This window comes from Dendropsophus ebraccatus, chromosome 11 (genome assembly GCF_027789765.1).
Source record: "Dendropsophus ebraccatus isolate aDenEbr1 chromosome 11, aDenEbr1.pat, whole genome shotgun sequence".
Lineage (NCBI taxonomy): Eukaryota > Metazoa > Chordata > Amphibia > Anura > Hylidae > Dendropsophus > Dendropsophus ebraccatus.
The window spans coordinates 17,252,155-17,313,102 of record NC_091464.1 but is presented as its reverse complement, the minus strand read 5'-3'; the positions used below and the strand labels follow the sequence as shown (position 1 = coordinate 17,313,102).

At 43.6% G+C, this 60,948-nt stretch overlaps 1 protein-coding gene across 1 annotated transcript; it reads right to left on the bottom strand.

Annotated features, from left to right (window-relative positions):
• Positions 1-19,233: 19,233 nt before the first annotated feature.
• Positions 19,234-43,803, bottom strand: CDKN1A (cyclin dependent kinase inhibitor 1A). The gene is made up of 3 exons (XM_069945534.1): positions 43,697-43,803; positions 23,868-24,176; positions 19,234-21,722 (listed from the first exon to the last, which is right to left on the bottom strand). The coding sequence occupies exons 2-3, from the start codon at positions 24,169-24,171 to the stop codon at positions 21,661-21,663; spliced, it is 366 nt and encodes a 121-aa protein (XP_069801635.1). The 5' UTR covers positions 24,172-24,176; positions 43,697-43,803; the 3' UTR covers positions 19,234-21,660.
• Positions 43,804-60,948: the final 17,145 nt, after the last annotated feature.

The following is a 60,948-nucleotide window of genomic DNA, read 5'->3' as shown; positions in this document are numbered from 1 at the left end:
TTAACTTGTACAGAAAAATGGGAATCTGATCTGGGTCAGAAGTTAACTAAAGACCAATGGCACCTTACGTATATGTATAGCTATAAATATTCCCATTGTGTGAACCATATTGAGGCAACTTGTAAATTGTTATATCGGTGGTACTTTACCCCATATTGTCTGTTCAAAATATATCCGAACTGCTCAAACATGTTGGAGTTGCCAATCCGAAATAGGAACCCTCATGTACATGCAGTGTCCCAGAACAGCCCTTCTCATGCTCACACTTGTATTATAACCAGTTCTCAATGCAGAGGAATAGGAAAAATGGTGAAGAGGGTGGGGAGGAGGGACAGAGAGGTTGCGCTAACCTAATGCATACACAAACTAAGCCACAGCCAAAGGGCACGGGGCTGCCAGTTTAAAAGTAGTTTTTTATGACAATAACTGCATCACCTGCCGAACGGACCCCAGGACAGATCTTGGATTAAAAGCAGCTATCTGACAATACAAGTGGTTTGGGGAGGTCAGATTGTGGTTACAGAGTCACTTTAAACCTCTATGGCATAAAATTCACACTCTAATCAATCAAGTCCTGAAATATCCTCTCAATTGGGGCCCAGAAGTAGCCTTATTACATTTCAACTTATCATCCCTCGAGGACTGTGATGTATCCTTAATTATTCACATTCTGACTGCTTCTAAAGCCCCTATTCCACTGTGCGACCATAGGAGCAAACGGGCGCTGTAATTATAGTTATATTACTTTGTAATATGCTTCAATCACCTATCTGCCCTCCTCCCTATCTTTTCTCCGCTCAATCCCCCAACAGGAAGTGAAGTAAACTCAGTCTTACCTAATGACTGTTGACCCCAGGCTGCTCTGTGGCAGCCATTTTGTGACAGTCCACTATAAGTACATGATGGAAACCTCCCTAGCTGCAAACACCCCAAGACAGAAAACAACTCATAAATACTAGGACAAATGGCTAACATTTAGAGAAACAGATAGAGAACTGTATATTGGTGAGTCTTCATATGTATCACTTAAGATGTAATCAAGATGTCACTGAATGGAATTAAGCAAGAATGGATGCACCACTGTGAAAAAGTGTTATGTTACGTTGTTGTTTGGTCTGTGATTTCTAACGGACCTGGTTGTCAGCCGGACAAGCCTGGACTACTAGAGACTTCCTCAAGACTCCCTATAAAATACTGTGCCTATCCCAACCTATTGCATTGATATATTTTATTGTATATTCTGTATAATATCCAAATTTCTTTGTTAAATCTATATGAGTTGTCTCCGCTATATTTGTTGTCAAAATTTTGAAAAATTTTAATAAAAAGAGGAGAAGATTATCCGGCCAGTACCGTCTGGGATGATCTTTAGTAATACCCGGCAGGGTCACAGAACGGCTGGTGTTATACGTAATGTGAACATGGCCTTAGGCTGCATCAAACCCTGCCCCAACAAATACCTGTGTGATTCCAGTCCTATAAAAGAAACACCGGAAACAACCTGAGGAAATGTCAGTTATAGGTTGAAAGGAATTATATGTCCAATTTATGCTTGGAACTCAAAATATAATATATAATAGATTATAATAGATAATATTAGTCTAGCCACAATAACCAAATAAAACATTATCGTATAGACACAGGCACTTCGAGATGGGGATCACACATGATTTTAAAGTCAGCTGTGTACCCCCCCCCAAATCCTATCAGTGCTAGATTGTTAGGGGTCCTGGGCTCTAGAGGTCTCTGTGGCTGAGAGCAGCTACCGATATGTTGTACTCATAGGTATAGGTTTTCTATGGAGATTTGCTGCTGCTCTGGACAGTTCCTGACATGGACAGAGGTGGCAGCAGTGAGCACTGTGTAAAACTGTAAAACCGGAAAAAATACACCACTTCCGACAGGGCATCCAGCAGCTGATAAGTACTGGAAGACTGAATATTTTTTTTATAGAAGTAAATTACAAATATCTGGCACTTTCTAGCTCTAATTGATGTGAAAGATTTTTTTCCCCCACTGGAGTACCCCTTTAGGCTATGTTCACACTGCGTATGAATCCGTCCGTAGTGCGAACCGCGAATATACGCACGTAGTTTTGAGGTTGATGCGTTCGCTTGAAAGTATACGATATACGGCCGCACAGTGCACACTACGTATAAGCTTACGGCCGTATCGTATACAGCGCCGTGAAAAATGAACAAGACCATTGTTTGAGGACGGAAATGTTCCAACTCACGGCCGTGGATTTCCATGCGGTCCCGTACGGAGTACTTATTTCAGCCAAATTGAACTTGATTTTTCGATCCAAAAGGTTCTGTGTGGTTTACGAGGCTGGGCGAAGATTTCCAAGTAAATGACCTGCCTCAGATCGCTTCGAAACAAGCTAGGGAAGCATAACTGTACTACGGGCGTATGTTCGTGGTTCGTACGCATCCGGCCGTATGTCTATTTTTCCCACGCCCGTAATTTCAGCCGCACATGCACGGCGGCGTACGATCTACGGACGGATTCATATGCAGTGTGAACATAGCCTTAAGATGTATTAACATATACAAAAAGTTTTAGGCCAGGGTATGGGAAGTTTTGCATGTAGACGTCAGAGATTTTGTTTAGTGCCGAAAAACAAGGAAATTCTCTGTGGAAAACGTTGTTTATGATCAAAGAATAGGAAGTGTGATATGTCTCCTACTGTTGCCAGAGAGCGATATGTGCTTCACTATAGGGGCTATATTTCATACAGTAAGGAAGCATTGGCTTTTCTGTGTGCCCCATGTGGAGACTGTCTGGACACCATCCACCCGGGACTAAGGGATTATGAGGTTAAAGCACTTTGTTATGACCGATGAAACATTTTCTTGTCCGCTGCCTATCTGCATTTGTGTAGAGATCTATGTCAGCTGTTTATATGGATTTTTAGGCTAAAATTGTGTAGTGCAGGAATCACTTCTTACATATAAAGTTATAATTGGACCCAGAAATTTACTGGGAAAAAAACCCTAAAAGCATTATGGCATCCAGTTGTCAGGAAAGATATTGGTGGGAGTGTTATCCCCCAGAACTATCACAGGAGATAGGATCAGATCGATATAATATCTTTCAAATAGGAATATTTCTACCTAATTTACAAAGTACCTTTAGCTCCCTGCCTACAAGCAGCAGCCTGTATCATGCTTCATAATAAAATATCATCTCTTTTTTTCCCTTGTATAGTTTTTGTAAGGTTCTAAAAAAAAACAAAAAAAAAACGATACTTATCTTTACTGATCCCCAGAGCAGGAGAGGTTTTCTATGGGGATTTGCTACTGCTCTGGACAGTTCCTGACATGGACAGAGGTGGAAAGCATGACTGGAATGCATGAATGACTTCCTGCAGGGCTTACAGCAGCTGATAGGTACTGGAAGGCTTGAGTTTAAACAGATTCTTGTATAACTATCTGCCACTTGTTGCCACCTACTGCTGTGGTCAGTGATTGACTACAAGGTATACAGGCATACTATCTCTGCAGGAAAGTAACCAAAGGCGGTGAGGGGGACAGGAGCGACATCACTGGACATGGCAGGGATAAAGTGGATGAGTATAGTGTATTTCTTATTTTAAGACAATAACCAGCTATAATTTTTATTTTATTCTTTCAGATCATTTCCAGAACTTCTTTAAGGGGTCACATTTTTCAGGGCAGGGATCACACATGTAGCAGTGTGTAACCATATTATTAGCTAGTTTTAAAGGGGTTATCCAGCGCTACAAAAACATGGCCACTTTTTCCCCTCTCTTGTCTCCAGATTGGGTGGGGTTTGGAACTCAGTTCCATTGAAGTAAATGGAGCTTACTTGCAAACCGCACCTGAACTAGAGACAAGAGGGGGAAAATTGGCCATGTTTTTGTAGCGCTGGATAACCCCTTTAAGGATCCAAAGACATCTGAGGCAAAAAATTCTGTGTAATTGAGCTGTGACGGCCTGGGCTGGATTTGGAAGATTCTGATGATTTGTACCCCTGTATATTTTGACGACTCTGTTAAAGGTAACCAATCAGCACGATTGTGCCAATATGGTTCCCAGCAGCAGAATACAGAGCTACTGTGCAGCTCTCGGAGCATACCAGTCAGGGCTGCAGCAGTAGCTTTACATCGGGGTAAAGGAGTTTTAATAAGAGCGCAAAAGGCAAGGAGAGGGGCGGCAACTAGTCATCTGGGTGGGGAGTTGCCCGTGACTAGTCTCTCTGCCTGTCAGCGTGCAGTGCGGGGATGACTGACAGGCTCAGAGACCCGTTAGTGGCCTATCTGTCAATCATCCCTGCACTTTGCGCTGACAGGCAGAGAGTCCATGTCCCCACCCAGATGACTGGCTGCCACCCTGTTCCTGGCCTTGCTCACCCAATTGAAATGAATTTTTCCCCAATCTAAAGCTATTCCCGTAGACATGACTGGTAGCCTCAGGGAGCTGCAGAGTAGAATATACTGTGCAGCTTGGAACCATATCGGACAATTGTGACTACCATGTTAGGGGATGGGGGGGTCTTGCTATGTGATTACTCTGTTAGGAAAGGTGGGTGTGAAGTCCTGCTATGTGACTGCTCTGTTGGGGGAGGGGGCTGGAGGGGGAAGCCTTGCTATTTGACTACTGTGCTAGAAGGAACCCCCATCCCCTATGTGGCTATTGTGTTAGGGGATGGGGGGCCTTGCTATGTAACTACTATGCTGGAGAGGGGGTAGTCCTCCAGTGAATTTTATATGTGAGGAGTTGACTGGTACTGGAGGCATACAGCAACAGTTTTTTGCAATCTATTTAGGATTTCGACCAATTTATTTAGGGGTCATGTGTTATTTAGGGATCTGGGGTATGAATGTGTGGTGTCCCACCACGGATGTTGCTATTGGTTACACCCTTCGGAAAAGTCTGTACTTATTGTAAGTAAATGGTGATGTAGTAGTCATAATGTTTCACCATGAGATGTTGCTGTTGTGAGTATATGTACTTAGTTGCTGCACGGCTGAAGTATGTAAAGGGTTATTGTTTACTTATATGTCACATGGATCTGTGGACCTATGAGAGTATCTTCTTTATGCACTCTTCACCCATTCACAGTGCACCTTACCGGGAGCTGTAGATAGGAAATCACGTGGGTAGAGGAAGTGTAGAGCTCTTTTGATGTTGGACGTTGTAAGGGAAGGACACAAGCTAGAATGTTCCCTACAGTGGTTCCTTTGGGCCCTGGCCCTCTGCCAGGTCCCCAGCCTTCGTATGAGGGTCTTGGGTCATGTAGAGACAAGACGCACCTAACCGTTTCTCTTCAAGTAACCTTACTCTGCACTATGCAGTGTTAAACCCGTATAGGAGAGGACCATCATCTCAACCCACACCATGGAGTAGGAGAGTCACAGTGCAGGACAGTATCCACAAAGGCAGAAAGCTAGGAACTGATCCGAATAGAGCAAAGTTGCTAGAAGCCTATGAACTCTATCTTGCAGCGCGGTTGTGAGCAGGAAATCCTCAGCATTCTGCTCATCCCAGGTAACAGGGTCTGGGGCTTGTGTCTCCCACTAGGATGGGTCCCCGACACTGTTAGGGCAATAGGTGGTTCATTTTGACAAGAGTCGATGCACGGGCACAAGTGTTCTCTTTCAATTATTCTACCTCATCCTCCAACATCCCGGCAGAGCACAGTACTACTTGGGTTGGGACTCTCACGACATCCTCCTCTCTGCTCCTCTGATTCTTCTTTATACCTCTCAACACACAGCCCAGTCAGCACAACTGTACCTCTTGCTACACTCTAATCACAGATCTGGATCCTGAACTGTTAAGTGTCCTATCAAGTATAAAGTACTCTGTCAATGCAAAGCGGTATGTTCTGCTGCTCACAAGTACCTTCAGAGTAAACAAGATTTTATTTATGGTAAAGATACTCTGTGATTCTTCGTCCCGCACCAACACAGTATACACACACTCCTTGGGACATTTCCCTATTCTGTGGGTGGCAGTGCCAATAGTCCAGGTGGGACATTACTCCACTGCGGATGACAGCCCAAGGGACCCCGTGTAACCGGCCTTTTAAAATAAAAGCAGGTGTGCCACCATACCTGTGTGCCCAACCGACACTGGCATTACTGTGGTGTCCCACTAGGGGTGTTGCAGTTATAAACACCCTTCGCAAAAGTCTGTACTTCTTGTATTATTATTAAGGTAAAAGTAGTACAAAAAATTAGCCACTAGATGCCGCTGTATTATGTATGTATATATTGAAGCTGCACAGTTGAAGGATCGCAAAGGGTTTTTGTGTGTGTGTGTTACCAGAATCTGTAGACCAGTAGGATTTCTGCTTTCTTCTCTCCTATCATCTTTCTCCTTTCTTCTTCTATTGCACTCTTTCATCCACTCACAGCCCACCATACACGCTGTAGAGGAAGTTAGTCCCATGGGAAGGGGAAGAGCAAGAGTCTTTCATTCTGGACATTGTTGAGGAAGGACACACGCTAGATAGCTCTCCACAGTGGTCCTATTTGGGCCCTGGTCCTCTGCCAGGTCCCCGTACCTGAAGTCAGTCTTAGTCAGTATCTGGCATGGGAAGGACGCAAGACAGCTCCCTGTTACCCACTTCTTTACCAGTGACTATGCAAAGAACTATGCGCTGTTAAACCCCTCTTAAGAGAGGACTAGCCAGAGATTACCTCAACCCATGCCCTGGACAAGGAGAAGGCACAGTGCAGGACAATATCCATACCAGAGTCATAGAGCCAGGAACTAATCCGGACAAAGCAAAGTTGCGATAAGCCTAGGAACTCGGTCTCGCAGTGCAGATGTCAGCAGGGAACCCTAAGCATTCCGCTCATCCCAGGTAACATGGTCTGGGGTCTGTGTCACCCATTAGGAAGGTTCAGCCGAGTCTAGTGGGCATAACGTGGTGTGAAGACTGAAGTCAAAGTCTCCTCAATACTCCTCACTGCTGCTCCGCGTGTGAATGCCCAACCCGGAAGAGCCTATATATACCCCCTCCCCACCCTGGTCCTCCCCTTAGCAACTCCCGCTCAAACAGCTCCTCTGTTAACCCCCTCCTTGCCATTTCCCCTGTCATGCTGGCCTCCCTTAAACTCCTTTTGTCCGGCCTTCTCTGTACAGTAGTGTAAGTAACTTTACCAAAAGCAGCAATTTTTTACTCCTTTACATACTGTATATTTCTGTTGTACACATGTGAATTTACCAGTTTTGCCATATGACCCAACCCTTGTAATTGTGTGGATACTATATGTAAGGCCTCCTTCACATGTCCGGAAAATCTGCCTGGATTTTCAGACCCATAGGCTTATATTAGTGACTGACACCATTCAGGATTTTTCTTGAAGAGTGTCTGTTCTGGAAAATAGGTCAGGATTTTTTAGAACCTGTCCTATTTTTGTCCAGAATTCCAGGACGAACGCCCCCATAGGAGTCTCTGGGAGTGCCGGAAAACCAGATGCTGCACATCAGGAAACTGTCCGGAGTTTTAGATTGGCACCCCGGTGGATGCCAGCTGTGCCTGGCCTGCCGCCCGACCCCCTATTCCGCCCCCCACACACACTTTGGACCATGGCAGCTAGATCTCGGCTTCCACCGGACTTCAGCCATTCTGCTTGCCCACCGCCCATCCCCCGATTCGCCCACCCCCCCTGGCAGCGCTAGACCCTAAGCTCCCCCCACCCTGGACCTCAGCGTGCTATCCAGCCGTCCACCTGACCCCCCATTCAATCCAACTCACCTTTGCATCTTTTTTTTGGTGGGAGTTGTAGTTTTGCCACCTGCGGCTAGCCAGGTTGCAGAACTTCAACTTCCTTCATGTCCTATTGGCAGTTCATAATGGGAGTTGTAGTTCTGCAACACATTAGAGGATGGCACATGGCATGAGCGGGAGACGGTGACACAGTACACAAAAGTGACAGTGGAACAGTACACAGGGGGACACGACATGGAACACAAGGGGGCCACAGTGGCATGGTACACAAGGTGCTATGTGGGTACTTGTGATGTATGTTGGCATACTAGACTATATTGACAACCAGGGCCGGCGTCAGCACCCGGCTTACCTAGGCAAGTGTCGGGTCCCACAGCAACCCTAGGGGTCCAGTCCCTTCAGGGCTGCTTTCTTTCCTCACTCAGACTGGCTGGAGGTAGGGAGCATTCACCTCCCTGCCCAGCCAGCCAGCGTCTCCTCCCTGCTGCAGATCAGCCTACTCTGCACTCCCTGCATCTATCTGCCCTGGCCCAGACCTGATTAGAGGAGGCCAGAGCAGCAGAGCAGCTCAGCTCCCGGGCCCTGAGACTGGTGAGTGTACAAAAGGGAGGGGGGCAGTGTTTTGTGGAGTGTTTAGATGTTCCTGATGGTTTCCTCATGGTAAAAACTGATTACTGTCAGGAAATCCTGATGCTTTCCTGATGCCTTTAGAGGCCTCCTGATCAGGATATCCTGACAGTAAAAACTGACACGGACGTGTGAATGGGGCCTAGGGAGTGGTGAGGAACATGACCAAATAAAACATAATTTCCTGTAGAGCTATATTTTTTTATGGAATAGATGGGTTGGATCATGTACGTGGGCTGAGAGCGTTTATATGCCTGGGCTGCTGTTTTTTAGTCCCAGTCTAGCCCTGTTAAAATGTAATGCAATGTTTAATTATTTGCAAAAACACATGATGGACAACCTGCACCTGCACCTTAAGCTGTCATTTCTTAGACCACACCTAAAAAACAAACCAGCGTGATCTAAAGAAATCAGCTGACTCCTAATCGGCCGCGGCCCCAGCGCAGAAAATTATTTACATTTGTCTAAAACAACAGCTCCTGTAACTTGACGCTCAATGTACTTCACTCCTATAGCCACCCCTCCAAGCAGAATAACCTGAACTGATATGACTTCACCTATTGTTACTCAATTGTCAACACCCTTGTGTGTTCAGTAGTTGAACCTGAATTTGTACATTGTTATGTTTAGTTCTTATATGCCTATGTTGGGTTTATACTGGGACAGCTGTACATTGAAACTCCTTACCACCCAGGCAAATCTTACACACTCTTAAAGGGGTTATCCAGTGTGGGGGCACTTTTTGGGGGGGACCGGGAGGAGGTGGCTGAAATAAAAGACGTCCACTCACCTCCCCTGTTTCAGCGGCGGGTCACTCATCGCGGAGGTGAGTAGACGTCTTTTATTTCAGCCACCTCCTCCCCGGTCCCCCCCAGAAAGTGCCCCCATGCTGGAGCACCCCTTTAATGGAAATAAAACATGGAATCTAACATATCATCTGTATCATAATTATATATTTTTTTTTATTACTATTATTATTATTATTATTATTTTTTTTTTTTTTTATTATTTATTTATTTATTTTTTAAATATGAACATGAGCTCAGAACTAAAAAGATCTTAAAATATTCCAGACTCTAACCACTAGAGCAGTAACAATAGGCTAAAACCTCTTGTTTTTTTCTGCATCTCACTCAACAGCTTTGCTATGTAGACTGTGACAGAGTCAGCAGAGAATGGGAATTTAGGTCTATTGCATCGATAGGGGCCTAGATAAGTTAGTACAATAACACTATACACACTATATGATTCTGCATCTTCCCTGTAACCCCTGGTCTGTGGGGAAGAGGCTATAATCCACCATTTGGATACTGTAATAATCTATAAAATTTCAATTGACTCCGATTTATTACAGGTACCATAAGACACCCTCTGTAGTATTGCCTAGACAGACAATAGAGGAAGGAAGAATGTGTACCAAATGCCATGGCTTTAGTCCTTTTATCTGGGCTAAGAGGAAAAGTTGTTTGAATCGAGTTTGAATCTTAAAGGGGTTATCCAGCTATTTTTTTTTTCTTTCAAATCAACTGGTTTGACAAAGTTTTATACTGATTTATAAATTACTTCTTTTTAAAAACCTCCTGTCCTCCTGAAAGTGGTGGATTCTTTCCAGTCTGGAAAGAATACCACTTCCTGCAGGACGCACAGTAGCTGATAATTTTTTTATATAAATAAATTACAAATCTCTTGGGCTTTTTGACACCAGTTGGTTTGAAAGAAAAAAATTGTGGCGGCTGGCGAACTACCCTCTTTAATGTATGACACAAGAATACAGGTTTCTATATAGTACTGCCATTGATTACTGTGCTCAAGTGTATTATGAGTAACACGTACATAAGTATAGAAATTACTTCAGATGAATTTGCAAAAAAAATAAAAATAAATAAAAACCATCCCTTATCTGAATAGTTGGGCCCACCTTGTATGAATCATGTCATTATCCATCAAAATTCTGCAACACCCAGTGATGTCAGTCCTCCAAAATTGTTGTTGAAAAACAGATCTTTGCCAGTGCAGCATGTTGGTAGGTGTGGTGAGTAAGGTGTTGGCTGTGTATGTTTAAGTAAGTCATGTTAATTTCTGTTTCGTGATTGCTCAGGGTATTTGTCTAAAAGGTTTCTGGAGTAATGTATATATTAAAAAAATACTTGTTTTGATAGAATTATGTTGAACTCCTCTGGTTAAAAAAATTTATTTGTGGCTTTTTTGTACTGAAATTTTGGCATTGAAATTTGGCTATGTTCCCACATCGTCTTTTTTTAGTCTGTTTAAAGGCAAATAACAGACGTTATTCTATAATCTTTAGATCATCCGGGTGGTCCATAGTAAATAGAGGAGGTCTGCTGATGCCACTCCTATTACACAGAGCAATGGCAGCAGATCATTGTTATATTTCTAGTTTTTTTTTAATATGTTGAAAGACAAAGATCATCCGATCCCCTATCCTATCAATTTTTTTTTTTTTTTTGTGGAATACCTTTTTATTAACAAAATAGAATACTTTCCTGGAGGGAGGGAGGGTTGTATTTTGTAACATAACTATATTGTGTATAAACATATCCTCCTACTAAACATATTGTGGGTGTAGATAATGGGGCCATTTTGTAAAGATCATATTTATTTGTACCTGTCTTTCTAATTTTCAAAATCTAAATCAACAGTAGATGTGATATAAAGCAAGTTTGCAATATACATTCATTATTTTTTGTTGTTATCATGCTGTAAAACAAAACTTTAATTACCAGAAATCCAGGTCCAGTCTCCTGAAGGCAGCTATATAATAGCTATACTTACTGTATCCAGGTCCAGTCTCCTGGAGCTACTATATAACAGCTATACTTACTGTATCCAGGTCCAATCTCCTGAAGGCAGCTATATAACAGCTATACTTACTGTATCCAGGTCCAGTCTCCCTAAGGCAGCTATATAACAGCTATACTTACTGTATCCAGGTCCAGTCTTCTGAAGGCTGCTATATAATAGCTATACTTACTGTATCCAGGTCCAGTCTTCTGAAGGCTGCTATATAATAGCTATACTTACTGTATCCAGGTCCAGTCTCGTGGAGGCTACTATATAACAGCTATACTTACTGTATCCAGGTCCAGTCTCCTGAAGGCTGCTATATAACAGCTATACTTACTGTATCCAGGTCCAGTCTCGTGAAGGCTGCTATATAACAAGTATACTTACTGTATCCAGGTCCAGTCTCCTGAAGACTGCTTTATAAAAGCTATACTTACTGTATCCAGGTCCAGTCTCCTGAAGGCTGCTATATAACAAGTATACTTACTGTATCCAGGTCCAGTCTCCTGAAGGCTGCTATATAACAAGTATACTTACTGTATCCAGGTCCAGTCTCCAGAAGACAAATTTTCTGACTTGTGCTGGTTGAAAAAAAACAAACAGATTAAACACAGGAATTTCTGCCAGTGCAGAGAGTCACGGCTCAATGTGTCCGTCAATCACATGACTGCCTTCTCTCTGTGAGCGCGCAGATGGCCTGGGATACACAGGACTTCCTGTTTCTAACTCTTTGAGAAAAAATCAGTCTGGAAACAGGAAATGCCGTGTTTTCCATGAGAACTAAAAAAAAAAAAAATAATGAATGTAAATTGCAAACTTGCTTTATATCACATCTACTGTTGAATTAGATTTTGCAAGTTATAACAACAGGGACACTGTAAATGTTGATGTCAATTCTATTTCCGGAAACAAATTAAAATTTCTTGGATCAAGAATTCATAAAGGAGGCTAAATAAAAAAAAAAAAAAGACAACCACTCCTAAGATACAGCCGAGAGAATTTCCAAATCAGTGATTTTTCTATGACCTCCCATTGTATTTTTGAACACAAAGCTTAGATGTCTAGACTCCTGAGCACCACTCCTCTGTCTTGCACGTTTCTGTGATCCTGAGGTTGCGACTATTGTTAGAGAAATGCATTCACAATCTGGAGCTCAAATTGCACCTAGGTCTGGTTAAATGGGTTGTGGAAATATATATATATATATATATATATATTTATTTTATTTTTATTTTTTTTATTGCATTTTTATGAGTTTTTTAATGCCACAAACCAAAACACTTTGTATGCAGTGCTGTAATATTTTACTAAATAGGAATTACTTATGTTTTCCATTGAGCTTAAGGGGGTATTCCGGCAAAAATCTTTTTCTTTTAAATCAGCTGGTTTCAGAAAATGATATAGATTTGTAATTTATACCTATTTAAAAATCTCCAGTCTTCCAGTTGCTTTATGTCCTGCAGAAAGTGGTGCATTCTTTCCAGTCTGACACAGCGCTCTCTGCTGCCACCTCTGTCCATGTCAGGAACTGTCCAGAGCAGGAGGTGTTTTTTATGGGGTTTGCTGCTGCTCTCGAGAGACCAATGGGGATCACAGGCACTATGGTCTCATTGGCTACGACCACAAAACGTCCTTTTTTGGCTGTTTTAAAGCCGTCTTTTTTAGCTTAAATAACGGATGTTATTTGGGATCAAAATTACAGCTGTCCAAAAAGATGGCGTCAAACAGATAAAAAAAAAAAGATGTGTGATCGTGGCCATTGTGTGTCCACATCCATGGAGACCCAAACTTCCGAATTAACAGAGGAACTCGACACTGATCTGGCAGCAGGTCAACATGACAGGTACACTATGGGAACATAATGGCCGTTATTTGCCATTAAATGACGGTCATCCACTCAATTTCAACAGTGGGTGAACATAGCCTTTCTGTGTTTTCAATAGTGTTTTTCATGTCCTTTAGACATTCCAGCAGCATTTTTTATAGGAAAATTGTGGACAAATTAGAGTCCTATAGGTTTCTATGGTGCTATTTAAACATCCCTAATTTTACGGATTCATGATTTGGCCTTGATCTGTGACATGCCCTAGTGCGGACGGTAATTGTGGCACATACACACCAGTGGAAATCTATGGGATTCTCTGTAATGTCCCCAAAAATTACAGATCTGTCATTTTAGTTTGGTTTGTTTCATCATTTTGACCATTCAACTTTTACAGATCTACAGAAAATACGGATAAATTACAGATGCAATTACAGCAGATTGTGGAGTTAAAGGGGTTATCCAATGCTACAAAAAATGGCCACTTTCTTTCAGAGACAACACCAGTTCAGGTGCTCCATTTACTTCAATGGAACTGAGCAGCAAAACCCTTCCCAAGCTGGAGACAAGAGTGAGGCTGTCTCTGGAATAAAGTGGCCATGTTTTTGAGGCACTGGATAACCCCTTTAAGGCCCTATTACACGCCATATTCTGCCGATTATTGTCCTGTGTAATAGAACACAACGATCAGGCGGCATAAACGATGTCGGCTGATTGTTGTAGTTGTTTGTCTTTTAACATTTTGAAAGACAAACGACTCATATAGCAACGATCTGCTGCAGTTGCTCCGTGGAATATGAGCAACGGCAGCAGCCCCCCTGCACCTCTCCCCACCCCCCTAACTCTCACCCACTCACTGCTGCCGGGTGCAATCGCCGCGGCAGCGAGCGGGGAAGGAGGAGCAAACGAGCAATGACAGCGCTCGTTTGCTCCTCACAGTCGCCCTGTGTAATGGAGGCTTTAGGCCTTATACACACGTTCTGTGATTATGTAAAGGTCAATATGTCAATGTGATGCTGGCAGCAGAAAAACAGTTTTAGGCCTAGTTCACATAGTGTAAAAATAAAGCAAAATACGGCCGTATTTGGATAATTACAGCCTGAAATAATGATCATGTTCTTTATTTCAGGCCATATTTATCCAAATACTGCCGTATTTTGCCCTTATTTTTACGTTGTGTAAATAAGGCTTTCATTACAGATCCGCGAATATTCAAAGACATTAGCATATTGACAGATGATGCTGTGGTGGTGGGACACCACGTCCAGGTGCAGATTAATTGTATTATAGGCCCCGTGCTGTTCACTAATCTTGGGCCCCCTCACCCCACTGTAACCATGGCAGCACCAGCATGGTGTTCATAGTACGGGATAGCTAATGTCATATTTAACATGTACCTGTATGGTTTCATGAAAATGATTATCAGGCAGCACTGTGCCCACTTTTCATTTTCTAAAGTACTTCCATTTTGAATTTGCTCAAGGACCTTTGGTGACATCATAGTCACATGATAAGGTCCTTCAGTATGTTCTCTAATGTTACTGAATTGTTTCCTGGCCGCAGTTTTGCCCTTATTTGTGTAAAATCATGGTAAAAAAGCAGCAATATTTTTACATATCCTGGCAGAGTTGTAGCCAGGAGACAATACACCACTGAAAGTATAAGTCTGTGTGGGAGGCCATGGGCCCCCCAGGAGCTACCACCCAAACAGAATTACTGTCCGCGTCAGAGGCCTACTACGGCCTAATAATTGCGGACATAACATACAGTAAAGGAACATGTGAATGTAGCCTTAGAGAATGCAAATCTTATGTGACAGTGGCAGAAAGAATGTCATACCTAGGGCGTGCTGTACATTTTTGGCTTTTCACAAATATCTGGCTATTGTTTTTGTTTTTTTGTTGGTTTTATTTTTGGGAGGGGGTTAAAGATTCCAGATAAGAAAAAAAATACAAAAATATGCTGCATTTCCCCCCAAAAAATGCTATGTGTCAAAGCCCCTCTGCCCTCGGCCAGTTTCTCACATGCTTCACCAAGGGTCGCAGTCCAACTACAAGGTGAATGACCTGAACTCGTAGTATTATAAGGATGGGCCTGTAATAGATTTCTAAGGAACCGGATTAACAAAGCTGTGAGAAACAAAAGTCTACTAGTAAGAAGCGACGTCAGTCAGCAGCAGCCTCGGTATAAGGGTGTGTCTACAATTCTAGATTGTCTGGTTTTACATATATATTGTTTACAGAAACAATGATAAAATACAATTAGCCGACAGCATGTCCTCACTTGTATGAAGACATATAGTGCATGTATATCATTACATGGGCAAATTTACTCTCGCCACCCATGGGAATAAATGAGTGAATTATGTATTTGTGTATTATTTAAAAAAAAAAGCAATCCAGGCTCGTCTTTTATTTTTGCCTATATAATACACACTCACCATCAATAGTTGTACAGTACCATCTGTTTTATCCCAGCTCAGCTGCATCCATGCGTTTCATACCTGTAACTGGGTCATGTGATCACCAGTCTGACCCACACAAAATCAAAGGCGCAGATTTATCAATTTGTCTGCTTTGTGTCTTAATTGGACTGTCACTTACATATTGGTAGCGGGATGTCAATCCCGCTGCAAGTATGTATTCTCATAGAACCTAACATAGTATCCGCAGTGTATTTCGCTGCAAATTTGCAGCGTGATCTGTTACATGTGAATCTAGCCTTATGGATCATCTTTTATTGAACCGCTGCCCAATACTTAAGCATGGCACCGGTCTATTCCTGAGTACCGCCCCGGCACTGAGCCCGTCGGCCCCCAGTGGGACGATCTCTCCTCTGTGGCGCGGTTCCATTGATTCAGAGGGGAGGGGATATCGTCACACTTGTGGGGGGAGGCGGGCTTTGTTCCGTGCCAGTACTCCGTAATAGATCAGCGCTGCGCCCAGAAACTGGGTGGTAGTTGTTCAAAAAAAAAAGGACTGCGCCACCGCCATCCTCACGGCGGTGCCGATCCGTTAATGTAAGAAATCCAAAGCAATGTATCTGATGGTACATTCACTGTAAGGTGATCATACGCCTTCAATAACTGTCTCTCTTCCGTTTTCTCTCTCGTCCTCCGCACACACATAAATGTTCGGAATCCGCCTCCTAGGAATTCTCAATAACCATAATCAGCCAGTGATCCTTTAGCAAATTTTCATGATCTGTGTACATCACTGTTGTATTCGACAATTAGTGTAGAAATGTATAAATGATCATTATTAGCGGCCGTCTATATTACCAGACAATTATCTTTCCCCGCTATGTTCCCCGCCATGTTCCATGCATATTACCATTATCTTTCCCCGCTATGTTTAGTATATTTTAAGTGTATTTTGGGGGGAATTTTTTATGCAAAAAATAATACTAATTTTTTTTGTAAAGTATTTTCTCTTCCAAAGAAAGTTGTAGAATTGAATTTGAAATAAACTAAAACAATCTATATTACATGACTGTGAGGACCGTTTCCGCAAAGTTTGGAATCCCTGGATTTCTTATGTAGGGGAGGGGGTTAACAGGTAGGGAGAAGTGGGGGATGATCTAATTTTTTTTTATTGTCTTGTCTCATCTAGTCTTGCCAAGCCTATGGGTACATATTGACCATTATGTTTCAGGCTAAGTTCACATCAAAATGATGACCTTTTTTATTGGCTGGACACCATTTAATGTCAAATAATGGCTGTTGTTTTATAACAATGGCCTTTATTATACAAATAACGGCTGATGTTACAAAATAAGGGCCACTATTTGACATTAAATGACGGCTGGCCAATAATATAGCGACATTTATGACGGTGTGTGAAAGTGTTTTTTGAGGCATTCATTGTGTTTTTGGGTCAATCAATGCACAGCAAAATGATGATGTGAACAGCCGCTAAAAACAAATGTATAGAACAAAGAGAACTGGTGTAAAAAGTCGATAAAATATACAATCAGACTCAGGCAGCTAATGGCAACTCTTTATTAACAATAAATAGTAACATTATTCATGTTCTCCGACAAACTCTGAAACCGTATTTACAATACCAATTAGTGCTAATAATGTGGCGTACAAAGTGCTTCATAGTAAACAAGGACTCGGTAAAACTGCAGGAGGAGGAAGGCAAATATACCAAACTCCCCAAATTACAGAAATTCTCACAATATAAAATATACTGCAAAAACTAGAATTACTCCAAACCTTAAAGAACCAGTTCACAAAAAATTATTATTGCCCCCCCCCTCTCAAGACGCTGGCGCCTATACTCACCACAGGTGATCGGTGTCCCGCGGCGCAGCTTCGCTCCCGTCCCGCGGCATCATAGAATCCGGCAATTTCTCAAGTCAGCCTTTGCTGTGACTCCTCTTCTGTGTCCTATGATTGTACGCCGGAAGTCACGTGCTTCCATAGAGAATGCATTGTAAAGCATGACTTCTGGCGTACAATCACAGGACACAGAAGAGGGGTCACAGCAGAGGCTGACGTGAGCGCACGCTGGATTTAAAGGGCGCCGCAGGACCGGAACGAAGTTGCGCTGTGGGACACCGATCCCCTGGGGGGTGGCAATAATTATTTTTTGTGAACTGCTTCTTTAAAGGTGTGGGTATATAAACCTGCATGTAAATATCAGGGTCCTAAAGGGATAAGTATTACACAGGTAAAGATGAGATAACACCTGTGGTCATATACTATAGAGATGTACACAAATGTGACCACCTCCTGCAGTTTCCAGAATTCCAACCCCAAATATGAGTACTTCACATCTACATTGCTTTCACCCATGTAATTTTTGATCAATACTCCTGATGCATCTTTTTAGTAGCTACTTCATGATATCACTGTGATATGAGCCATTTCTTTGTTTGTCCTTCTAGAACTTTTGATATGTTGCTGCCCATGGAGAGACTAACAATTCCTTCCATACTTATCTATTCAGTCTCCTTCCCGCAGTTCTGAGCTGCTGCTTTCTGCTTAAAACATAAAAATCTGTGTGTGAGCTTTTCTCTCTGTCTCCCCCTCCCTTCTGAGACGGCAGATGTAAACAAGTCCCTGGAAGGCTTTATCTGCAACAATGTAGCTTCTTTGTAATGCTGGAATGGTCATTCTCAGGTCAAGTTGCTGATGAAACTCACTGTAATTAATCCACCTGGCATTACAATGTTGCTACAATGTTACAGATAAAGCCTGCCAGGGACTTGTTTACATCAGCTGTCTCAAAAGGGAGGGGGGGGAGAGGGAGACTGAAAAGAAAAACTCACAAACAAATTTTTGTGTCTTCAGCAGAAAGCAGTAGCTCAGAACTGGGGGAAGGAGACTGAATAGATAATAACAAGTATGGAAGGAATTGTTAGTCTCACCATGGGCAGCAACATATGAAAAGTTATGTTTTAGTTGAATACCCCTTTAAGAAGTATGTATAATTTACAAATGGAGCTATTTAACCTACATTACACATATAACTCAGCATTAGAACTAAAGACTGGTGTTGGCTGCATTTAAGAAATAGACCTGGTATGTAGAAACCATATCGGTTTCCATGAACTCCAGTGTTAATTTTCAATTCCTAACTGTATACCATTATATTGCACTGTAGTGTATATACTCTAGTGTATATTTTTTAGTACTATCAAAATAAAGTGCTAATGCAAAACATAAGACATTACCAAAAAGGAAAAAAAAAAAACAAGAAAAAACATGTAACAAAAAAGAGTGAAATATTTGTTGGAAATCATAGGGTATGCCTATTATTTTACAAATGTTTGCTTTGGGACATCTGGCAGCCTACTTTGCATAGATTTGTCAATTTTTACCCTGTGTACTAAAAGAAGATTAAAAAAACATAAAAAATTATAGAGGACATAGAAAAATAAACAGTCCTATGCAAACTAATAATTCAATCTTTAGTAAATATTAGCGCAAATATTCTGTTAATTCGGCGTTTGAATGCCGGTAGCCATAGGCCATAGGCTGTATCTGTGTTCTCCCTAGGGCAGCATCCAACTTCTTCAACCATCGGTAATCAAATCAAATGGTCAAGTTGTGCCCATCTCTAATCTTTAGTTATAATGTTGAATTCTACAGTATATGCCAACAATTTAACAGAATTATCATGTTAATGGCGTATTGTGTGCAATGTCCGCATACCCCTGCTGGGATTTTCCCCATCTTTTGTAAATGGGAACATAAAAGCTGGACATACAATAGGTTTAGCAAACAATGTAGAGCTCCGTATCTCATATTTGAGACGCATTTTAATTCTCGAGAGTGCGGCCACAGTCATATGAAGATATGGTATTAAATAATTATATATACCCCCTTACCATATATTAGCATAAGTTCCAACATATTCTCCTATAGAACAATTTCCAGTTTATAAATAAAACAATTCTCTTATATAAAGATACAGGTCAGACAGCAGATTTACATCAATTTACAGAAAAGAAAAAAGAGAAATCTTATTACTCTCTTAGAACAACGCTCTGGAGTCTTGAGCACACCTTCTCCAGCACTCCACTTCCTCCATCTCCCTGTCTGTTACATCTGCAGACGAGAAGGAGGCGGGAGCATGTCGTGAGTGCTGCGTCCACTGCAAAACCACGCCCACACACAATGTCCAATAGCTGTCCGATGTTGCTGTGACAATGGTGACATCGAGCAGCTATTGGTCATTGCCCACAACTTGCTCCCGCCCCCTCTCCTCTGCAGAAGCATCAGCACGGACGGGAAGACGGAGGAAGTGGAATGCCGGAGAGCAGAAAGGTAGGACTTTTTCTGCTCTCTGGACAACCCCTTTAAATTGTGTCATGTTAAATGCCCTAACCATAATAATTTAAACGATAATCCTGTATTTGACAAAAGGAAGCTATTTGCAGTTAAAATATTTATTTTAGTCTTCATTTTTTAAAGGAAACCTTTCAGAGCCCGTCTGACCCCCCGGTAGAGCCCTGGACACTTACCCCTTCCTGCAAGTCCTCCTCCAGAAGCCGGTCACATTACGGAGAAATCACGGCAGGACCGGCTTCTGGGGTGGGACATGCAGGACGGGGTAAGTTTCCGGGGCTCAACGGAGGGGTCAGGCGGGCTCTGCCCTGGGTGACGGGGTGAAAGGTTACCTTTAAGGGTGAAAAAGCTTCAGGACTGTCTGATCCGTGAGAAGAAGAAGCTCCAACTTTTTGTAGTCTATACCTTGTTTTTCATTTTTGCATTTTTTATGTAGTTTTTTGTTCTAGTATTTTTTTGTTCATTATTAGAGATGAGCGAACCGGGTTCGGTTTCGAGTCCATCCGAACTTTCGGCATTTGATTAGCTGGGGCTGCTGAACTTGGATAAAGCCCTAAGGTTGTCTGGAAAACATGGATATAGTCATTGGCTGTATCCATGTTTTCCACATAGCCTTAGGGCTTTCAGCAACCCCCGCTAATCAAATGCCGAACGTTCGGGTTCAGATGGACTCGAGCATGCTCCAGGTTCACTCATCTCTATTCATTATTACTCTGGTGCCACCATAATGTACAATCTAGGGCTACACAGCTAACATTATAATGGATATTATTAATGCACTGAATGAAGCAGCACTGTTAGGGTATGTGCACACAAAATACGAGTGGAGACTTGAAGCGGATTCCGCCACGCAGCCTTCGCTTGATGTTCCACCCCTCCCGATATTTGCCGGTGAATTCCGCCTTCCACTCAATGAATAGACAAGTCAATTCTTTGGGGCAGATGGCGGAATTCGCCGGCAAATATCATTGAGCTGACGGAACTTTAAGCGGAAGCCGTGCAGCAGAATCTGCTTGAAGTCTCTACGCGTATTCCTTAGTGTGCACATACTCTTAAAGCTTTTGTACTAAAAGGGTATAAAGCTTCCAGGAAGCTGAAACCCACTCCAGAATATCCATAAGAAGCCTCGGAAATGGCTCAATGTCGGTGCCACTCTAACGGTCTTCGGGAATGATCATACAATGTAGTGTCATCTGGATACACATATTTCTCCTACAGTTCCTCTGTAGCGGTGCTGGTTTCATTACATACATTTCTGTCTCACTAGTGCCCCCTATACCCTGAGTTATGGCACCTACTTGGTCAGCTATGTCCTAGGGCAGTGTGAGTTTTTTTTCGTTTTTTTTTTTTACTTTAGGCTTAATTGACTTCAAAAAACGTAAAAGCAACACGGAAAAACCCACCTATAAAAAGCATAATCATGATGTGATTTTCCATGGTGGCTCCACCTTGAATAACTACTTCAGGATATAGATTTTTTCCAGGGAATACATCTTAGAATAAGCAGTGGTTAACACAGATATATGGCACCTTCATTCAGCAAATATCTGCCCCCAAAATAATGGCACGTTATTGAGACCCCCTTACAGGACCGTGCCGCTGGCATTCCCGCACCCCTCAGTCTTTCTTTACATATATACATGTATATGACACTTATCCCCTGACTGAGAATTTCTTCATACAAACAAGAATAACACAATCACTAAAGAGGTGGAGGGCTCACTGGGGTTCTTAGGAAGTGCATGGACATTTCCAATGTTCTTACATTCCAGGTTATGTCTATGGGTCTTCAAAGTAAAGATTAACTTCCTGAAACTGAGATTCTTGTACGGAAAGTTTTGACTCGTCTTGAGGAAGGACTCTCGGAAAACAACATATGTATAATCTGGAAGGAATCCAATCACGGGCTACACTGACTCGGTGAAGGAAGCGGAGAACAGCGGCGTTTCACTTGGTAATAATCTGTTGAAAGAGGAGAGAAGGAAGAAGTCACAAAATGTTGGTTGATGCTATTTCATTGACTTAAAGGGAATGTGTCACCTACATTTTCTTTTACTGATTAGAGTCAGATACTAAAACTTGTTCTTTTATTTTAATCTGTTTCTATTTTATGACTTTATTTTTTTTTTTATTTCACTTTTTACATTATGAGGGCTGCCATATTGCCTGGGCTGTTCTTGACAGCATTTAGTTACATGCTTTACAGCAAGACTCATGGACATAGATGACAATAGACAGAGTCTTTCTCTTTGAGATGAATGTAAAACATTACTGAGCACGATCTGTGACCTTTGGAAAGGTCATTATTGTGTCCTCTATCTACAGGTGTCATATGTTGCTGCAATGCTGTACAGATCACTTTACAGCAATCTTATCACCACACAGACACAACATGAAGTCTCAGCTTAGTTTTAGCCTCAGTGGTGAGCAGCGGTGAACTAGGGGTCCTTTTACACCAGGCAATCTTCGACTGTTTGATCAGCGAGATCGGCGCTCGTTTGCAGTGTCATTACACGCCACAAATAATCGAGCAGCCGAACGATCACTGTATCATTAGTGCAGTCACATAGACTGGAATTGGCTGCACATCTCCAGAGAGATATGGGGCCAATATATAATGATTTTTTGGCCCGCTGAAAAGATGGGATTGGCCGACGAGCGGGCGTCATGTAACATATAACATATCAAAAGTTTGATTGGTCAGGGTCTGGGTGTTAAAGGGGTTTTCCAGGGTTACAAAAACATGGCCACTTTTCCCCCTACTGTTGTCTCCAGATCAGGTGTGGTTTGCCATTAAGCTCCATTTACTTCAATGGAACTGAGTTTCAAAACCCCACCCAAACTGGAGACAACAGTAGGGGGAACGTGGCCATGTTTTTGTAGCGCTGGATAACCCCTTTAATTGGAGTACGAGCTGGAAAAAGTCCATGCCCTCCCGACGGCCACATAAAGCCATCTCCTCATACAGACAGAAGTGTGAAGAAATGACCGGTCATCTTCCTGCTCATTCTACTGAACACTGAACACTCAAACACTGACCAATAAAAACTTTTAGCATGCCTCCCTGACATGTCAACAATTTTTCTTGTCATGACAGGTACACTTTAACCCTTTCACGACCTGGGGTCATTGATTCCTGAATGCCCAGGTCGTTTTAGGACATCAGCTTATGGGATCATAACGATCCCATAAGCTGATGTCCCTATCTCTGCCCCCTCTCCTCTGTTCCCTGCCACTATTACAATCTGCCCCCTCTCCTCTGCCCCCTGCCGCTGTTACAATCTGCCCCCTCCCCTCTGTCCCCTGCCGCTCACGGGCACGTGCCCAGCCTTCCCTCCCTCCCCCCGCTGGCCTCTGTAGCCAAGAAACCGGAAGCCTGAGGCTTCCGGTTTCCATGGCTACCATCGGGGCTCTGCGATCACTTCGCAGAGCCCCGATGGACAGCGGACAGAGAATTCTCCCTCTGTAGAGGGACAATTCTCTGTCAGAAGCCCAATAGATGCTAACAGGATTTCATGCTGCGAGTTTCACGCTACAATACTGATTACTATTAAAGTCTATGACACTCCATGGAGTGTCATAGACTTGTAAAACCTAGGGTTGTAACACCTAAGGGTGGTATTACATGGGAGGACAATTTTTCGTCGATTAACGATAAATGACCTCAAACGACCACTATGACAAACTATTTTAAATCGTTCACCCTATTACACAGGACGTTGATCGTTACTTACAGTCGTTCTTGCGCTCGTCCTTTTTCTGGCTGATAGACCAGGGAACGACCGAAGGCCGTATTATTACACCGAACGACATTCAAACAGTTTGTGAAAGATCAACGATGAAAATAGATCAAGATTTCTCATTGGTCGTTTAATCGTTGCCTGCTATTACACGAAAAGATTATCGTTTAAATCCGAACGATCAAATGATTTTTTGAACGATAATCACCCCGTGTAATATGGCCCTAAGATATCTTGCTGATCAGCTTAGTGGGGACCTGGAACAGAGCCCAGAAGGCATTGGGGGAGTGCCAGAGTACCCCTTTAATAACAGTATACCTTTCAGCTTACTACATTGACAATAAACCTAATAATGCGTTATAATTACCGGTGATAAGGGACTGCTTTCTCTTGCTACAATTTAGTTCCTGGACTGTCACCAGGCTGGGCGGGGAGTCACCATTCTCTCCAGTAGTCTCCTGGTAGGGGTCTTCTACCCTCTCCCATACATAATCTCCCTTCAATGGAGTCTCATTCACAAAGTCAAAGTTCCATGTACGTTTGGCCTCTTCCAAAGTACTGCTCATGGCCGCCTCATAGTCCTTTTTAAGTTGTTCATGATCCACTTCTCCGAAAAGGCTCCGACGAACCTTTCTTTCTCCACCATTACAGATGTCCATGGCAGAACACATGTTCTCTGCAAAACGGAACAAGAAAATAGGGTAAGAATCCCCCAAATACCACATACAGTAATAATACTTAGCTAAATGGTTACCATAGAGAAGAGAAGGAAGAGATTTACGAAGAGATCGGTGACAAAGTACTATTAGGGTGGCTTCACACAGATTTTTTGTGGCGTTTTTCTAGCCTCCAAAAAAAGCCAGAAAAACTGCCAAAGAGCATCTTGCCGTTTTAGGGTACGTTCACACGTACCAACTCGCAGCAGAGATCTGCGAGTTTTGCAGCAAGATCCGCTACAAGTCAAGGTCCTGGCAGGCCCCTGTCAATACATACTCACAGTGGTCTGAATGCAGCGGTATGTAATGCAGCCGCTCCCTTAACCCCTTCGGCTCCCGCTCGGCTTTCCCGCTGTCTGTATATACATTACCTCTCTCCTTGCCGTACGGGGTCCCGGCGTTCTGCTCTCCCGCCAAGCCAATCAGTGTGTTGCCCAGCCGCAGCCACTGATTGGCTGGAAGGGAGAGCGGGACGCTGGGACCCTGTGCGGCAAGGAGAGAGGTAATGTATATACAGACAGCGGGGTAGCCGAAGGGGTTAAGGGGGCCGCTGCATTACATACTCGCAGCGGTCTGAAAGGGGCCTGCCAGGACCTTGACTTGTAGCGGATCTCACTGCAAAACTCGCAACGAGATTTCCGCTGCGAGTCGGTACGTGTGAACATACCCTTAATGGCGTTTTGGACTTTAGGTCTGGTTGTTTTTTTTTTACGTTTCTGAGAAAAACAAGGGAAACTCTATTAAACTCAATGGGAGAGAAACGCCACAGTTTCCATAAAAACAAAAAACGCAGCCAGCATGCTGCGGTTTGGAAAAACTGCTTCAGAGCCCCAAGAAACACCAGAGAAAAGGGAAAACCAAAACACATCAAAAACAAAAAAAAAAAGAAAACCATCTAGTAAGTATGGCATTTCATAAAATTTCATTCACTCACAGCTAACATCTGACCGTGCCGTCCTTACTGGAAAAACGCTATGGTGTTTGTTTGTTTTTTGTGGGGGGGGGGGGCGTTTTTGCAAAAAGTTTAGCCAGTGTGAAACCAGCCTGATTGTTCTTTTATATTGCAGGTTTTCCTGATTCCAATCAGGGTTTATTCCCACGTTCCGTGAAACACAGATGACGCGGATGGGGAAGCCCTGTAGTGGAGTCTTTCCATGCAAGGCCTCATGTATCAATATGATCCCGAGAGTGAGAAAAATGTTTGAAATGCAATGAAATGAAGCAGCCGAGCAGCAGTGTCATTACAGTCCTGCAAATATTCAAAAAATGTTTCTCAATACCAGCATCATTTTGATACATGATGCCATGCGGCCAACCACTAGGGGGGACAACAGACTTGCAGGTATTATGACTGATAGTCTGTTAATCTAGACAGAAAATTAAAAGGTTAAAAAAATTAAAACAGTACTCCGGCGAAAGTCTTTTTCTTTCAAATCAGAAAGTAATGTAGATTTGCATTTTACTTCTATTTAAAAATCTCAAGTCTTCCAGTACTTATCAGCTGCTGTATGTCCTGCAGGAAGTGATGTTTTCTTTCCAGTCTGACTCATTGCTCTTTGCTGCCACCTCTGTCCATGTCAGGAACTGTCCAAAAGTTCCTGACATTGGCAGAGGTGACAGCAGAGGTGGCTTCAGGGCATAAATTAGCTGTTAAGTATGGGAAGACCGAAGATTTTTAAATAGAAATAGATTACAAATCTACATAACTTTGTGAATCCAGTTGATTTGAAAGTAAAAGATTTTTTGCTGGATAACCCCTTTAAGGCTCTCTGCATGCAGTGATGCCAAAAAAAAAATAAAATAAATAAATTTAAAAAATCAATAATGCTTCGATAAGCTCAGTTTTACATAGAAAATGGCCGTACAGGTTAAGCAGTATGTGAACACAACTTTTCTAAGAAACATTTACAGTTTTGCCGGAGCATATCCTGAAACTCCTTAGTCTCAGTGTTGGCTCCGTCCTCCAGTCACACAGTGCTTGTATAGAGGAGAGAAAAAAACCTCATCGTCTGAGAAAAGGAAAACAGTGGCGATAAAAATAGTCTTGTTTGCCCGTATCAAATTACTACTGTTCCCACCCAGTCTTGTGCTGACATCATTGCACGGTGAGTCAGACATGTTTCGGCTTGCTCAAACATGCACTTTGCACTTACACTAGCAGGAACTTGTCAGTACAAGCCTCTTCAACTCTCATAGACAGATTAATAGTAAAGATGCACGGGCAGTATACTACTACTGTCCCCAGTAAGCACTGGAAAGTACTAGGATACAGGATCTGTATACTTCTTAATAACTGCAACTAAAATAATAGTGATAATAGTGACCAGGAGTGGCGTAGCTACCATAGAGGCAGGGTAGGCAGCTGCTATAGGGCCTGTGGGGGAGGGGGGCCCAGGGATGCACAGGGAAAATAAGAGCTGTCCTGTGTCTTTCTGCTTAACCCCTTATGTACTGCAGTGTATAGGTGACCCAGTGTTCACTGGGTCACACACTGCAACACAAAAAAAAGGCTTAATAGGCAGAGGACAAGGAGATATCTGCTTCACTGCTCTGATAACTCCTGACCTCTGTTCTCCGGCTGCTACAGTCAAGTAGGAAAATGTGCAGACCTCTATCCAAAGGTCAGGGTTTATCATTGCAGGAGCAGTGAAACAGAGATCTCCCTGTCTTCCTTTTTAACTTTTTTTTTGTGTGTGTGTAGCAGAACATAAGAGAATATTGGGTCACTCACATACTGCAGTACATGAGGGGTTAAACAGAAGGTCTGCTCTTGCTCATACAGTATGTATTTAACCATAAATGCTCCGAATGGGGCCTTATAGTTTAAATACAGTGGACTGACTCCACGTATACTATACTATAAAGAAATCAATATAAGTTATACGGTGCAGAGAAGGGCAAGTCTATGAACGAAGAATCAATACCTACGCTCATAGATGTAGTTGTAGTACTGATACTTATTATTATTATAGCAGAACATATACAAAAAGCAATGTAATAAGAACATTCTGTAAAATTCGGTCTCTATCATGAGCTGTATGTGATCGGACGTATTTATAGCGGTAGTAACCAAAAGAGCTGGAAGCTATGGAAAACTCATAACAATGTCTATGATAAACCTTCTGTAGCATCAGTGATGTCATCCGTCCATCCTTACGTACAAGGACAGATATAACACTATGGTTGGGTTGTGCAAGTTGGAGGCACAGCACTCTAAAGATAAAGGTGAGACTATGTGATCACAGCCAATCCTCCGCTATCCCCGCTGGATATTCACAAACAAAACGACACTCCACTCCCAACAAGTGTAACAGGCACAGATCACAGCAGAGTTACCAAACAGAATTTATTAAAACACGTTTAAAAACATCCAACGCATTTCGAAGCCTGAACAGATTCTTCTTCAGGTGTAAAAACAGAATCAAGCTTTAACTTTAAAGGGGTACTCCGACGGAATTTTTTTTTCTTACAAGTCAACTGGTTTCAAAAAGTTATATAGGTCTGTAATTTACTTCTATAATTCCCATACTTATCAGCTACTGTATGTCCTGCAGGAAGTGGTGTTTTCTTTTCAGTCTGACACAGTGCTCTCTGCTGCCATCTCTTTTCACTGTTTCATTGAAGCAAATGAAATGAGCTCACAGTTTTTCAAAATTGTGACTTGGTGTAAGAGCATTGCTTTGGTTTAAGAGCTCCCTGTAGGGGGTGGGAGGGGGAGTGGGGGAGGGGCATGGTCTTCATAGAGGGGTATACAGCCCTGTACTCTGACCCTCACCTTCCAAATCATAGCAGATCCACTTCAGACTGGGGCTTACATCAGGGGACAGGACTGTGGAGGTAATCTCTCCATAGCTGTAACCCCTCTCTTCCCGGACAGAGAGTGCTGCATGTATGTGCTCACATCTGTCCTGCTCATTCCTTCATGCTCCCTGCAGTCTCTGACAGTCCTTGTGTGTATATATATATATATATATATATATATATATATACACTCCTTTCCTTTGTTTGATTTTGTTATCAAACCTGAGGAAGAAGCCGGTCCGGCTTTGAAACACGCTGTGTGTTTTTATGTTTTAATAAATTCTATCCAGTACCCTGTGATCGGTGGCCGTTACACCTGACGTTGTTGGCAATGGAGTGTCGTTTCATTCATATGACAGATACACAATAGATTTGGTGTGATACCTGGTGAAAGGTAAAGGTTCTATGTCTTTAGTACATTATAGAAAAGAATATTTGACAGTCTACCAGCAGTTTCTGGATGAAAAGCTCTGGCAATATGCCACTGGCCAGCAGTCAAGTTCCCTTGCACGTGGATTTCCAGGAATGTCAAACTGGTCAGATATTATTGTTGGGCCCATGATAGTAAATGGTGATCTAACCATTCTTACGCCTTTAATCAAATATATAGCATGTATGGAAACCACATAAATATAAAAGACATTACAAAAACTGGTAAGAAGCAATGACTGTGTAACGTCTAAATGTAAGTACAGTGGTACCTCGGTTTAAGAGTAACTTGGTTTAATAGCATTTTGCAAGAAGAGCTCGCAGTTTTTCAAAATTGTGACTTGGTTTAAGAGCATTGCTTTGGTTTAAGAGCTCCCTGTACTGGGTGGGAGGGGGAGTGGGGGAGGGGTATGGTCTGCATAGCGGGTTCTACAGCACTGTGCTCTGGCCCAGGAAGTCTCCCTCACCTTCCAAATCATAGCAGATCCACTTCAGGCTGGGGCTTACATCAGGGGACAGGACAGTTGAGATAGTCTCTTTATAGCTGTAACCCCTCTCTCCCCGGACAGAGAGTGCTGCTATACTGCGGCCACATCTGCCCTGCTCATTCCTTTATGCCCCCTGCAGTCTCTATCAGCCCTTGTGTTTCCCATCCTCTTCATTCCTGCTATAATGTGCCTGCACTCACACTCAGCTATACACACTGCTGCTATAATGTGCTTGCACTCACACTCAGCTATACACACTGCTGCTATAATGTGCCTGCACTTACACTCAGCTATACACACTGCTGCTATAATGTGCCTGCACTTACCCTCAGACATTCACACTGCTGTATATAAGGTTTCTGTCCTTCTGATACACCATCTTTATATTCCCCTCTCCAATACATAACAGTCACTAAGCCCTGCCTCTAGTTCTGCCCCTACTCCCTGTTCTGCCTGTTACTCTAGGGCATGGGTCTCAAACTCAATTTACCCGGGGGCCGCTGGAGGTAGAGTCTGGGTGAGGCTGGGCCGCATCAGGTTTTCCACAAGAAGAAGGACTGGGGGAGCTGGGGGGTGACACAGGGGACTGGGGGTAGGAGAGGGTGACACAGGGGACTGGGGGGAGCAGGGGGGTGACACAGGGGACTGGGGGTGACAGAGGGGACTGGGGGGAGCAGGGGGGTGACACAGGGGACTGGGGGTGACAGAGGGGACTGAGGGTCTCTGAGAGGGGAGCTGGGGGTGACACAGGGGACTGGGGGGAGCAGGGGGTGACACAGGGGACTGGGAGGAGCAGAGGGTGAAAGAGGGGAGCTGGGGGGGGAGCAGGGGGGATGACACAGGGGACTGGGGGTGACAAAGGGGACTGGGGGTCTCTGAGAGGGGACTGGTGGGAGCAGGGGGTGACGCAGGAGACTGGGGGGAGCAGGGGGTGACACAGGGGACTGGGGGTCTCTGAGAGGAGACTGGTGGGAGCAGGGGGTGACGCAGGGGACTGGGGGGAGCAGGGGGTGACACAGGGGACTGGGGGTCTCTGAGAGGGGACTGGGGGTGACACAGGGGACTGGGAGTCTCTGAGAGGGGACTGGGGGGGTGACACAGGGGACTGGGGGGAGCTGGGCACACACCCCTCCTCCTCCTCTCCCCCCCGGCACCAGCGCTCTCCTCTCAGCCGCACATGCAGCTCCTCAATCTCTGGAGGAGGAGGCCGTGGGGACTGCAGGGTGAGGTAATCGCATCGCTGCAAGTCCTGGGGCTGTAAAGCAGGATCGGGGGTCTGCACTGCATCCCCCGATCCTGCTGAACAGCCCAAGGACTTGCAGCGATGCGATCACCTTGCAGCCCCCGCGGCCTCCTCCTCCAGAGACCGGGGAGCTGCATGTACGGCAGGGACGCTAGGGGGCAGCGGCTCTGCTAGGCGGCTGTAGGCACCTCTCACCTGCCCCGCACCGCCGCCGCACACCTCCCCTCCCACCACCACCGCCGCCGCCGCCCACCTCTCCGTCGTCTTCGGGAGGCCGGCCAAACAGCTGCAGCCGTCCCTGATGCCGGCCCCCCTCTGCCGCGTCATCAGCTGCTCAGCCGCGATTGGCTGAGCATAAAGTTAAGCTCAGCAAATCGCGGCTGAGCAGTTGATGACGCGGCAGAGGGGGGCCAGCATCAGGGACGGCTGCAGCCGTTCGGCCGGCCTCCCGAAGACGAGCACAGTGTCAGGGCCGCACTTACAGGAAAGCTACCATTGAGGTGGGGGCCTCAAATTAGTATCCCGAGGGCCGCAGTTGGCCGCGAGTTTGAGACCCCTGCTCTAGGGCTTTCCCCTAACAATAGATTCTAAAGAAGTGAGACACCAAGTGGCCAATACTTTTCACTGGCCACCAATGACTTCTACTTTGTTTTGGCAGCCACAACCTCTGTAAACTCAGACGACTATCTGAAATGTATGGGGGCCTCCTGATCCTCCGCTGACAGATGATATTGGGAACTTGAAGGGTAAGACATGCTGGATTTCAACTGCCTGACCCTTTTGATCTCATAGAGATAAGCGGCCACCAAGGCTGTCTGGCAGCAGCTTTCCTCTCTCCACTAAGTACACATGAATGTTAGTCATGCCAGATATTCAGGTGTATGGGGAAAGGGGGAGGAGGAAGGGGGGTCGATAACTGTAGCAATTTCCAGCACTTTTGAAAAGCTCATATGCTGTGCAAAAGAACAAAAAAAGGTATACTTACCTAGCCCTGGTGCCCCTGCAGCTTGTGACAAGCCAGTGATTGGCTGAGTGGCAGGTCCTGCATGGAGCAGGGAAATGACAGAACAAGGGTTTTTTCTATTTTTTTATGGCCTCAGATGCATATGAGTTTTCCAAAGGTTCTAGAATCCCCTTTTAACTTTGGACTCTACATATCACACAGGTTACAACATGGAAATATTTTTTTTGCTTTTCTCAATATAATGAAATAACCTACTTGGAATGGGAGATAACTGTATTTAGATAGATAGATAGATAGATAGATAGATAGATAGATAGATAGATAGATAGATAGATAGATAGATAGATAGATAGATAGTACTAAAGATACTGGGTTCACATACATGCCATGTCCCAGATATTTGGTCCATGATTCTGGTTAGGTTTGTGATGTCGCTGATCATTGATGTCAGTATCCTACTTTGCCCACAAGATGGCAATACATTGTAAAAGAATGCAAACCCTGACCAATATTTTTAATTAAAAATTCACCTTCTTCTATCTAAATGTTAAGCTAATAATAACAGCAAACAATGCAAACAATACCCTATCGATTTCCATCAAAGGTTCAGTACACAACAGTGACCTGTATACACTGACTGGGATATTGTGTCGACTTGTAGACGTGAATGATAACATTATGTCATATTACGTTATATTTGGTAGTATTATAATGCTTGCTGGGGAGGTGATGTCACAAGGTCATATCATTGTTCTCTGAAAAGTTTACACACTTTCTACACTTTATGTGATAACATCTTCTGGGTAAGCCAAAACTTTTAAAATGGAGGGGAAAAAAAAGAATTTCCCATCTGATTGGTCCTCATAAACTCCTGACAAGGAAGAAGAGTTGGGGTAGGATTATGGTTGTTTACAACACATCAGATGTTCTTATCTCCTCTTTGACCTTGGACTCCAAACACTTTCTGCTGTTGTACCGGAGACACCCTAACATGGTAAACTACAACGATCACAGGTAGTTTAATAACCTGACCTGGGATGACACAATAAGAACAATAAAGGATAATTATGAAAGAAGACATATGTCTGTGTTACATAAGCACCGGCTCCTAGTTTAGCCTCTGTGAAACATTAAAGGGGAACTCTGGTAAAAAAATATATATAGATATTTCAAATTAACTAATGTCAGAAAGTTATATAGATTTGTAATTTATTGCTACTTACAAATCTCATGTCTTCCCATACATATCAGCTACGGTATGTCCTAAGTGGTGTATTCTTTCCAGTTTGACAAAGTGCTCTCTGCTGCCACCTCTGTTCATGTCAGGAGAGGGTTTCTAGGGGGATTTGTAACTACTTGAGAAAATTTCTGAGATTTTTTTTTCATCTTGTATAATCTCTTTAAGCAACTTTACATACAGTTTTGCATAAAAATATTTATATTGGTAAACACAGATCTGGGTCTCCAATGTGTCAAACACGTGTGTAACAAAGAAGTAGGAAACAGATGAATGGAACTGAGGGAGTTTTAAGTGTCACTGTGGTTTGTTTGTTAGTTTGTTTTTGCAGAAATCAATAGTCCAGGCAATTTTAAGAAACTTTGTAATTGGGTTTTTTAGGCAAATATGCCATTATCTGCATTCAAAAAGACTTTCCCCAGGTCCACCCCCCCCCCCCCCCCCTCTCTCATCCACTGCTCAGAATCAGGAAATCTCAACTCTTTTACATCAGTCGTGCCCTGTGTAACCTATGGAGAGAGGAGGGGGGAGGAGGGAGATTAGTCACCAGCAGAGAGCAGAGAACAAAGGATTACACAGTGGGAGCTGTGTGAAAGCCGGTATCCAGAGGTCAGAGAGGTCAGTGCTGACTTCAGAGGAGATAGCCCAGTAATGTAGCTGTAAGTTAACTCTTTGTTGTCCTGTTTTGGTGCCTCATCTTCCTCCACCCCTCCTCGCTCCATAGAGAACAATAAAGCCGGGGGGGAGCTTCAAACTGCTTTTTTCATGATAAAAATGCATTTTTCAGCTAATAAACCCAATTACAAAGTTTCTTAAAATCGCCTGTACTATTAATTTCTGCAAAAAAGAAATTTAAAAGACTGTGACACTTTAAGAATCATAAAACATGCCACATTATAGTTGTGCAAAAATGTGCAACTCACTATTCGTCCCTTTTAAGGAGAGGCAAAGTGGGAGGAGCTTTCTGTGATTGGGAAGGTTTACTCAGGGTGGGCGTAGTCCACACATTGGCCCAATTATATCATGCTGCCTGAATCCTACACGGATTGTTTTTTCCCCACACAGTAAATCAAAGCTCATAGTACATTTTACCAAAGCCCTTTAAGGGGGATGTCCAGGATTAGGAAAAACACATCTATTTTCGTTCAAAAACAGCGCCACCCTTGTCCGCAGGTTGTGTGCAGTACTGCAATTCAGCTACATTCACTGATGCAAAACCCCACCCAAACTGAGTACAAGAGCAGAGCCATTCCTCGCCATCACCGCAGCCTACTTTATTATTGTTGTGGGAAGAAGTTGTGGCTTCTCAGTCCTACCGAATCTTAATAACTATGTTACTATGAGGCAATCAGCAATGTTATGGCATCCTGCCCGTCTCTGAGCTTTTATCTCATGATATTAAACACTAGGGTGTATTCCATTATTGGGTAACTCCTTTACAATAGATAACACTATCAAGGAATCGGGATACTGAAATCCCCAGGATGTCAAACTCATCAGATTTATAAGCCACATAAGAAGAAGCCGTATACAGCTGTATACAGCTGGTCACACAGACTCCATTCCATGTGCAGAATTGGGTTGAAATGGACCTTGGATTGAAAGGAGTGTTGAGCGGACCTGTTCGAGTTCAGCAATGTTCTGAACGCTCAGTGTTTGATTACCGGGTCGGAGAAGTTGGATGCCACCCCAGGGAGTCCTGGAAAATATGGATACAACCATAGGCCATTGGCTATATCCATGTTTTCTTGGCAGCCCTAGGACTGCATACAACTTCTGCAGCCGCAGGGTATCAAATGCTGAGGGTTCAGGTGCGGAGAACGTTGCCGAACCCGACAGGTTTGACAGGTCTTCTCTACACGCTTGCAAGGTATTAAGGGCTGATATGCACTTGATGTGATGTAAGGACATGTCGATATCCACTAACACAATCCAGGTCTGGGTCAGAGGTGTCAGTCAGTGCATGGCTGGCTATTTTGGTAACACTGTGCCAGCCGCAGATGACAGTCGCGCAGAAGACAACAACTCGCCTACTTTCCCATGGCGGTGAACACTTGGGGGCGTAGGCGAGTAGTTGTCTTATGCGCTCCCGTCATCAATGCAGCTAGGCGGTGGGAGCGGCGGCTGCACTTTGGGGGATCTGGGCCGCAATCCTCCTCCAGTCATCATGGCGCAGATCACGGCACAGATAGTGTGAATAAGGCCTAATGGGCAGCTCTAATCTGCGTACTGCAGAAGCTCAATGCCAGGCTCACATATCACCAACTGCAATTTGGACCAAACCTCACAGAATGTGGTTTTTGGTTCCTATATTCCGGAGCTGGCTAATATTTATATTATATACTGGGGGAGATTTATCAAACATGGTGTAAAGTGAAACAGGCTCAGTTGCCCCTAGCAACCAATCAGATTCCACCTTTCATTTCCCAAAGAGTCTGTGAGGAATGAAAGGTGGAATCTGATTGGTTGCTAGGGGCAACTGAGCCAGTTTCACTTTACACCATGTTTAATAAATCTCCCCCACTGTAAATATATATATATATATATATATATATATATATATACAATGGTAGGAGCTTCTACAAATATTTGCCGCTCACTCCCAACACTCGTGCTCTGTCTTTATATAAACAGAAATATATTAGCTTTAGTGCAGCGAATTATACTGTTAAAATATAAACTGCATCGTCTAGTCGGTAGGAAGAGACAACTCGATAATGAAGAAGCTCGTGAAAAGTAGGAGACATCGAACCTGAATGACGGGAAAAATTGTAATAAAAAGCAGTCCTCGTAAAGCTACACTAATAGGACTACTTTATTTCCCTGTTCCCATAACAGGGAGATTTCCCATGTGTATGTAAAAGGCTGAGTCAGCTGGCTGCCGGCCGCTCCGCACACTCACTCACATCTGGGTCCCAGTCACACGGAAAGGGTTAAGAGACCCGGCCTGGGGCATGCCCATGCATATCCCACTGTACGCTTACGTTTTATAGCGTATAAAACAAATAATATAAAAACACAAAAATATTCCCAGACAGTAGATCTATCCCACATGCACAGGGACTATGAAACCTTCCTCTCTGTCAGTGGATACTCTGAGCTTATATAGCTAGGTACAGATTATATTTTGTAGCTTTTAGTTTAGTTTTTTTTTTTGTATTTTTTAATAAAACAGAAAAAAGAAAAGAAAAAAAGAAGCTGGTCACACACCATACATAGCTGTTTAATAAACTCTAGAATCTCTCCCAAACCCCATACACATGCATGCTGTGCTAAGTGATGATGGGTTTTCAATGGTGAGCTGCTCTCAGACACCTCTGATGGTGGCTTTTATCATCTGAGAACAAAAGGGGTTCAGACATGTTGAAGGGGGACTATTGTTTTCAGATCAACTGGTAGCAGAAAGTTAGACAGATTTGTAAATTACTTCTATTTAAAAATGTCAAGTCCAGTACTTATCAGCTGCTGTATGTCCTGCAGGAAATGGTGTATTTCTTCCAGTCTGACAAAGTGCTCTCTGCTGCTACCTCTGTCCATGTCAGGAACTGTCCAGAGTGGTAGCAAATCCCCATAGAAAACCTCTCCTGGTTATCTAATGTCTATGGTAGCCTCCCAATTCTTCCCTGAAAGATGCTGTTGGAGGAGAGCAGGAATTGACAGTTGAATTTTAAAGGGGAACTACAGCTAAATATTATTATTATTATTATTATTATTATTATTATTAATAATAATAATAATATTTATTTATTTTCAGATCAACTGGTAACAGAAAATTATATAGATTTGTAATTTACTTCTAATTAAAAATCTCAATTCTTCATGTCAGGAACTGTACAGAGCAGAAGAGGTTTTCTATGTGGATTTGCCATTTCTCTGGACAGAGGTGGCAGCAGAGAGCACTGTGTCAGACTGGAAAGAATACAACACTTCCTGCAGGACATACAGCAGCTGATAAGTATGGGAAGACTGGAGAATAAAAGTAACTTACAAATCTATATAACTTTCTGAAACCAGTTGATTTGAAGGAAAAAGATTTTTGCTGGGGTACCCCTTTAAAGGTTTAGATGTACAGAATGTAGGTATAGGCCTAGTCGAATACTAAGGAAAACGATCCAAAAGTGCTGCCATTTTAAAGCTGAAAGAAAACCACCTGCTATTAGATGTCTCCGGAATCTGTAATGAATAGATTGTGCCATTATGTGGAAATCAGCATCTCTAGGGAGGAGACGCTCTTGTTAATCTCGTCTTACAATTCTCCCAGATACAATCTGCAAAGCTGTAAATGACATGTTTATGGTAGCGCGCCCCATCATTTGGTGTGTCACCTCTAATTAGGGCTTAGGCAGAAGTTACCAGGAGCTTCCTACAAGCCACAGGAGACTCTCTGCTTGCCACAGCCACTCCTTAGGTTCCACTTAATGCCCTGTATAGCCATGGAGAGGTTTCCCCACCTCAGGAAATTATAGGTTTTTATTACCCAAATGTCTAAGGTCAAAGCGCTAAATTAGAGATCATTGTAGCTGCGGATGAGAGACCTGTAAAGGTTTCATGTTTTGTATACATGAAGAGAGGACACCGGGACTTGGGAGGATCTGCTTAACGTGATGGAAAAACATTGAGGTTTGCATGAGAAGGAAGGACCAGGATTTTTTATTTTTTTTTTACAAACCACGGAGACTAGAAGAAGACTTATAGACATTACACAATGACATATTCATAACCTGCAAAAGAATCAGAATCAGCCTTTCATCCTGTAACAACCTATTCATTTTCAAAGGATGAACATGTTCTACTTGCGGTCTGCTTGTTTTTAGGAGTATTTTATATAAAATAAAATAATAATTATATATATATAATTTTTTTTATATATATACCAATGTTTGCATATACTGAAAAAGGACTTGCTACTTTTTTACTCCTCAAATGGTTAAAAAAAATGACCAAAAATTTTATTTAAAAATGTAAATTAAAAAAAAATCTACTCTACTAAAAAAAAAACAGCTAAAAGCGTGTCCTCACACACTTAGGGGGACATGTATCATCCGGCGTATTTTTTTTTCTCGGCGTAAAGAGCCGATTTGCAAATATTTTATTTGCAAAATGGCCGATTTGCAAATAAAATATTCGCAAATCGTCCATTTACGCCGGGTACACCGGGGGGCGGGGAGGGGGTGTGGAGGGGGCGGAACAGGGGGCCCGGACTCATAGTCCATACAATTTATTATTTATTTTTTTTTAAAGATACGCCGAAAACCTACTCCAGTCCTTAGCTGGCGTAGGTTTTTCAGCCGTGCGCACCGGCTCGCACGGGATTTATGTAGAGGCAGTACGCCTCTACATAAATACGCACAGCGATGGCTTTTTTTTAAGGCAACCAGAACAATCCCATTGAAGTCTATGGGAGAAAAAATGCCACACCCTCAGCAGGCTGCGTTTTGGAAAAACTGCCACAGGGCCTCAAAGACGCTGCTAGCGTTTTTGCAAAAAAAAACTAAACAAAAATGCAATGGTGTTTTTATTGACGTTTTTCCAGGATTTTAAAGGGGTAGTGCGGCGTTTATTCACTAAATAACACACATTAGTGCAGTATACTTACTCAATTGCTGTCGACCCCGGCCGCCATCCTCGGTCAATGATGCGGCAGAGGGGGGCCAGCATGTAGGATGGCTGGAGCGGTCCGGCCGGCCTCCTGAAGATGACGTTGTCGACCCAAGATGGCGGCCGGGGTCGACAGCAATTGAGTAAGTATACTGCACCACACTTCCGGGGTGGGGGGAACACGGGGAAGGGGGCCATTCACTTAAATAACACACACTACAAAGTTGTATAACTTTGTAATGTGTGTTATTTAGTGAATAAATGTTAAACGCCGCACTACCCCTTTAAGGTAGTGTGAAGCCACCTTATAGTCACAGAGAAGATGGCCCTGAGAAGGATAATGGAAATTTTCACTTTTTCCAATTCTAAAGGCGAAAGCTTCTACTATTCTTCTCAGGGCCATCCTCTCTGTAAGTGTAATAGTTTTTTTTTTTTCTTTTTTTTTTGAGGAACTTCTATAGTTGAAAATAACCAGAAGTACTCTGTACACATTTACACATGGAGGACCCCTAGGTTTGCATTACACAGCTTTAGGTACTGTATCTGCTGCTGCTCAATGCCTCTGAGGCAATGTATTTTTCCCTGTGAATACTGCATCTCGGGGAGGATACTTCCCTAATATAAGTATTCCCTAATACAGAACATACCAAACTTTTTTTTTAACTTTTTGAGACAACATGGAATTACAGTATGGACCCATATAACAGATGCCATGTTATAGAACAGAAGTCTGTTGTATAGCAATGTGCGTGATCCCTGCTGATGAGGTACTGGTGCTGATATTATTCAGCTTTTCTAGAAGTGGATGTTTTTCAGAGTGAGGGTTAAAGGTAATGAATTAGGGAAGTAATGATGAAGGTATAAAAGTAAAAGGAGAAGAGATGGCATTTGCAGAAGTCATATACCAGAAAGTTCCCGTTATTCTTCCCTTAAAGGAGAACTCTGGGCAGGACCACTTTTTTCAAAATGCCCGGGGAGGAGGTGGGTGAAAAAAAATAACATCCACTTACTTCCCCGGCTCCAGCATTGCTACCTACAGTCCTCCACTCCGATCCCCTACCGCTTCCTGGTTTACAGAGGGGATTCGGGATGTGACTAGGCAGGCCTGTTCAGCTAAAGTCAGTGACTGGCTAAGTAGGCCTGCTTCGTCATGTCCCAAGTCTCTTCTCTAAACCAGGAACCGGCCAGGAATCGGAGCAGCAGAATGCGGGCACCAGTGCTGGAGCCCACCTCACCCACCTCCTCCCTGGGCATTTTGAAAAAAGTGATCCTGCCCGGAGTTCTCCTTTAATTTTAGGCAGGGGTGAATGGTGTTACCAACTGGGCTTAGTCCCGAGGGGTGGGCTAAAATAAGTTCCACTATTAGGCCATGTGCACACTATGTATAACACAGGCCGTTCTGTGACCCGGCCGGTGTTACTGAAGATAATCCCGGCCGGTACTGCAGTGCCGGATGATTTTCACATCTGTTGAATTCGGATGCGGGCGCATCCAAATTTCACGCTGTACACAATGGAGCGTGTGGCCAGAGCCGCACGCTCCATTGTGTAAGCTGACAGGTTCTCGGTGGCCGCTGTTCAATGAACAGCGACCACAGAAAACTAACATGTCAATTTTTTTGCGTGGCCACTAGCGATTCCGGCCGGAGCGTATACTATGCGTATACACTCTGTCCGGGATTCCCTCTAGCTGCAGCACAATGTAAGTTAAGTATTAATCATGGCCATGTTGCAAATCGGCAACAATGGCCATGTATAATACTTGCCTTACGTTGTGTGAACATGGCCTTATAGTCATGGTATCCTAAAGGTGGCTGGAACTGTTCTGCTTACCGCCTTTGCACATCTTCCTTTACATTTGGACCTAACATTTATGCGATGAAAGAATATTTCCATGCTAATTTCCTATACTGAATATATGACATCTGATCCTCAAATCAGCAACAACAAAATTCTCCGTGCAGTCTTAAAAATCAATATTTCAGGGACTCCGTCCATTTACAATGCTGAGGCCCGCCTGCTGACATCACTGGGGTTATTGATGGAAAACACAAGAGTAAAGGCATATATAGACTGTATGATAAAGCCTTGCCAGGCCATGTCACCCCCAGGTGTCCCCACGGACTTGGAATCCGGGCTTGGCTGTATGCAGTGTGAGGATACATCGCCTAATCTATGTAACTTATTATAAAGTGATTCAGTCATCATAGTTACATGCCAGGACATGCCCCAAGGGTGGACATACATACAGCCTACAAGCAATGGCAAGTGACAACTTCTTCCTGCGTCTCTGCTGTCCCTGCTACACTAAAACTCACAGCATGGTCTGACAGGTATGATAGGAGTTATAGTTTATCAGTATTATCAGTACAGTATACTTCTCCTTTTAGTTTTGGAAACTTTAGGGAGATTTATCAAACTTGGTGTAAAGAGAAACTGGCTCAGTCGCCCCTAGCAACCAATCAGAATCCACCTTTCATTTTCCAAAGAGTCTGTGAGGAATGAAAGGTGGAATCTGATTGGTTGCTAGGGGCAACTGAGCCAGTTTCACTTTACACCGTGTTTGATAAATCTCTCTCTTGAATGTAAAGGAATATCAGATTTCTCACTATTAGTGATGAGCCAACCTGTCAAAATGGTTCAGGTTCGGCAACATTAGCCAAATCCGAACACTCTTATGGCAGGTGGATGCCGCCCTAGGGCTGCCAGGTACACATGGATACAGCCTGTGGGTGTATCCATGTTTTTCCAGGACCCCCGTGGACTGCATCCAACATCTTCAGCCTCAGGGAATCAAATGCTGAGCGTTCATGTTCGGATAACGTTGCCGTACACAAACATTTTGGCAGGTTCCCTCAACACTACTCAGAATCCTTTGCTGGTATACACTCCTCGCTACTATTAGTTAATATATCCATGACCGCAGGTATCTTGAACATAAGATGCAGCTTAGTTCACGACCTTTGATATAAGACAGTGTAAGAATAAAATATTCTAACGATACAAGTGTATAAATTATATACCACGCTTGTAGAGACACAATCTTAACTTTTGATTTATGTCACATAGAACACGTGCAAAAAAAAAGAAATAAAGTCATAATAACTGTGTACTAGACATATTGTTATCTTATAGAGCAAATGTTTGAAAAGCCTCGTCACGCAAGCTCCGAGGTGTGGGGTTACCTGATCTCAACTCTCATACCTGAGTATTCAATGTACATTACATTACTAGCGCAGTAACATTTTCCACCTGTCTGTTTACAGCAGGTCTGGGAGCGACAGAGATAGAATTAGCTCATGCTTTATCTTTATGAGTACAGTATATAGCCTGCAACAAGTCAAGGCAAATCCTCAACCTACAGTCGCTATGGAACTACAAGCACCAGGGTGCCCCATACACAGCAGCCTCCATAGGGTTCTCACTGGGATGTGATAACTATGGGGGGATTTTATCAACGGTGTCAAAAAGTTGCAAATTTGTTTCCAACTTTTTGGTTCCTTCTCAAATAAAAAAGAATGTGCGCAGCAGCATGAAATTATGTTATGGCAAGTTTCATTACTATGTATAATACCGACCAGTATCAATCCCAGCATTTATGCTTACAAAGTGGACTTCCATATTGATTGTTTATTGCAAATAAGTAAATATTATTATCATTAATAAATAGGGAGAAACTAGAAAATGTAAAAATTCTAAATAACAATAACCACATTGTCTGGTTTACTGCAATGAACAGTATACCCTGTGTATATACACTACTGGTATAGTAATGGGCATGTATGTAGGCCTGTAATATGATATATGGAGGAGGTATACACCCCTGTCCTTAGCAGTATGTGCACTATGGATGGAACAAGCTGGCTGAAAGAACAAGGGGAGGGTGTAGGGTAAAGGGTTAAGGCATGGGTCTCCAAACTGCGGCCCTCCAGCTGTTGCAAAGCTACATTTCCCATCATGCCGGACAGCCAAATCCAAAGCTTTAGCTGCCCAGGCATGATGGGAGTTGTAGTTTCGCAACAGCTGGAGGGCCGCAGTTTGGAGACCCATGGGTTAAGGCATCAAAAACTGTCCAGGATGAAGGGGAAACAAGAGCTATCCAGGGTGAAGGGGTAGAAAGAACAGTCAGGACTGAAGGGGGAACAAGAATTGTCCAGGGTGAAAGAGTGACAAGAACTGTCCAGGATGAAGGGGCAGCTCGAACTGTCCAGGACCAAGAGGTAGCAAGAACTGTCCAGGACCAAGAGGTAGCAAGAACTGTCCAGGACCAAGAGGTAGCAAGAACTGTCCAGGATGAAGGGGCAGCAAGAACTGTCCAGGACCAAGAGGTAGCAAGAGCTGTCCAGGATGAAGGGGCGACAAGAACTGTCCAGGATGAAGGGGCGACAAGAACTGTCCAGGATGAAGGGGAAGCAAGAACTGTCCAGGATGAAGGGGCAGCACGAACTGTCCAGGACCAAGAGGTAGCAAGAGCTGTCCAGGATGAAGGGGCGACAAGAACTGTCCAGGATGAAGGGGTGACAAGAACTGTCCAGGATGAAGGGGCGACAAGAACTGTCCAGGATGAAGGGGCGACAAGAACTGTCCAGGATGAAGGGGCGACAAGAACTGTCCAGGATGAAGGGGAAGCAAGAACTGTACAGGATGAAGGGGCAACAAGAACTGTCCAGGATGAAGGGGCGACAAGAACTGTCCAGGATGAAGGGGCGACAAGAACTGTCCAGGATGAAGGGGAAGCAAGAACTGTACAGGATGAAGGGGCAACAAGAACTGTCCAGGATGAAGGGGCAGCAAGAACTGTCCAGGATGAAGGGGCAGCAAGAACTGTCCAGGACCAAGAGGTAGCAAGAACTGTCCAGGATGAAGGGGTGACAAGAACTGTCCAGGATGAAGGGGCAGCAAGAACTGTCCAGGTTGAAGAGGCGACAAGAGCTGTCCAGGATGAAGGGGCGACAAGAGCTGTCCAGGATGAAGGGGCGACAAGAGCTGTCCAGGATGAAGGGGCGACAAGAGCTGTCCAGGATGAAGGGGCAGCAAGAACTGTCCAGGATGAAGGGGCAGCAAGAACTGTCCAGGTTGAAGAGGCGACAAGAGCTGTCCAGGATGAAGGGGCGACAAGAGCTGTCCAGGATGAAGGGGCGACAAGAACTGTCCAGGATGAAGGGGCGACAAGAGCTGTCCAGGATGAAGGGGTGAACTGATAACTTTGGAGGAGGATGAAGGTGCTGCAGGATCTGTCTGTCCAGAGTAAAGGAGAACCAGAAGCTGTCCAGGTTATAGGGGCAATAACAACTCTCTGGAACAAAAGGGCAACAAGAACGGTCCAGGATGAAGGGGCACCAACAACTAGTTGTCCAGGATTAAGGGGCGCCAAGAAATGTCCATGATAAGGGGCACCAAGGACAGCGTTGGGTAAGAAGGGCAGAGAAGACAACACCAGCATAGATGAACAGTACCTAGGACAGGGTAGGATGGGCAGGAGAGGAAGATTCTGAAACCATGCAGGGTACTACATGGACTGACAGATACCTCCACTCCTGGGTACACTCATCCTCAGGAGCAGCTCATCTCTACCACAGTCAGGTGTATAACTTACTACAATACAACACTGGACCACATTCATTCCGGCTACTACCAGAGACAATATCCAAGCCCCACATTTCTCCTGACTGTAATATCATCATTGTGCATTATTACATCAGCCTGTGGGTTGCCCCCTACCTGATAACCAGCAGTCTGCGTGTGATCCACTGGGATCTTCTCTATAGCCCTCACAGGATTCCACTGTACGTTCTGTGCAGACGTCCGCAGAGCCGGCTATTTAAATGAGTGAGGATTACGTCAGATAACTGGAGATCCCAGGGAGGGCGGTGTGCTGAGCTTCTCCTATATGTTGTTGCTATGAGTTCTCCGCCGCCATCTACTGGCCAGAATTTGTATGTCGCTCGCTCTTCTTCTTTTCTTTTAAAGCGTACCTGTCAAGAAAAATAACTTTAGACATGTCAGCAGACAAGTCAAAAGTTAGTGATCACAGAGGGTGTTACTGCTGATACCCGCTATGATCAGGAGATATAGCCGGGGAGAGACCACGGCAGCCGTACAATTCACTCCCTGGCTGTATCTCTTTTAGGCTATGTTCACACTACGTAAAATAACGGCCGTTGTTTTCACCGGCCGGACTTTTACGACCAAAACTACGGCCGTAGAATTGTGATCGTACTGGCTAGTCGTGAAACTATGGCCGTTGTTTAATTTTGATTCCTAGCATGTTTATAAATGGGATGAAACAGGTCATTTACTTTAAATACTGCGCCCAGCCCGAGAAACCACTCAGAAATTTTTACATCAAAATCAAGTTTAATTCGGCAGTTGTTGCAGTATTACCGGCCGGAAATAATTGACATGTTCATTTTTCACAGATAAACAATGGCCGTTATCTGATACGTAGTGTGAATTTAACAGCCGTAGTTACATTGCATTGCAGTCATTATATATTATTTTACGTAGTGTGAACATAGCCTCACAGGTGAGTCTGTCAATGGAATTCTGAGACTACCTAGACGGACAGAGCAGGTGGCGGAGGAGTGGATGGCTCTGCTGCTACATCCTCTCCCTGGCCATATCTCCTGATCCCAGAGGGGATTCGCAGTGAGATCCGATGGCATAAATAACTTTTTACATGTCAAAAGATATTTTTCAGGACAGGTACTCATTTTTTCCAAGCTGGGTGTAATTTTGCAGTTCTGTTCCCTCGGTACTTCCTGTCAGTAGCCGTGGTTTTTGCCATGTCCTGTGAGACTGGGAGCACACATGTTCTTGGGCTTGTGAATGTATCCATTTCTGACCAGCAGTAGCCACAGCAATAACATGAGCAACAGCAGCGACAGCATTAATACAGGACTGTATCGAAGTGTCAGACATTGCCTTAGAGTAGTGTTTAGCAGATCTGTCAAAATGTTCCGGTTCAGCTACGTTAGATGAGACTGAGACTGTTTGATTCTCCGCAGCTACAAAAGTTGGATATCGTCCTAGGGAGACCAGGAAAACATAGATAAATGCATAGGCAATAGTTGGCAACAATCCCAGTTTTGCTGTACTGTCACTACTACCCCTGCTGTCACTACTACTACTACCCCTGCTGTCACTACTACCCCTGCTGTCACTATACTACCCCTGCTGTCACTACTACTACTACTACCCCTGCTGTCACTATAAAGCCCCTGCTGTCACTACTACCCCTGCTGTCACTATAACGCCCCTTCTGTCACTACTACTACCCCTGATGTCACTACTACCCCTGCTGTCACTACTACTACTACCCCTGTTGTCACTATACTACCCCTGCTGTCACTATACCACCCCTGCTGTCACTATACTACCCCTGCTGTCACTATACCACCCCTGCTGTCACTATACTACCCCTGCTGTCACTACTACTACTACCCCTGCTGTCACTATACTACCCCTGCTGTCACTATACTACCCCTGCTGTCACTACTACTACTACCCCTGCTGTCACTATACTACCCCTGCTGTCACTATACCACCCCTGCTGTCACTATACTACCCCTGCTGTCACTACTACTACTTCTACCCCTGCTGTCACTATACTACTCCTGCTGTCACTATACTACCCCTGCTGTCACTATACTACCCCTTCTCACAAAAACACAGAAAAATGCAACAGCTCACCGCAACAGCAAGATACAGACCCACCATAGACATGAAAATAGTTAAAAGCAGCCCCCCCCAACTGCCAAAAAATTCCCACAAAAATAATAAGTTTCTTGGTTACTATTTGCAAACAGTGTAAACTGCCTCACCACTGTAAGGTGGACTCATATCGAGGCAGACCCTACACTGTATGTACACTATGGCCTCTCCATGACGTATAATACGCTTATGCTCTGGGCATGCAAGATCCGTCTAATACCTGCAAAAATAATTGCACCACCTGGGTGAGACAGGTGGAGAGCACGACCAAATAGAGGCAGCCACTCCCCCAACTGGAAAACAGAAAAAAAAAAGACAAAATTGGTCAGCTCTCCTAGAACACCCCTTCTGTCACTACTACTACTACAACCACCATATCTGATGTCCCATCATCCTGGCATGGCCCTCATGTGTCCCGCTTGCAGTCACCACCAAGAGCTGCCGCTGCTGGGTGATGATCTCTCTGCAGCAATAGCCGGAAGGGTCTGTACTATTTGGGGGCTCCTGCACAGGACCAGGGTCTATACTTTATGAGGGCTGCTACATGGGGGGGGGGTATTTTATAGGGGGACTGCTGCACAGAGGAACCTATACTATATGGGGACTGGCGTATAGGGGAGTCTATACAATATAGGGACAGGTAAACAAACATGGCTTAAACTATATGGGGACTGTTACATGGAGGCATGGGTGGGGCTACTACTAAGTGGGGAGAGGGAGAGGAGGCCTATGTGAGCACAAAGAGGGCAAATGGGGAACAGATGGGACCAAACCACTACAGAGAGGCCTGATTACTATAGAGGAACATAGAAGAGTGGCCTATTATAAGATGGGAACCAAGCACACAGGGGGCCTAATACCATATGAGAACACAAAGTGGCCTAACTACTATTTGGTGGCCCAGAGAGTTACTGTGTTAAACAGATGAAGAGTTTGTATAGAGATGAGGATGATACTAAAGAGAGAGGAGCCTGGTACATTGCCGTGAATGTCCCTCTTTCCTCCCAGCAAAGGTTGGGAGGTTTGGTACCACCCCTGCTGTCACTACAACTACTACCCCTACTGCTGTCACTACTACTACTACTACCACCCCTGCTGTCACTACAACTACTACCCCTACTGCTGTCACTACTACTACTGCTACCAACCCTGCTGTCACTTCTTCTACTACCACCCCTGCTGTACTACGACTACAAACCCTGCATTCACTACTTCTGCTACCACCCCTGCTGTCACTATTGTTACTACTACTACCACTCCTGCTGTCACTACTACTACCACCACCACTACCCTTCTGTCACTATTACTACAACCACCTCTGCTGTCACTACAATTACTAGTAGCTCTACTGTCACTACTACTACCATCCCTGCTGTCACTACTACTACCACCACCTCTGCTGTCACTACTACTACCACCACCTCTGCTGTCACTACTACTACCACCACCTCTGCTGTCACTACAATTACTAGTAGCTCTACTGTCACTACTACTACCATCCCTACTGTCACTACTACTACCACCACCCCTGCTGTCGCTACTACTACCCCTTCTGTCACTACTACCCCTGTTGTCAAAAAGCACTGGTGGCAAGCCACACCCCATGCAAACTGTGGCGCACTTCCTTTTTTATCCTATGGGCCACGCACGATGACGTAATTTCATCGCACGTCACTTGCAGGAATAGACATGCGCGGCTCCGGCACGGACTGTAGGGGAAAGGCAGTGCTGGAGCAGGAGAAAGGTGAGTGGGATATTTATTGTTTTTATTTGGTACTGACTACCAGGACACCTTACCCATGTGATCTTATATAGTGAACCAATCTGACTGAATTCCTTATTAAACTGTTTAACATGTTTGTCCTCTATTTGTTTACAATGAAGAAACAATGTTACACATACTAGATTTTATTTACTGAAATACAAAATGTTGATATTTGAAAAGAAAAATTGCAATCATACACATTTGTGCACTTTAATTGAGCAGAATCTACACAAAACCCTATATTTTAACCCCTAAGTGACCACTAATATGCCTTTTTACAGCAGTCACTAATGGGCCGTTACAAGCTGCGGTCAAATTATGACTATAGCATGTAAAAAAAATGTCAAGTGTCACTTTCCTTTTTTGTTTCCGGTGAAAATGATAACTTTCCAGCAGGCAGGGAGGAACATAATAAACAAGCGCTACTTACCTCTCCTTGTGCCTCTGCAGCGCCAATTACTGCTCCAGGACTCCCGCCAGGCTGAAGAACCTCCTCCACAGCTGAAGGCACTACTCGGCTGATGGACTGCACACTCAACCAGTCATAGCATTGATCAGTGTTATCTGCTATCTTCTGCCATCTATCTGCCTGTCAGAAGACTGACAATCAGACTCCTCGGAGGTAGGCAATAAATCTCCGGCAGTCAGGCAATTCAATGAGCAGCTGCTCCTGACACTTAAAGGGGTACTCCAGGGGGGCACTTTTCCACTGGGACCGGGGACGAGGTGGCCGAGGGAAAAGACGTCCACTCACCTCCCCGGTTCAAGCGGCGGGTCCCGCATCGCAGCGCTCCGGTTCCCGGCCGCTTCAGGGTGTCTGACGCGGGCCCGAGACGTGACGTCTCAGGTCCGCTCAGCCACTCAGTGAAGGAGGCGGGATCCGTTTCAAGTCCGCTCAGATCCCGCCTCCAGCCCCCCCCCGCTGGAGTACCCCTTTAAGCCCCTATTACACAGGGCGATCAGCTGAAGCAAGTGAGCACCGACTTGTCAGGTCAGCACTCGCTTGCTCCTCGTTCCTCGCTCGCTGCCAGCGCTATTAGACACGCCGACAGCGAGCAGGTAAGTGCAGGGGGGGACTCCCCGGACGATCTAAAGCCCATAGGAGATAGCGGTGGTGTATGCCTGCTGATTGTTGTCTTCTATTACACAAAGCAATTATCGGCCGTAATGGCCAAAATCGGCCAAATACATTCAAAAGTCGCTTTGTGTAATAGGGCGTTTACACTTAAATGCCGCGATCACTGCATCTAAGGGGTTAACGGCGGGCAGCCACGTGATCGTGGATTGTGCTGATAGCAGGCGGTCCTCACCCACTATGAAGCAAGCTCCGTGTTAAACCCTGGGAGGGCGTACATTTATTCCCAATTGCGTTAAAAAAACAGGGTATAAATGTACGCCTCTGTCGTTAAGGGGTAAATAAAAGTTAATTAATAACTAACACAAATCCTAAAATTGCGCCGTTAAAAAAGTAAAACTTGTCCCAGAAAAAAAATTTACACTCATATGGATCTGTCGACAAAAAGTTAACTAAGAAAAAAAAAAAAGTTTATGGTTTTAGGAAGACTAAGATGACAAAACTACGAGAACTGCTTAGTCACTAAGGGGTTAAAGGTTGTCAGGAAGGGAAATGTGTGTGTACAACAGCTCTGACATCACAAAATGAAAATGAAAGAATATTTGGCGTTTTGCCTGCTTGTCGTGCAGCGACTGTGCCGCTCATTTCCTTATCTGTAATATGTGAGCTCATATGATGAGGTTTCTTACCGAAAATAACAGCGCTCTGCAGAACATGCCCGGACCTATTCCTTCCAGTGTGTGCAGTCAGGAGATGTTACTACTGCCCCATGTGTGTTACTCACCAGTGTGATTCATCTATAGGTCTGCACCTACCCATGTAGCATTCTTCTGATAACTCTCTAGGGGAACTAGCATATGTTCTTATCCCGCTTAGGTGGGACAAATAATCTCGTTTTGGTGCAATAATAAACTCAGTCCTGCTACATTTGTGTAATTAATCTATAATCTATAATCTACAGTAGTAACAGAATCCTGGATCAACACAGTAGGATTTCCCGAGGTTGAACCTGATGGACTCTTGTCTTCTTTCAACCTTATTTTTACTATGTTAATCTATTGGTAACAGCTATCGGATCATCATAATAAACAATTTTATGATGATGATCCCATAACCTGAAGCCACAATCTTCACCTGATCCCTCCTCTTCCCTGCTCCTGACTCAGTTCTGTCATTGCAATAGGAGTATCATAGGAGCTTCAATGGCAATGATAGAACTGATTGGGTTCTTCCATTACAGTTAAGTCCCTATAAGGGTGCGTGCACACTACGTAATTCCCGTGTATGACCCCTGGCAAACTCTGCCGCTCGTACCCGCAGGCGGCGGCACGCATCTCTGCCCGTGCCATAGCGGATTCCGAATTACGCCAAAAGAATTGACATGTCAGTTCTTTCGGTGGAATGCAGAATCCGCGTGCGTGCGTGCCGCCACGTGCGGGTACGAGCGACAGAATCCGCCGCGGGTCATATGCGGGAATTCCGTTGTGTGCACACACCCTTACACAGGACACCTCCAAGAATATCAGCCAAATGAATCAATGAGATTAGTCTGACATGATCTGCCCGCAGTAAAGTCATGCTGGTTTGGATCAAATTGCTTATTTTTAGGTGATCCATTATCTTTTTTAGCATTTTCATCTTTTTACGAGTACAGATGTTAGGCTAACTGGCCTGCAGTTACTGGGCTCTTCTCTACCACCCTTCTTATGGATGGGTACATCATTAACCAAGCCATTCTCCAACCATACTGTTCCAGTTCATAACAGTCCAGGTTTCTCACATACTACACCACAGCAAACAAAAGCAACACTGCCTAGCTGTCATTGACAGGACTTGTAATGGATGCAATGACACCCATTACCTTTCTGTTAAGAACCTGGAAATAGTCTGGGTAAAGACAGGGTGTATAGTAAGGATGACACCTTTTGAATGCATGGTGTACAAGGAAGCTGTTGTAGTTGTTTGTACTTGTCAGTGGATCAAACAAATCTATGTATTGTTGGTCTGCCTGGGCCATCCATAGCCTGATCATCAAAATGACCGCCCTATGTCCACCTCTCAGAGTCTTTTAAGTAGACAAAATGTGCATCATAGAAGCATATCTAGTAGTCAATGATCTCTCAGCAAGAGATATACAACCCAATAGTAGCCTGTGAGAGTCTTTTTATGGGGCAACAGGAAAAGCATTTTACACCCTCTTGTGGCAAGACTCAGTGTCAGTCTCAGATCTGCTAGATCGGCGCTTGTTTACTGGACCTACTAGACAGCCCGATTATCGGGCCATAAGGGCTGCATGGACATCGTTAGCGATGTCCATGCAGCCCTTGCCCAAACACCTGACACCTTACCTCTTCACGCTCCTGGTCTTCTCTGACAGGCCACACAGACGCTGCTGCCGCCAGGAATGGGAAGCTGCTGAGCACAGGAGGTATCAGGTATCTGGGGAATCGATAGCTGTCGGCCGTGCATCACTATTACACATAGCGATGCGCGGTCAGCGCCCAACGATTTTAGGTCCAAACCTAAATCAATGATCAGCCAATGATTGTTTTCATTGGCTGATCGTTGTCTCTTTTACACAGAGTGATAATCGGCCCTACCGGCCTGATTTGGCCAATTATGGCTCCGTGTAATAGGGCTCTAATACATAGCTGCCCACAAGTGTAATCGCACTGAGCTCTTTATTGGGTTGCCGTCCTTAATGTGGTTTTGTTTGCCTCTACTTTTTGAATTTGGAATTTGCTGAGCCAATTCAAGGAAAACATTTTGTTCCATACAAAGGTATAAATGAGAACATTACACATGTTTAATTGTTTCCGTTTGTCATGTTTCAGTACAACCAGCAAATGTATCTTATGTCATTCCAATAGTCCCTTGTGCATTGTCTTCAGATGATATATATATATGTATCGTGAGCTTCCTGAATTCTTGGTACACATTATCTTGAACTGTCATTGAGCTTTTTGTTTTTTTCTTTGTAACTGCTGTTCACTATTTCCCAGGAAAAGTATACTGAGAAAAGCTTTGTACAAATGTATTACAAACACGTACAGGTAAATCCATGTTAATTATGTCTTTTTTTATTATGACTTCTCTACACAGGTGTAATGGGTAAATTTAGCAGTTTTTATACCTTATTTTATATCATACGTAGCGGTGCTTGTTCCAGTAAAAAGTGATCTTTTATCATGTGCGGATTGTGTCACCTGGCCGGAGCTCACATTGCTAGCTCCGCCCATCCATGATGTCATTGGCACATGTCCCGCCCACCTCGGAGGCCAAAGGTGTCGGCGACCTAGTGGGGATAAGGCCTAGACCTTTAGGCTGGCCCTTCCAAAGGCCGCTGAGAGGCAGGGCCTATACAGTGCTGAAGTCACATCACAGGCGGGGCTAAGTGGCGCTGTGCCCGCGAAGCCCTGCCCGGGTAGCACAATCCACAAATGATAAAAATCCCTTTTTACTGGATCAAGCACCATGATTTATGATATAAAATAAGGTATGAAAACTGCTAAATTTACTCTTCACACCTGTTTAGAGAAGTCATAATGCAAAAAGGGGGTGACAGTGTCACTTTAAGGCTAGGTTCACACTGTGTTTTTGCAATCCGTTTATTTCATTCGTTTTCGCAAAAAAAGGATGAAAAACGGATGAAAAAAACGGATGCATTTGTGTGCATCTGTTTTGATCCGTTTTTCCATTGACTTCCTTTGCAAAAAATAAAAAAAAGAATCAAAACGGATCCTTTTTTTTTTTTTTTTTGATGGACACAAAAGTAGTGTCGGCTACGTTTTTGTGTCCGTCAATAAAAAGGGATCCATTTTGATCCATCTTTTTCACAATGGAAGTCAATGGAAAAATGGATGCACACAAATGCAACCATTTTTTGCAAAAAAAAAAGGATGAAAAAACGGATTGCAAAGACGCAGTGTGAACCTAGCCTAAGTCAATACAAATAAAAATACCTATAAAAAACTGTACAATAAACATATATATCATCATTTTTTTTAATTACTGTTTTATCCTATATTAAAAGTGCTCGAAGAAAAGCCACAACATTTGGGAAAAGTGGAAATATACTGATGTATGTAGATTTCAGGTCTGTAATGCAGCGTGCAGTCCTATTTCATATGTATAGCTTTGAATGGATCTTAAGATTGTTCGGGGAGCCCCCCGCAGCTCCCTGTGCCCCCCCCCCTGTACTTACCCGCTCACTGTAATAAACACTGACCTGACAGCTTGCTGCTCGCTTGCTCATGGAGATCGTCCCATGAAATAGGGTCTTTGGTTCCGTATTCTGCACTCTCTGGAAACAATGACATGCCAAATACCTTAAAAATATACAGACAAAAATGTGTAAAGAGTGGAGACTGGAGAGAATACACCACTTCCTGCAAGACATACAGCAGCTGATAAGTACTGGAAGGATGGAGATTTGATAGAAGAATGTGATTTTTTTACATGTATAATTTGCATTTTAAATTTATGCCATTTACCTTTAGGCAAGAATAGCATCATAGCATTTTCCACTGGATCAGTACGATTACAGCAATGTTGAATCCATTATATAATAAGTTGAAGTGTGCCAGTAAAAAGTACAACTTGTGCTGCAACCATAAGTCCTCATGCTACAGTTAGTTGAAAAATAAAAGCGATATGGGTCTTAGAAGGTGAAAAGAAAGAAAACATAAGTGAAAAATTCAGGGGGGTCAGAAAGAGGTTAAAGGAGAAGTCTGGTGAAAATTTTTATTAAAGTATTGTATTGCCCCCCAAAAGTTATACAAATCCCCAATATACATGGCAGGGGGACACAGGGCACTGGACGAACACTGAGCATCCCTCTGCCATCCTCCTCTCCAGCAGCCACAGCCGCACAGCTCTGGGAGTCGGGTTGTGACATCACCATGTTATCCAGGAAGTGACATCACCATGTTATCCAGGAAGTGACATCACCATGTTATCCAGGAAGTGACATCACCATGTTATCCAGGAAGTGACATCACCATGTTATCCAGGAAGTGACATCACCATGTTATCCAGTAAGTAAAGCCTTGATGCAGTAGTAAGTGCAGGGAAAAAAGCACTTTATAAGCATTTCCCGTAATAAGTGTATATTAGTGATTTGTATAACTTTATTTATTTTTCACTGGACTTTAAAGTGATACCGTCATCCCCCTTACTCTGGGAGATTGTGCCTAACTGCTGTGAAGTCCCATCCAGGTGACATTGAGTAAGGGGGGGGTGTGGCAATATCACTTTATAGCGAATCTGCCAGTTGTAATTTAGACACTGTAAGATAGCTGTAAGGTCAAGAAGACACATACAGTGTCGGACTGGCCTACCAAAGAACCTTCCTATGGGCCCCCGGCTTTAGAACTTGCACTAACACTGACTGACATGTTGTTTCTCACTGGTTCTTTATTGGTGGGTCCCAGATACCCCAGTCTGACACTGGAAACACAATACCTTTCAGGTATCTGTCTGTGCTTCCAGAACCTAGAAAAATGTTTACAGAGAGTCAAAGGGGATTTTCCAAGCTCCTGAAGTGCAGAAGCTATAAGACCTCCTCACTCCCCCTCCCATCCTTGAGGAGACATTCCAGCTTGCAGCTTTACAGGAACTTAGAAAAGCCTCTTTGATAATTTGTACAAATAAAAGCATTTTTCTACAGCTGGACATATGAAAGGTACCATGTGTCTCCTTGACCTAACAGCTATTAAAAAGTGTCAGCAGTTTGAAACAAGAATTGCAGCAGATAGATTCCCTTTAAAAGGGTACTACAGGCTGGGGGGGGGGGCGAGGAGGTGGATGAGGGCAACAACGTCCCCTTACCTTCCCGGTTCCAGCGCCGCTTCCTGGTCTCTGACGCGGGCTTGAGACGTCACGTTTCAAGTCCACTCAGCCAGTAAGTGGCAGAGGCAGGGACCAGGAAGCAGCCGGGCAGCGCGGACCGCAGCGATCCGGAACCGGTGCTAGAACTGGGGAGGTAAAAGGACGTCGTTGCCCTCATCCACCTCCTCCCCGGCAATAGGCGGAAAAGCCCCCAAACCCGGAGTACCCCTTTAAGTGAATGCTGGCACCATATGAGTGTTTTCACAAGTATCTTGTGTGTAGTTTACTTCGGAATTTAAGTGCACGCAAGTACCTCATGTAACGTCCTGTTTACAGAGTATTCTGTGCTTTTTCCACTGTTTAACATTATTACCAAATGATAATTAATGCTAATTGCTATTTATGGTATGTTAGAGAATTTAAAGGGGTAATCAGGATCTATAGAGTTACAAGCATTAAAGCGATGCTTACCTATCTGCGCTCCCCTGGGGTGGGGGGTGATTAGGAAAGAATAGGATGTCTGTTATTTTCTACGTATTATATTAAATATACATATGGAAATTATGAAACAAAATCAATTCACTTTGCTAAGGCTGGGTTCACACTACATTTTTTCAAACAGTTGTTTTTTGTTTTTTTCAAAAACGAATGGAAAAACAAATGCAATTATGTGCATCCATTTTAATCCGTTTTTCCATTGACTTTCATTATAAAAAAAAAAGGGTCAAAACTGTTTTTTTAACGTACGCAAAAATGTACTTGATCTTATTTTTGAGTATATTAATAAAATGGATAAATTTTGATCCTTTTTTATAATGGAAGTCAATGGAAGTTGAAAGAGTATGAGCTCTAATTGTGAGAGAAAATGGTTACCGCTGTCCTTAAGTCATTCTGTTGTGGTTACACACCTTGCATTATGGGATAATCCTACTGTCACTTTAAGTTGCCACCTAGTTCCATTTCACTCAAACTGGTCCAGCCAGTCCAGAGAATTTTCATAACTACCATTAAGTGTTTTGCAGCACAATACCTTTCTTAATCCATATAGTGAGTGCATGATACACTAGTATGTGATATAAACACTGGGGGAGATTTATCAAACATGGTGTAAAGTGAAACTGGCTCAGTTGCCCCTAGCAACCAATCAGATTCCACCTTTCATTCCTCACAGACTCTCTGGAAAATGAAAGGTAGAATCTGATTGGTTGCTAGGGGCAACTGAGCCAGTTTCACTTTACACCATGCTTGATAAATCTCCCCCACTGTACATACAGTTTAAAATCTTAAATCCTGTTTTTCATACACTGTTATTCCTACGTTCGGTGATTATGGAGTTCTATGTACCGGAATTACGGATTTCCCGGCTTTATCTGTTAAAATCTTTGCGCTACTGTACTGACACAGCTGCGCAGTTGTGTAGTACCACGAAGATTTAACCCCTGCATGATGCAGCCCAAAATGGCCTAAATGACCAGGCGCCAGTTTCCATTTTTGCACTTTCTTTTTTTTTTTTTCCTCCTCACCTTCTAAAAGCCATAACGCTTTAATTTCTCCATCTACAGGGACATGAAAATATAATTTATTAGGTGAAATTGGGGGGAAGAAAATCTAATTTTGTAATTTTGTGTGTCTAAATAATGCATTTACAGTAAAACTGGCATTATATCTTTATTCTATACGTTAGTCCCAACGCAGCAATATGCATGTTTATTAGAGATTAGCGAACCTGGAGCATTCTCGAGTCGATCTGAACCCAAACCTTCAGCATTTGATTAGCGGTGGCTGCTGAAGTTGGATAAAGCCCTAAGGCTATGGGGAAAACATGGATATAGTGATTGGCTGTATCCATGTTTTCCAGACAACCTTAGAGCATTATCCAAGTTCAGCAGCTACCGCTAATTAAATGCTGAAGTTCGGGTTTGGATCGTCTCGAACCCGAACCTGGTTCACTCATCTCTAATGTTTATATAGCTTTTCCAAAGTTTTAGTCCTTTTTTTTTTACAATAAAACTTTTTTTTTTTGCAAATAGGTATGACTAAAATTACCCTATTGTGACTAGGCTTGATCGGACAAAGGACAATCATAGGTTCAATCGAACTTGAACATTCTCGAACCTGCCGCATTAGATTGCTGATGCCTTCCTGATCCATGCGGAAGGAGGAGCGTGCCCGGGGACCGCCTAGAATTCCGGGATTCAGCCTATTACCTAGGCTGAATCCCTGAATTCCAGGCAGTCCTTGGACACTCTCCTCCTTCCGCACGGACCGGGAAGGCATCAGCAATCTAATGCGGCAGGTTCGAGAATGTTCAAGTTCGATCGAACCCACGATTGTCCGATGTTCGATCATCTCCAATTATGACTCCTATAATGTTTTTTTTTTCCACCTACGGGGCTGTTAAAGTTTTAGTCCCCCGGGAACTATTACCTGCAATAATTGGATTGCATATACCAATCAATGCTATGCCACCATAGTTGCTGTTATTGTAAGACAGAAGTATCACCTTAGCCTAAAATTCAGTCTATTAGTCAAAGAACATCAGAGTAATACAGCAAGGTGCACTTTAAAAATCCATGAAAATACAGCCTGTCATCTTATTATGTAGAATGGTATTACCAAGCTAATATTGGTCTTAATGAATCTATGGTAGTAGCATGGAACATATGGTACCTTCCCAAATGTGTAACTTATATATAGAAATAACTATATATATATATATATTTCCTGATCATCCTATGGCAGCACACTGATCTCATTGTGTGCTGCCTATAGACTCTAGGAAGAAAATTCTTACTTTCTTTATCATCCTACAGCAGCACACAATGGATTCATGGTGCTACCTATGGACTCCAGGAAATGAAAATTACAGGTAAGAAAATTTTTCAACATACATTCACACAAAAAAATGGCACATCTAATAGAACTATTATAACTATGCAGGTGCATGCTACCATGGCTGAAATACAGGAGCAAACATAGAAAATACAGTAGCACACTAAGATATATGCATAATAAAGATTTCTTTCAATTGCAATACTGCTATTGAAAAAAAAAAATCAGGTTCTTAGCATATAATTTGATTAGTGTGTACCATCCCGCTACGGTAAGGTGACCTCAACAGGACAGACCCTACTCCAGCGTTTTCCAACCGGGGTGCCGCAGCACAATGGGGTGCCGGGAGAACCCGCCAGGGGTGCCACGGGATCCTGGTGGGAAATGTGACACTGTCACTTTAATCTAGGGATATACAGATCAGATTGATGTTCCGCCCACCCACAATGTGAACGTTTAATTGAGCAGAATGTAGGAGCAGGACCTGTCAGCATCCTGCTCCTACATTCAGTCCTATGGGACGCCGAGACGTGACCTCTCCGGCAGGCGTGATGATGTGACATCATCACGCCTGGCGGAGGTTCCGTCCCCACGGCTCCCAAGATGGAGCCAGAAGAAAGAGAAGAGCAGCTCACTGCAGCCACACAGCCCGGAATAGGTGAGTAGGATGGGGTTTTTTTGTTTGTTTTTATTGGGACACAGCAGGTGGGGGCACAGCATGGGGGACATTACTATGTATGTGGGGGCACAGCATGGGGGACATTACTATGTATGTGGGGGCACAGCATGGGGGACATTACTATGTATGTGGGGGCACAGCATGGGGGACATTACTATGTATTTGGGGGCTCAGCATGGGGGACATTACTATGTATGTGGGGGCAAAGCATGGGGGACATTACTATGTATGTGGGGACACAGCATGGGGGACATTACTATGTATGTGGGGGCAAAGCATGGGGGACATTACTAGTACTATGTGGGGGCACAGCATGGGGGACATTACTATGTATGGGGAGACATTACTAGTACTATGTGGCTGGTCTCCCTGAGTTCAGCAATCTGTTTCTCTTATGGCTCTACTAGGCATTGCTCCCACCTAGCCAGAATCCTGCTCCACACTGATGAGGGGCAACACCCCGAAACAGCTGTATGTGGATGGTTACCTAGCCTTGGTTTTTCCCTTGTCATTACATTGACTTATAGGGCCACTTAATATGGTGGTTTTGGTGGTTTCCTAACAGGAGCTACCCCTTGGCTGGGTCCTTCCCGGAGGGATATCTGGCTAGTCCTGTGTTCTGAGACTTTTCAATGAGGCGACACAGGCTCTCCTTTTGCATATTCATGTTTCCCAGGGGGCAATGCACCTAGGACTTCACTGCATTGAGCGCTTTCACTAGCAGCCGGTGGTGTTGTTGTTTGGCTGGTCTCCCTGAGTTCAGCAATCTGTTTCTCTTATAGTACTATGTGGGGGCACAGCATGGGGGACATTACTATGTATGGGGGGACATTACTAGTACTATGTGCGGGCACAGCATGGGGGACATTACTATGTATGGGGGGGGACATTACTAGTACTATGTGGGGGCACAGCATGGGGGACATTACTATGTATGGGGGGACATTACTAGTACTATGTGGGGGCACAGCATGGGGGACATTACTATGTATGGGGGGATATTACTAGTACTATGTGGGGGCACAGCATGGGGCATTATTAGTATAACGGGGCACATCAGGGGGCATTATTATTGTGTGGGGGTACACAGCAGTTTGGGAGGCTATAGGAGGGGGAAAGGGAAGTAAGTTACTAGAAATGTGCGGAGCCTAAGATGTAAGAAATCATCATGGAGGACTGGACCGGATGGAGAGGAAAAGAGAAAGTAATGTCTCGGATCATAGAAGACGTCACCTGTGAGTCACTGAATGACTTTTTTTATATTTTGTAAAATATTATTTAGTAGGGGTGCCCCGAGCTAAATTTTTTTTACTAAGGGGTGCCCCGAGGTGAAAAAGGTTGGGAAGCACTGGCCTACACTATAGATATGCCTTTCCTCGGGTAACACTAGGGGCCCTATATCATGGGATGATTATTGTGCGGATTATCGTCCTGTGTAATTGCAGGCAACAATCGAAAAATCGTTTTTGGTGTAAAAGAAAATTTTGATTGCTTTTTATAAAAAAAAAATTTCTAATATATAATTTTTTAAAAAAAATCAGCAATCCCAGTGTTTTTGTTTCTGTGTATAACGTTGACCGTGCGGAAGCAATAATGTTATATTTTAATATATCGGAAAATTCCACATGCTACGGTATATAATATGTTTATTTATTTATTTTACATATTTTTATTTTTTATAATGGCCACAGAGGTATTTTAAACTTTTATTTGGGGTTATAAGGGTTTAAAAAAAAAAAACTTTTAAAAAGTTTATTTCATTTTAATTACACTTTTTTTTTTAAACACATATTTGACTGTTAAAGAGTCACTGTCGTATTTTTTTTTTTTGCAGAAATCAATAGTCCAGGCGATTTTAAGAAACTTTGTCATTGGGGTTATTAGCCAAATCTGCCATTATCTGCATGTAAAAAGCCTTTTCCCAGGTCCCCCCCTCCTTCCTCTTTTTCATCCACTCCAAAAAATGTGAAAATTGTGACTTGTTGCAGGAGACGTCCCCTGTCTGCTCTAGGGAGAGGGGAGGGGGGAGGAGGAAGGAGGGAGTTAGCCGGCAGCAGAAAGCAGATAACAGAGGATTACAGGCACGGAGCTGGGTGACAGCTGTAATCCGAGCTCAGACAGGTCACTGATGACTGTCCAAGAAGATAACATGTGAGATATTTGTAGATTAACTCTTTGTTGTCCTGTTTTGGTCTTTTGTTTAGCTCTCTCCATAGGAGAACAATGAAGACAGGGGGGAGAGCTTCAAACTGCTTTTTCATGATAAAAATGCATTTTTCTGATAATAAACCCAATTACAAAGTTTCTTAAAATCGCCTGGACTATTGATTTCTGCAAAAAAAATTTTCACGACAGTGACACTTTAAACATGCAATCATTAGATTGCATATACTGTTCTAAGCTATACCATGGCATAGCATAGATCAGTACTATCAGCGATCTATGCATAGAGCCTGCCTGAGAGCAGATCACCCATCTGACAGACCGGAGGTAAGTGTCTTAGGGTCCTATTACACTGAGCGATTTTCAACGATTAACGACTAATGATTAACGATTGCAAACAAGATTGTTTATCATTAACCTGAAATCGTTCACCATATTACACAGAACGATAATCGTTAGTTACGATCATTACTACAATCGTTATTGCGATCGTTACTATAATCGTTTATTCCTTCTCATCCCAGAAAAGCAATGGGCAATGTGATATTACACTGAACGATTAGTGAAAAGAAGCCGGAACTTGAGCGAACGAACGTGGAATTACAGCGAATGATTAGCGAGCGATTAACGATAATTTTAGTTTCAGATCTAAATCAACGTTCAACGACATATGAACGATTTTTCGATCGTTGCCTGCAATTACACAAAACGATTATCGTTTAAATTTAACGATTTTCCGCGATAATCGTCCCGTGTAATAGGGCTCTTGCCCCCCACCCGTTAGTACAAGTGATTAGAAGCCCCGCAGCATAAGTGTCTTACCCCCACCCGTCGGTAGAAGCGGGGGTCCCGCTCAGTCAAAGTGCTTAACCTCTCACTGACTTCCTTAAATGCTGTGATCACTATGCATCGTAGCG

Bases quoted from the DNA above. Each gene is read 5' to 3' on its own strand.
- CDKN1A (XM_069945534.1), bottom strand. From the start codon at position 24,171: ATGTGTTCTGCCATGGACATCTGTAATGGTGGAGAAAGAAAGGTTCGT. The intron at 21,723-23,867 runs GTAATTATAACG...CTCTTTCAACAG, and splicing joins AAAGCAGTCCCTTATCACCG to ATTATTACCAAGTGAAACGC.